Here is a 72,089-nt window from a genome sequence, read left to right as displayed (position 1 = left end):
CAACATGGTGCGTTAGCGGCACCCTGCCGCACACTGCAGAAAGAAACATGCGTCAGCAAACGCAGGCGAACACATGCAAATGCATGAACCTGCGTCCACAATGTAAAAGATATGAAATCAAGAAGCATGCGGATGTATGCGTCAGAAACACTGCGGACACAACCGCAAACGTGAAACCGGCCTAACTGTATAGTTAGCACCATGGCTGTGGAGTCAGTAAGCCAAACCTTTGACTCCTCAACTTCGCTGACTCTAACTTCAACTCCACCGCCGTGGTCACTACTGAGCATGTACATCAAAGCGCAGCAGATTCATCTCAACTAAAAGCCGAGATCCTTGGATCAGAAACAGAACAGATATTTAAAGGACATTTCGTAACTTTCCCAAAATCTTATGAAAAAAGCACATTCTGCACAGAGCTACTGAGCCCAATTTATTATATACACTACCGTTCCAAAGTTTAGGATCACTTAGAAATGTCCTTATTTTTTTCCAATGAAGCTAACATTAAATGATTCGGAAATACACTCTATACATTGTTAATGTGGTAAATGACTATTCTAGCTGCAAATGTCTGGTTTGTAATGCATAATCTTCATAGGTGTATAGAGGCGCATTTCCAACAACCATCACTCCAGTGTTCCTATGGTAATTTGTATTTGCTAAGGCTACTTTCACACTAGCGTCGTACGACGCACGTCGCAATGCGACGTGCCGATGTACCGACGCATACTGTGAAAAAAAAAACACAACGGGGACAGCGGATGCAGTTTTTCAACGCATCCGCTGCCCCATTGTGATGTCCGGGGAGGCGGGGGCGGAGTTCCAGCCACGCATGCGTGGTCAGAAATGGCGGACACGACGCACAAAAAAAGTTACATGTAATGTTTTTTTGTGCCGATGGTCCGCCACAACACAACGCATCCGTCGCACGACGGATGCAACGTGTGGCAATCCATCGCAATGCGTCCCTAATGCAAGTGTATGGAGAAAAAACGCATCCTGCAGGCAATTTTGCAGGATGCGTTTTTTCTCCAAAACGACGCATTGCGACGTGCGTCATACGACGCTAGTGTGAAAGCAGCCTAACTGTGCAATAAGGCTTATGGATGGTTAGAATACCCTTGAAAACCCTTGTGCAAGTATGTTAGCACATCTGAAAACAGTTTGGCTGATTAGAGAACCTATAAACCTGACCTTCCTTTGAGCTACTTGAGAATCTGGAGCATTACATTTGCTGTTTCCATTAAACTCTTAAAATGGCCAGAAAAAAGAACTTTCATGTAAAACTCGACAATCTATTCTTGTTCTTAGAAATGAAGCCTTATTCCATGCGAGAAATTGCCAAGAAACTGAAGATTTCCTACAACGGTGTGTACTACTCCCTTCAGAGGAGAGCACAAACAGGCTCTAACCAGAGTAGAAAGAGTAGTGGGAGGCTCCGCTGCACAACTGAGCAACAAGACAAGTACATTAGAGTCTGTAGTTTGAGAAATCAACGTCTCACAGGTCTTCAACTGGCAGCTTCATTAAATAGTACACGCAAAACGCCAGTGTCAACGTCTACAGTGAAAAGGGATGCAGGCCTTCAGGGCAGAGTGGCAAAGAAAAAGCCATATCTGAGACTGGCTAATAAAAGGAAAATATTAAAATTGAGCAAAAGAACACAGACATTGGACATAGGAAGATTGGAAAAAAGTGTTATGGGCAGGCGAATCCAAGTTTGAGGTGTTGGGATCACACAGAAGGACATTTGTGAGATGCAGGACAACTGAAAAGATGCTGGAAGAGTGCTTGACGCCATCTGTCAAGCATGGTGGAAGTAATGTGATGGTCTGGGGTTGCTTTGGTGCTGGTAAAGTGGAAGATTTGTACAATGTAAAAGGGATTTTGAATAAGGAAGGCTATCACTCCATTTTGCAATGCCATGCCATACCTGTGGACAGCGCTTGATTTGAGCCAATTTCAGCCTACAACAGGTCAAAGACCCAAAGCACACCTCCAAATTATGCAAGAACTATTTAGGGAAGAAGCAGGCAGCTGGTATTCTATCTGTAATGGACAGTCACCCGATCTCAACCCCATTGAGCTATTGTGGGAGCAGCTTGACCATATGGTATGCAAAAAGTGCCCATCAAGCCAAACCAACTTGTGGCTGGGGCTTCTGGAAGCATGGGGTGAACTTTCTCCAGATTACCTCAGCAATTTAACTGTTAGAATGCCAAAGGTCTGCACTGCTGTAATTGCTGCAAAGGAAGCATTCTTTGATGAAAGCAAAGTTTGAAGGAGAAAATTATTATTTCAAATAAATATATTTTTTTCGAACTTTGTCAATGTCTGGACTAGACTTTTCAATTCATTTGGCAACTCATTTGATTAATAAGTATCAGTTTTCATGAAAAACACAAAATTGTCTGGGTGACCCTAAACTTTTGAATGGTAGTGTATATACTGTACATACATACACTGGTATAGAGAGAGAGAAAAATACGCTCAGTCACGATAAATGTCGCAAGTGACAGCACAAACTCCGGTGAACTCTCTCACGACGGCATAGTGATACACTGCGGGAGATATTAGCTCCTGTCTGTGTATGGCCGCAGCCGTGTAGAGCGGTCACATCTGTTCTATACATGAGTTCGCCGTGGGACACTTGATATTAAATGTACTATGGCAGAAAGGTAAGTATAGGTTGGTTTATTATTTTATTTTTATTGCAGGAGACGAAGGCGTGAGGAATCAGGTGTTTGGTGAGTATGAATATTGTATGTGTTTAAGTAAATGTTTTTCTTTGTTTTTTTTTTGCACTTGAACACAGTAACCAGATGATGGAACTACTCTCCCATCATCGGCTCATGCTGTCACTGTTATGTTTGACAGCAGACATAGCCAGATGGGAGCAGTGGTCCCATCAGACGATGCCTGGCTACGCAAACAGACACCCGCAGACAGACACACAGACCTGCACACAGCCACGCACACACCCACAGACACCTGCACACACAGAGACTCACACAGACACCCGCACACACACAGAGACACACACAGACACCCGCACACACACAGACACCCGCACACACACAGAAGCACACACAGACACCCACACACACACACAGATACATACAGACACCCACAGTCAGACCCGCACATATTCTCCACTCACACATAGTTTACGCCCACACACTCTTACTCCTTCCTTTCTGCAGCGTTTTTGGCATGTAAATCCACAGCTAATCTGAAGACCTTTTTACACCTGCGGTTTCGCTGCGGATTTGACTGATTCAATGTAAGTCAATGAGTGCAGGAACACTGCAGATCCGCAAAAAGAATTGACATGCTGCAGAAAATAAAAGGCTGAGAATCAGTGCGGAATTTTCCGCAGCACGTGCACACCAATTCTGGATTCCCATTGATTGACAATGCACTCTGCGAATTTGGTGCAAATCCGCACGGAAAAAACAATGCGGATCTGCAACAAAATCCGTAGCGTGTGCATATAGCCTAATGGTTTCTTTTTATTCCTGGACATTTTATTGCCAGAGGGTATAAGTTTTTTGCAGGATTCTAGTAGTATTTCCTTAAACATGACCCATTTATGTTGAGTATCCCCAGTTACCATGACAGTAATTGACTACTTATATGATTAAGCTCTTCCCTTAATTTGTTGAAATCAGCTTTCTTCATTTCCCTTTTGAATGGTTGATTGAATATTACATCGAAACTTACCTTATTATGATCATTGCTTCCCAAATGCTCCCTGAACTGTAGTTCTGAAATTGTATCTGGTCTGTATGACAGAACCAGATCCAGCAGATTACCAATCCTGGTCAGTTCATCTACCAACTTTGAGAGGTAATTGTCTTGAATTGCAGATAAGAACTTACAGCTTTTAGCACAACCAGAAGATTCTGTCACATTTAATGAATGGATGGTTAACCCCTTCCCGACCTGAGACGCCACATAGGCGTCATGAAAGTCGGTGCCGATCCGACCTGTGACGCCTATGTGGCGTCATGGCGGGATCGCGTTCCTGCAGGTCGGGTGAAAGGGTTAACTGAAATTTTACCCGATCTGCAGGAACAGGGGGACTTGTACTTTAGCCCAGGGGCTACGATCGCCCTGGTGACCACTTTGTCATCACCCCCCAGATCTGATTGGAGCTAGCATACATGTGACGCTAGCTCTCCATTCAGATGTGGAGGGGCGGAGAAAACCATGGCTGCCTCATGGTCCACCTTCATGGTGTCCCTGGAAGCTGAACAGTGAGGTGCCTGCTCGCTGCCCTCACCACGATCACTGCTGCCATCATCACTGCCGCCGCCATCATCACCGCTGCTGCCAGGTACTCACCTCCGCTCCCCCTCTGTCCGAATCCACGCCCACCGACCTCCGCTCCCCTTCCATCCGAATCCATGCCCACCGATCTCCGCTCCCTCCCCCCTGCCCTGTGATCACCCCCCCTGCTGCTGCTGCTGCCGGCTCTATGTCCTCCAGCTGCGGCTCATCTCATCACCCCCATGCCTGACAGCCCCCTCCTGCCCCCAGTGATCACCCCCGCCCTCCTGCCCCCGGTGATCACCCCCCACCCCAGTGATCACCCCCTGCCACCTAATTGCCCCCTGCCCCAGTTTTCCAATTAGGGGTAGGGTTAAGATTAGGGGTAGGGTTAGGGGTAGGCATAGGGGTAGAGTTAGGGGTAGGGATAGGGTTAGGGATAGGGTTATGGATAGGGATAGGGGTAGAGTTAGGAATAGGGGTAGGATTTGGGGTAGGGATAGGGTTAGGATTAGGGATAGGGGTAGAGTTAGGGGTAGGGATAGGGTTAGTATTAGGGGTAGGGACAGGGTTAGGGATAGGATTAGGGGTTGGGTTAGGGATAGGGTTAGGATTAGGGGTAGGGTTAGGATTAGGGATTAGGGGTAGGGTTAGGGTTGAGATTAGGGGTAGTGTTAGGATTAGGGTTGGGATTAGGGGTAGGGTTAGGGTTGGGATTAAGGTTAGGGGTGTGTTGGGGTTAGGGTTGGAGTTAGAATTGGGGGGTTTCTACTGTTTAGGCACATATGGGGCTCTCCAAATGCAACGTGACGCTCGCAGACCATTCCATCAAAGTCTGCATTCCAAAACGTCACTACTTCTCTTCTGAGCTCTGCCATATGCCCAAACAGTGGTTCCCCCAAAACATATGGGGTATCAGCATACTCAAGACAAACTGGGCAACAACTTTAGGGGTCCAATTTCTCCTGTTACCCTTGTGAAAATAAAAAATTGCGGGCTAAAAAATAATTTTTGAGGAAATAAAAATGATTTTTTATTTTCACGGCTCTGCGTTATAAACTACTGTGAAGCACCTGGGGGGTTAAAGTGCTCACCACACATCTAGATAAGTTCCTTGGGAGGTCTAGTTTCCAAAATGGGATCACTTGTGGGGGAGCTCCAATGTTTAGGTACACAGGGGCTCTCCAAACACGACATGGTATCCGCTAACGATTGGAGCTAATTTTCCATTCAAACAGTCAAATGGCACTCCTTCCCTTCCGAGCCCTGCCGTGCGTCCAAACAGTGGTTTACCCCCACATATGAGGTTTCAGCGTACTCAGGACAAATTGGACAACAACTTTTGGGGTCCACTTTCTCCTTTTACCCTTGAGGAAAAAAAAAATTGTTGCCATAAGATCATTTTTGTTTTTCCAACAAATTTTATTGATTTTATAAATTTAATAGAGGTGAAGGGTTAAGGGTAAGGTAAAAAAGGGTGAAAGGAAAAGACAGGCATACATATATATACTGTAGCTTACACAAACAGAAAACGACTGTAGCTTACTCAAACAGATTAAATGTAGCTCAGTATCAAACCTAATATAACTGTCGCTTCTCAATAAAAAAGTAAGTACGTTGCATGATGTATATAAGGGCCTGTCCTGTCTGGAATCACCTAAAGGTGATCCTAGGACTTTGTGGGGGCAAAGTACAGTTCATTTACAAGCCACAATTGAGGAATAAATGGAAAACCACTTTTCTAGGAACTTGAATAATAAAGTTACCGACTTCAATAAATGTTGATTGTAGTACTTTTCACTTGGGACGTAGGTTTGATTTGGACATAGAAAGGAGACCAGGAGAGCCCACGGAGGAAACTATGCTGGCATATTTCAGGAAGTCAACTCCTTCCGTTGGAGAAGAAATAGTAATCAGTTTAGATGCAAATTTAATTTGTAGCGTAGAGATCTGAGTCCAATTGTAGGGTATTCTGGCTTTTAGAAGCTCACGTGTAGTGGATTGAAATAATTTCCGCTTTTGCAGAGTTTCTTTAGATAGGTCTTTAAAAAAGGTTAAATGACTATACGGAGAAGAGAGGAATCTTTGCTCTTTTGATATACCCAGTAGTGTGTTTCTTACCCAGTTGGGGTAAAATGAGACAATAACATCTGTAGCAACATCAGATGAAAGAGCAGATGGCCTGCGTACTCTAAAGGCCTTTTCAATTAAGTTTTCCCCTTTGGCGTTAGGAATTAGATGAGAAATTAGCGAAGAAATGTAATCCCTTAACTGGAAGTTTTGTACCGACTTCGGAATCCCTCTGATCTTCACATTGTTTTTCCTTTTGAAGTTTCCAAATTAGCTAGACTGTTTCTGAAGGAAGTAATATCCTTCTGGATGTTTTCCAATGAATCTGAGATTGTAGGGACATCCTTCATTGTTTCGCTTTCAGAAGATATTTTTGAGTTGTCATCTTTAATAGAATCTTTTCTTAGAATATTTACCGATAACAAAAAGGGCCTTGCACATGTTGATCATGAAATTTTCTGATGGATGATCCTCAGTGGCTCATATATTGTCTATTAATGAATTATGAGAAGCGCACTGCCCTTCTAGTTCTCTTTGTACCAATTTTCCAGAATCATTTTTTTGTGGAAATTCTCCTATGGTTTCGGAATTTTCTCAACTTTTTGAATCTTCTGAGGAAGGAAATAAATATGAATATAAGGATGAGATATCATCGGGATCCATGTCGTCGGATGAATAACCACCTATATAACCAAAAGAATCCATCTCTTCAAAAAATTCCTCAGAGTGAATACTCTCCAAATGTCCCAATAAGGCTGGTTTCACACTTGCGTTTTGATCTGCAGCGTTTTTGGAAAAAAAAAACGCATGCGTTTTTTTTCCCTATATTTAACATTAAAAACGCATGCGTTTTTTTTGGTAAGCGTTTGTCCGCGTTTAACGACGCATGTGTTTTTTGGCTGCATGCGGCATGTTGCAGAAATGCAACATGTAGTAATTTTCAGGGGTGTTTATTTACCGCAAAAAAACGCATGCGTTCATTTGCGTTTGATTTGCGTCAAAAAATACATTGATGTTTATGCAAACACATGCGTTTTTTTGTACATGCGTTTGCATGCGTTTTTGAACGCATGCGTTTCAATTAAGATAACCATGTCTAGACACTGATAAGACACCCCCTAACAACAAGGTGATAAAAGGGAGGTTGGGGGAAGTTTCAAGACACTTCTCATCAGACTCTGAAGAAGACAGGACACTGCCAGGACGCATTTTGGAGGACAAGACCCAGCTCAATGTGAGTATATCCTACCAATGCCTTTATTTTCTAATTTTTGGCTCTACATGTCCTAATTTCTTCCATTTCTTTCTTTCTACATGCCTCAGAATGTCTTCTTCGGAGTCTTCATCTGGTGAGGAGTTTGAGCCACGTCAGTCGGAAGTGGAGCATGTCAGTGAGGTGAGTGTTTGCTTCGTCAGATTGGTAAGTATTCTCTGTACATCGACACATGTGACAATTTGATTTTTCCTTTTTTTTTAGAGCACTTCTACTGAGGCACAGACCGGCCAGGAGCAGCAGAGTCAAGGTCTGGTGGGAAGATGGCAGCGGGTATGTATACAAGGCTGACTGTCCTCATTGTAAAATTCTTGAATCTTCCTTTCTTTACACTCGTATATCTTTAAATTTTTCTTAGGGAATCCTTTTGTATGTTTACTCTCGTATTCATGCCATTTCTCATCATCTGTTCTCTTTCTTTTCCTAATGTGATTGAGCAAACTGTAATGATTGTCTTTAATTTTTAGGTTTCACGACGGGACGATGACCTTATTGACAACGACCTCCTAATAAGCCTGGTCCAGGAGCGAGTTCCGTTGTGGAACAGCCGGGATCCACTGCATTCGATCAACACCACTTTCCGACGTCTGTGGAATGAGGTGGCCCAAGCGTTGTGGGATGGATGGGACAATGCCCCGCCACGGGTCTGTAGTGCATTTGGTAAGTGTTGCACTGCAGTGTGAAGCAGCAGAGACCTTTGCCGTGCTCTCTTGACTGTGTGTGATGAAAGAAACTCTCCGGAGTTTCTCTCATCACACACAGTTTTATTTGAACGGCAAAAATTCAATGTCCTGACCATATTTATTTATTTTTTTAACAGTGGACAAAGTCAGAACACGTTGGCGTTCCATGAAGGACCGCTTCAACAAGGACCTGCGCCAAGAGAGTCGTGCTGCCAGTGGTTCAGGAGCAAGGATCAGACCGTACAAGTATCATCGTGTGCTGTCATTTTTAAGACCGGTCCTTGCCCAGAGAGCGTAAGTTTTTCTCACATGCTTTTGGTTGTATTGTATTGACATAATCTGTATTTTAAAATTCCACAGGATTTAGCGTCTGGTTATTTCTTGTTATTAATTTTATGTTTCCTTTTTTCACAGCACACACAGCACGACTGTCGAGCCAGGTTCTGAAGCGGTCCTTCAGCTGGCAGCCACGGACCCGTCCCAGCCATCCAGCAGCGCAGCAGCAGGTGGGCCTTCCACACTAACTGGAGACCAGGGAGCTGGCCCATCAGGTATTCCCCTTTCCCAGTCCTCTTCCACTGCCCCCTTTTTTTTGGGCTCATCCCGGCAGCGACAGAGGGCTTTGGACAGCTCAATCATGCCCGAGTTTTTGCACTTGAGCTCGGTTTTACACGATGCGATCAAGGCTTTGGGTGACCGAATGGATGCTTCGCATAACCTCTTAAATGCACATATCCAGGAGGTCAGCAAAAGCCTTGATCAAGTTAAAGCCAATCTCCAGAGGCCAGCACATCATTTTTTCAACCAAATTCAGCAGGGCATGTCGGAACACCTTAGCCCTGATCTCCAGCTCAGTGTCATGCAGGCCTGCAATGCTGCTTTTGTGCAGGCTATGCAGCAGAGTCGTTATTCAAAGCAGACAGTGGCAGCATATCCAACTGTGCCGTCACTGTCACGATTAACCTCCTTGCCGACCTCTGCTGCATACCAGTGCACGGCCATCTCAATTCCTTCCACAGGCGGACTCCACTACAGCGCCAACACCATGACGAGTGCAGTTGGACATCCCACCGCCACCACCGTGACCACCGCTGCTCCGGCTTGGACCTCCTCCACTGACACTACGATGCAGCAGGACCCTGGCATGGCTTTCAGGACCAGACCCACTACGATGCAGCAGGACCCTGGCGTGTCTTTCCGGCCCGGACCCACTATGATGCAGCAGGACCCTGGCGTGTCTTTCCGGCCCGGACCCACTATGATGCAGCAGGACCCTGGCGTGTCTTTCTGGCCCGGACCCACCACGATGCAGCAGGACCCTGGCGTGTCTTTCCGGCCCGGACCCACCACGATGCAGCAGGACCCTGGCGTGTCTTTCCGGCCCGTACCCACCACGATGCAGCAGGACCCTGGCGTGTCTTTCCAGCCCGGACCCACCACGATGCAGCAGGACCCTGGCGTGTCTTTCCGGCCCGGACCCACCACGATGCAGCAGGACCCTGGCATGTCTTTCCGGCCCGGACCCACCACGATGCAGCAGGACCCTGGCGTGTCTTTCCGGCCCGGACCCACCACGATGCAGCAGGACCCTGGCGTGGCTTTATGTTTACCCCCCAACACGACGCACCAGGACTCTGGCATGGGTGAGCGCTCGACAAGCGCAATGGACTGTGAAGTGCAGCCGGACCCTGTCGGATCTCCCGCCACCACGCTACAGCATATGAGCCCACCAAGACGTCCCCCTACCAGGCAAAGCCAAAAAAAAAATCAGAAAAAAAAAAAAAACACCTCTTAGTATTCCTCCCCCTTCACCTACCGATGTGTCTGTATTGTCAGTTTTGTCTCGCCCTTCCAGTGTGTCTCAAGCCTCTCATGCTTCAAGCCCCATCCCCGAACTTCCAGACCCTTCTAGTTCTATTGCCCCTTCTCCTGCCTCCTCTGCGTCCAGGGCCGGACTTAGCCCAAAAGGCGCCCTGTGCGAGACTGCAGGACGGCGCCCCCCCCCCCTCCAAACTTTGAAAGAAAACAATAACTCTTTAATATTCACAACAACACGTTTACTTAGAAAACTTGTGTTTCCCTGCAAAACACTTGAAGAAACACTAATATTGCAATAACGGGAATTATAAAGTGCTTTAAAGCGGACCAAAAGGAAAAAATGACGCTTGGTCCAAAGCCATATGGGCTGACAGCCAATCAGAGTGCAGAGCGGCGGCCTGCAAGGCCAAACACCGCCCTGCACTCTGATTGGCTGTCAGCCCAACGCTGACAGCCAATCGGAGTGCAGAGATGATGGCCAGCATGGAGAAGAGTTCCGGACGGGTGGCAGCAGGTCGGGTGCCGTGCGGACCAAGAGTCATTCTATGACTTTTGATCCACCTTAATACTAAATAAAATATCTTAAAATATCAAATATAAATAATATAATAAATATGCAACATACATGAGAAAAACTGTCATTAAATATGTGCACAATTTTCAACCTTCAAGACAAAAAAATAAAAATAAAGTGCACTATACTGTAATCCAGCAACAACAAGAACATAATAACGTGCTACATAAACTGATTTAAAAAGCAACTTTCCGTGCTTTTACTTTGGCAAACTCATCAATAGTTTCATTTAAGTCTAGAGATGCCAACACATCTTTTTCAATTGACAAGACTGCAAGTGAGGATAACCTGCTCTCTGTCATAGTGGACCTTAAATATGTCTTAATGAGCTTAAGTTTTGAAAAACTGCGCTCTCCTGAGGCCACAGAAATTGGGATGGTGCACAGAATCTGAAGTGCAGTCCAGCCTACGTCACACGCAGAGAGCCGAGCGACAGAGCGGGCGCCGGGCGGGCGGCACTGGGCAGAAGCAGGCGAGCAGCAGATACAGATAGCGCAAATGGCGCGGCGGGGGGCGCCACAAGAGGTGCGGGCGCCCTCAGGCCATTAAGCGTCTACATTGTGATCAGGGGTGGGATTCAAATTTTTAACAACAGGTCCTCTAAGTCGCGGCGGCCGGAATTTTGGCCACGCCCATTTTCAATAACCCCGCCCATACTAATAAGCCACGCCCAGTTCAATAGACAGACCAGACACCATATCACCACAGTGACCTATAATACTATCTACAAGGCACAAATACCGCCACACCATGACCAGATGACATATTACCACCACAGTGATCGAATAATATCAAATACAAGGAACGAATACCACAACATCATGACCAGACCACATATTACCACCACATAGTGACTGAATACTACAATACTGATCAATAATAAAAAAAACCACAATACTATCACCATAAGTGCCATTATACACAGGAGATCTGTACTTAGTATGCAGCGTCTGTGTATAGGTAATACAGTGATCACCGGTGACATACACAGGACCTCAGTATATAGTATACAGTGTATAGTGTCAGTGTATAGGTAACACACTGACTCACCAGTGACATCTCTAGGTGAAGTCCTTCATCTTTCATCCCGCACAGACCGCCATCACTTCATCCAGCCAGGACTCATCTCTGCAGGAAATAACACAGTTATCTCGAGTTCCACTTGCAGAACACATTACTTAATTTTCCCAACTTCTACATTACACCACATGAAGAAGGCGACAGAGTGTCACTCTACACAGTAATAGGACCGCCCCTCCATTTAAAACAGTATACTCAAAAAATAAAATAAATACATCACTGCAGTAATAATATCCCTTAATTAGCCCCTATGGTAATAATATTCGCCATCCTGGCCCCCGTGTGTCTCATTCCTGGCGTCAGCCATATATTCTCCCATCCTGCCCTAATGAGTATCTATCCTGCCCCATATGATCTTCCCATCCTGCCCCATCTGTCTCCATCGTATCCATCCTGCCCCATCTGTCTCCAATCCTGCCTCCAGTGTCTCCAGTCATGACGCCATGTCTGTCATCCTGCCCCGTGTCTCCATTCTGCCCCTGTGTCAAGCATTCTGCCCGTGTCCAGCATTCTGCACCAGTGTCCAGCATTCTGCACCAGTGTCCAGCATTCTGCACCAGTGTCCAGCTTTCTGCCCCTGTGTCCAGCTTTCTGCCCCCTGTGTCCAGCTTTCTGCCCCAGTGTCCAGCTTTCTGCCCGTGTCCAGCTTTCTGCCCCAGTGTCCAGCGTTCTGCCCCAGTGTCCAGCTTTCTGCCCCAGTGTCCAGCGTTCTGCATCAGTGTCCAGCGTTCTGCCCCAATGTCCAGCGTTCTGCCCCTGTGTCCAGCTTTCTGCCCCAGTGTCCAGCTTTCTGCCCCAGTGTCCAGCTTTCTGCCCCAGTGTCCAGCTTTCTGCCCCAGTGTCCAGCTTTCTGCCCCCGTGTCCAGCTTTCTGCCCCAGTGTCCAGCTTTCTGCCCCCGTGTCCAGCGTTCTGCCCCCGTGTCCAGCTTTCTGCCCCCGTGTCCAGCTTTCTGCCCCAGTGTCCAGCGTTCTGCATCAGTGTCCAGCGTTCTGCCCCAGTGTCCAGCGTTCTGCCCCCGTGTCCAGCTTTCTGCCCCAGTGTCCAGCTTTCTGCCCCAGTGTCCAGCTTTCTGCCCCAGTGTCCAGCTTTCTGCCCCAGTGTCCAGCGTTCTGCCCCAGTGTCCAGCTTTCTGCCCCAGTGTCCAGCTTTCTGCCCCAGTGTCCAGCGTTCTGCCCCCGTGTCCAGCGTTCTGCCCCCGTGTCCAGCGTTCTGCCCCCGTGTCCAGCGTTCTGCCCCAGTGTCCAGCGTTCTGCCCCAGTGTCCAGCGTTCTGCCCCAGTGTCCAGCGTTCTGCCCCAGTGTCCAGCGTTCTGCCCCAGTGTCCAGCTTTCTGCCCCAGTGTCCAGCTTTCTGCCCCAGTGTCCAGCGTTCTGCCCCAGTGTCCAGCTTTCTGCCCCAGTGTCCAGCTTTCTGCCCCAGTGTCCAGCTTTCTGCCCCAGTGTCCAGCGTTCTGCCCCAGTGTCCAGCGTTCTGCCCCAGTGTCCAGCGTTCTGCCCCCGTGTCCAGCGTTCTGCCCCCGTGTCCAGCGTTCTGCCCCCGTGTCCAGCGTTCTGCCCCAGTGTCCAGCGTTCTGCCCCAGTGTCCAGCGTTCTGCCCCAGAGTCCAGCGTTCTGCCCCAGTGTCCAGCGTTCTGCCCCAGTGTCCAGCGCTCTGCCCCAGTGTCCAGCGTTCTGCCCCAGTGTCCAGCGTTCTGCCCCAGTGTCCAGCGCTCTGCCCCCCCTGTGTCCAGCTTTCTGCCCCGTCTCCAGCTTTCTGCCCCAGTGTCCAGCTTTCTGCCCCAGTGTCCAGCTTTCTGCCCCAGTGTCCAGCTTTCTGCCCCAGTGTCCAGCGTTCTGCCTCCCTGTGTCCAGCTTTCTGCCCTGCCCCCCCCCTCCCGATCGCCGCTCTCAATAATAATTAAAAAAAAAAAACAAGTTCTTCTTACCTGACCGCGATCCTGCTCTATCTGCTTATCGGTGGGGGCGGCCATCTTCCTGAGGCCGCGCGTGCGCAGGTGGAGTGCTCTGCTGCCCGGGGCTTCAGGAAAATGGCCGCGGGATGCCGCGCATGCGCAGATGGAGATCGCGGCGGCCATTTTTCTGAAGCCGAGAAGCGAACAGCCAGGTAAATTCTGCGCCGCCGGCGACCCGCCCCCCCGCATTGTGCCGCCCCCCGCATTGTGCCGCCCGGGGTGGCCCGCCCCCCCCTTCCTACGCCACTGCCAGGGGGGGCCCGATGACCGGGGGCGTGGTAACCGGAACGCTGGCAGATGGAAATTTTAGAAAACGGCTGCCCCGTACCGGGTCGTACCGGCTGAATCCCACCCCTGATTGTGATGTAATGTGACATTAATCTGCTGAGCTCAATAAATGCGCCCCTTGTATGCTAACGAGCCTTGGCGCCCTGTGCGGCCGCACAGGTCGCACAGGGCAAAGGCCGGCCCTGTCTGCGTCGTCCATGGTTAGCCAGGCCTCAGTTCTTTACACCCCCCGTTTACATCACTCAACCCCAAGCCGGCGTGGTTCAAAAAAATGATTTTTTTTTATACATTGTTAACTAAATAAAAAAAGTTTACTTTGCCACAATTTTGTTTGGTTTATTGTGTCTATAGCCGCCGGCAACACACACCGTGTGCCAAGAAACTTCGCCACACACTTATTTTTTGGGCCACAACGTATCTCCAGTAGTTAAACATACAAGACTGCAGCTATATATGTGTCTTTAGTATACAGATATGAGGTGGCCCCAAAAATATAACATGTATATCCATAATCTTTTTGTATATGCCTAGTGTGGCAGTATGAAGAGAAAATGGTGGAAATACAGTGCAGTCCTCTACTGAACAGGTCAGGTGTCCAAAAACTCAAAAGTTATGACACCTGACCTGTTGAGTTGATAACTGCCTTGTATAACCACTAGGGTTGAGCGAAAAAGATCTGCCAATTTCACAAGTCGTCGACTTTTCCCAAAGTCGGGTTTGGTGAAACCCCACCCGATCTCACTGTGGGATCGGGTCGGACGACGGCGATCTTCGCTACAAAGTCTGGTTTCTTCTTTTATTTATATATATATTTATATATATATATATATATATATATATATATATATATATATATATATATACACATTGTGTCATTGAGACACATATACATATATATATATATATATGTACAATACATATATACACATATATATATACAGTGCCTACAAGTAGTATTCAACCCCCTGCAGATTTAGCAGGTTTGCACATTTGGAATTAACTTGGCATTGTGACATTTGGACTGTAGATCAGCCTGGAAGTGTGAAATGCACTGCAGCAAAAAAGAATGTTATTTCTTTGTTTATTTTTTTTTTAAATTGTGAAAAGTTGTTTCAGAGGGTCATTTATTATTCAACCCCTCAACCCACCAGAATTCTGTTTGGTTCCCCTAAAGTATTAAGAAGTAGTTCAGGCACAAAGAACAATGAGCTTCACATGTTTGGATTAATTATCTCTTTTTCCAGCCTTTTCTGACTATTTAAGACCCTCCCCAAACTTGTGAACAGCACTCATACATGGTCAACATGGGAAAGACAAAGGAGCATTCCAAGGCCATCAGAGACAAGATCGTGGAGGGTCACAAGGCTGGCAAGGGGTACAAAACCCTTTCCAAGGAGTTGGGCCTACCTGTCTCCACTGTTGGGAGCATCATCCGGACGTGGAAGGCTTATGGAACTACTGTTAGCCTTCCACGGCCTGGACAGCCTTTGAAAGTTTCCTCCCGTGCCGAGGCCAGGCTTGTCCGAAGAGTCAAGGCTAACCCAAGGACAACAAGGAAGGAGCTCCGGGAAGATCTCATGGCAGTGGGGACATTGGTTTCAGTCAATACCATAAGTAAAGTACTCCACCCCAATGGTCTCCGTTCCAGACGAGCCCGTAAGGTACCTATACTTTCAAAGCGTCATGTCAAGGCTCGTCTACAGTTTGCTCATGATCACTTGGAGGACTCTGAGACTGACTGGTTCAAGGTTCTCTGGTCTGATGAGACCAAGATCGAGATCTTTGGTGCCAACCACACACGTGACGTTTGGAGACTGGATGGCACTGCATACGACCCCAAGAATACCATCCCTACAGTCAAGCATGGTGGTGGCAGCATCATGCTGTGGGGCTGTTTCTCAGCCAAGGGGCCTGGCCATCTGGTCCGCATCCATGGGAAGATGGATAGCACGGGCTACCTGGAGATTTTGGCCAAGAACCTCCGCTCCTCCATCAAGGATCTTAAGATGGGTCATCATTTCATCTTCCAACAAGACAACGACCCAAAGCACACAGCCAAGAAAGCCAAGGCCTGGTTCAAAAGGCAAAAAAATCAAGGTGTTGCAGTGGCCTAGTCAGTCTCCTGACCTTAACCCAATTGAAAACTTGTGGAAGGAGCTCAAGATTAAAGTCCACATGAGACACCCAAAGAACCTAGATAACTTGGAGAAGATCTGCATGGAGGAGTGGGCCAAGATAACTCCAGAGACCTGTGCCGGCCTGATCAGGTCTTAGAAAAGACGATTATTAGCTGTAATTGCAAACAAAGGTTATTCCACAAAATATTAAACCTAGGGGTTGAATAATAATTGACCCACACTTTTATGTTTAAAATTTATAAAAATTTAACTGAGCAACAAAACTTTTTGGTTTGTAAGATTTATGCATCTGTTAATAAATCCTGCTCTTGTTTGAAGCTTGAAGGCTCTAGCTTATTTGCATCTTATTAAACCTGCTAAATCTGCAGGGGGTTGAATACTACTTTTAGGCACTGTATATACATACACATATACAGAATATATACATATATATATATATATATATATATATATATATACACACACACATATATATATATATATATATATATATACATATATATATACATATACATATATATACTAGATTGTGGCCCGATTCTAACGCATCGGGTATTCTAGAATATGCATGTCCCCGTAGTATATGGACAATGATGATTCCAGAATTCGCAGCAGACTGTGCCCGTCGCTGATTGGTCGAGGCAACCTTTATGACATCATCGTCGCCATGGCAACCATTATGACATCTACGTCGATACTGTGCCCGTCGCTGATTGGTCGAGGTCTGGCGGCCTCGACCAATCAGAGACGCGGGATTTCCAGGACAGACAGACAGACAGACAGAAAAACCCTTAGACAATTATATATATAGATATATATATACTAGACTGTGGCCCGATTCTAATGCATCGGGTATTCTAGAATAAGCATGTCCCCGTAGTATATGGACAATGATGATTCCAGAATTCGCGGCAGACTGTGCCCGTCGCTGATTGGTCAAGGCAACCTTTATGACATCATCGTCGCCATGGCAACCATTATGACATCTATGTCGATACTGTGCCCGTCGCTGATTGGTCGAGGTCTGGCGGCCTCGACCAATCAGAGACGCGGGATTTTCATTATGACATCTACGTCGATACTGTGCCCGTCGCTGATTGGTCAAGGCCTGGCGGCCTCGACCAATCAGAGACGCGGGATTTCTATGTCGATACTGTGCCCGTCGCTGATTGGTCAAGGCCCAGGCGGCCTCGACCAATCAGAGACGCGGGATTTCCAGGACAGACAGACAGACAGACAGAAAAACCCTTAGACAATTATATATATACTAGACTGTGGCCCGATTCTAACGCATCGGGTATTCTAGAATATGCATGTCCCCGTAGTATGTGATTCGCGGCAGACTGTGCCCGTCGCTGATTGGTCGAGGCAACGTTTATGACATCATCGTCGCCATGGCAACCATTATGACATCTACGTCGATACTGTGCCCGTCGCTGATTGGTCGAGGCCTGGTGGCCTCGACCAATCAGAGACGCGGGATTTCCATTATGACATCATCGTCGCCATGCTGTGCCCGTCGCTGATTGGTCGAGGCCTGGCGGCCTCGACCAATCAGAGACGCGGGATTTCCAGGACAGACAGACAGACAGACAGACAGACAGACAGAAAGACAGAAAGACAGACAGACAGACAGACAGACAGACAGACAGACAGACGGAAAAACCCTTAGACAATTATATATATAGATAGATACACACATATATATATATACATATATACACACATATATATATATATATATATATACTAGACTGTGGCCCGATTCTAATGCATCGGGTATTCTAGAATATGCATGTCCCCGTAGTATATGGACAATGATGATTCCAGAATTCGCGGCAGACTGTGCCCGTCGCTGATTGGTCAAGGCAACCTTTATGACATCATCGTCGCCATGGCAACCATTATGACATCTATGTCGATACTGTGCCCGTCGCTGATTGGTCGAGGTCTGGCGGCCTCGACCAATCAGAGACGCGGGATTTTCATTATGACATCTACGTCGATACTGTGCCCGTCGCTGATTGGTCAAGGCCTGGCGGCCTCGACCAATCAGAGACGCGGGATTTCTATGTCGATACTGTGCCCGTCGCTGATTGGTCAAGGCCCAGGCGGCCTCGACCATATATATGTCATATATATATATATATATTGTAGCATGGCTAAAGGGTGTGTAGTCGATGGGAGGTATGTGCCACATAAGTGCCTTGTTGCTGTAATGTAGCCCGGAGTATTTCTTGATTGTATATTACCATGTATATATGTGTGTTCAGGACCTGTGGTGATGTCAGACCACATGGCTAATCATGTGATGGGTTACTGGGTGTGGTTAGCTTTATATAAGACAGGCTAAACCTTAACACAGGGGGATATGTGTGGAGCTGCTAGCCTCCAGTGTGTTAGGCTCCAGCACTGAGCCTGAAGGAATGGACAGTTGTTTTTCCCTTTTTGCCTGAGTTAAAGGCTATTTGTTTTCCTGTTTATGCTAAACTGGTTTATGAAGCAATAAACCCTTGAACTTTTGTTGGAACCTGCCTCCTAAGTGTCAGCCGTCGCACCTGAGTGAGTGAAATCCCTACAATATATATATATATTGAATTCCCAGATTTACAAAACGGACAGGATATGAGACATGGTTTACATACAGTAAACCATGTCATATCCCCCTTATTTTTGCATATTCCACACTACAAATGTTAGTAGTGTGTATGTGCAAAATTTTGGCGCTGTAGCTTTTAAAATAAAGGGTTAAATCGCGGAAAAAATTGGCGTGGGCTCCCGCGCAATTTTCTCCGCCAGAGTGGATCAGCCAGTGACAGAGGGCAGATATTAATAGCCTAGAGAGGGTCCATGGTTATTGGCCCCCCTGGCTACAAACATCTGCCCCCAGCCACCCCAGAAAAGGCACATCTGGAAGATGCGCCAATTCTGGCACTTGGCCTCTCTCTTCCCACTCCCGTGTAGCGGTGGGATATGGGGTAATGAAGGGTTAATGTCACCTTGCTATTGTAAGGTGACATTAAGCCAGATTAATAATGTAGAGGCGTCAATTATGACACCTATCCATTATTAATCCAATTGTATGAAAGGGTTAAAAAAACACACACACATGATTACAAAGTATTTTAATGAAATAAACACACAGGTTGTTTTAATATTGTAATGCTCTCTCAATCCACCTGAAGACCCTCGCTTGGAAAAAAAATAAACCAACAATATAAATACCATCTGATGATCTGTCATGTCCCACGAGGTAAATCCATCTGAAGGGGTTAAAATATTTTACAGGCAGGAGCCCTGCTAATGCAGCTGTGCTCGTGCCTGTAAACCCCGGGGACTGAAGGAAATGTAGGTCAATGACCTATAGTTACCTTCAGTCGCGGTGATGCGCCCCCTGCTGGTTGTCCTCATATGACCTCGAGCGTGGGAAAAAGTTCCCAGGCTGCAGTTCATGAGGACAGCCAGCAGGGGCGCATCACCGCGACTGAAGGAAATGTAGGTCAATGACCTATAGTTACCTTCAGTCGTGGTGATACGCCCCCTACTGGTTGTCCTCATATGACCTCGAGCGTGGGAAAAAGTTCCCAGGCTGCAGTTCATGAGGACAGCCAGCAGGGGCGCATCACCGCGACTGAAGGTAACTATAGGTCATTGACCTACATTTCCTTCAGTCCCCGGGGTTTACAGGCACGAGCACAGCTGCATTAGCAGGGCTCCTGCCTGTAAAATATTTTAACCCCTTCAGATGGATTTACCTCGTGGGACGTGACAGATCATCAGATGGTATGTATATTGTTTGTTTATTTTTTTGCCAAGCGAGGGTCTTCAGGTGGATTGAGAGAGCAATAAAATATTTAAACCACTGGTATGTTTATTTCATTAAAATATTTTTTAATAATGTGTGTGTGTTTTTTTAACCCTTTCATACAATTGGATTAATAATGGATAGGTGTCATAATTGACGCCTCTCTAGTATTAATCTGGCTTAATGTCACCTTACAATAGCAAGGTGACATTAACCCTTCATTACCCCATATCCCACCGCTACACGGGAGTGGGAAGAGAGAGGCCAAGTGCCAGAATTGGCGCATCTTCCAGATGGGGTGGCTGGGGGCAGATGTTTGTAGCCAGGGGGGGCCAATAACCATGGACCCTCTCTAGGCTATTAATATCTGCCCTCTGTCACTGGCTTTACCACTCTGGCGGAGAAAATTGCGCGGGAGCCCATGCCAATTTTTTCCGTGATTTAACCCTTTATTTTAAAAGCTACAGCGCCAAAATTTTGCACATACACACTACTAACATTTGTAGTGTGGAATATGCAAAAATAAGGGGGATATGACATGGTTTACTGCACGTTTTTGGGTAACCTTGGTTTGGAGAGGAAAATGATAGGAGACACTGTCAACACAACCAACAATTTTATTAATGTGAAACATTATTTTCATTGTAGAAAATTACTAGTACAGATAAAGATCCAACAGGACATTTACACAACATTGTCCTGCCATGACACCCGTCCAATATCTGAATCAAAGTAAGCAGCAAATTGGTCCCGCATGAGACCAACGGCTGCAGTTGGCCGCAGCGGGTGATGCTGGAAATCAGGCAGAGGGTGTGCAACTGGTTCATCCAGTTCAATGTGGGGTCGTTCCTTAGTAATTATGTAATTGTGGAGAACCACACAGGCTTTGACCACCTCGTCAACGGTTTCCACTTTTAAATTTATGGCTGATGCAAGAATGCGTGTTGTGAATTTGGTTTCTGGGCTCCCCCGGTGGTTTCTGGTGGTACTGCACTTGTGTGCTTCATCTCCTCTGTTCACCTGTTTCCATCAGGATGTGGGAGTCTTCTATTTAGCCTTGCTCCTCAGTCATTTCTATGCCGGCCAACAATGTTACCAGAAGCCTTTCTGTTGCATGTTCCTGCTCCTAGACTACTACCAGCTAAGTTGGACTTGTAGTCCTAAGTTTGTTTTGCATTTTTGTTCCAGTTCTCTGTGATAGTATATTTCTGAGACTGGAAGCTCTTGTGAGCTGAAATTGCCACTCTGGTGTCATGAGTTGATATTAGAGTCTTAAAGTAATTTCAGGATGGTATTTTGAAAGGGTTTTCAGCTGACCGTGAAGTTCCCTTTTCTGTCTTCCTACTATCTAGTAAGCGGACCTCAATTTGCTAAACCTATCTTCATACTTCGTATGTCAATTTCCTCTGAAATCACCGACAATATATGTGGGGGGCTACTGTCTGCCTTTTGGGGAAAATTTCTCTAGAGGTAAGCCAGGTCTGTATTTTCCTCTGCTAGGGTCAGTCAGTTCTCCGGCTGGCGCTGGGCGTCTAGGGATAAAACGTAGGCACGCTACCCGGCCACTGTTAGTTGTTGCGGTAGGTTTAGCTCACGGTCAGCTCGAGTTCCCATCTTCCAAGAGCTAGTCCATTTGTATGCTTTACTATGTTCTCTTGCCATTTGAGAACCATGACAGTTTGGCCGGCCAAGGGTTAAAATAATTGGCAGAAGAAAGGAGAGAAAAGAAGTCTGCAGAGAATTTTTTTTTTTTTTTCCTGAGTTTGTTCATTAGTTGATTCACTAGCATCTCTGCTTACTGCAGCCTTCATCTCTCTCTCCTTCTAATCCTTGAATGGTTCTGATTTCACCTGATTAATATGGATCCTCAGAGTTTAGCTACAGGTTTGGATAATCTCGCTGTGAAGGTTCAAAGTTTACAGGATTTTGTTATTCATGCACCTATATCTGAACCTAGAATTCCTTTACCTGAATTTTTCTCCGGGGATAGATCTCGCTTCCAGAATTTCAAACATAATTGTAAATTATTTTTGTCTTTGAGATCTCGCTCCGCTGGAGATCCTGCACAGCAGGTCAGGATTGTAATTTCCTTGCTCCGGGGCGACCCTCAGGATTGGGCATTTGCTTTGGCACCAGGGGATCCTGCGTTGCTCAATGTGGATGCGTTTTTCCTGGCTTTGGGGTTGCTTTATGAGGAACCTCATTTAGAGATTCAGGCTGAAAAAGCCTTAATGGCCCTGTCTCTAGGGCAAGATGAGGCTGAAATATACTGCCAAAAATTTCGTAAGTGGTCTGTGCTTACTCAGTGGAATGAGTGCGCCCTGGCGGCGAATTTCAGAGAGGGTCTCTCTGATGCCATTAAGGATGTTATGGTGGGGTTCCCTGTGCCTACAGGTCTGAATGAGTCCATGACAATGGCTATTCAGATTGATCGGCGTTTGCGGGAGCGCAAACCTGTGCACCATTTGGCGGTGTCTACTGAGAAGGCGCCAGAGATTATGCAATGTGATAGAATTCTGTCCAGAAGCGAACGACAGAATTTTAGGCGAAAAAATGGGTTATGCTTCTATTGTGGTGATTCAACTCATGTTATATCAGCATGCTCTAAACGTACTAAGAAGGTTGATAAGTCTGTTTCAATTGGCACTTTACAGTCTAAGTTTATTCTATCTGTGACCCTGATTTGCTCTTTATCGTCTATTACCGCGGACGCCTATGTCAACTCTGGCGCCGCTTTGAGTCTTATGGATTGGTCCTTTGCCAAACGCTGTGGGTTTGATTTAGAGCCTCTGGAAGTTCCTATACCTCTGAAGGGTATTGACTCCACGCCATTGGCTAGTAATAAACCACAATACTGGACACAAGTAACTATGCGTATTAATCCGGATCACCAGGAGATTATTCGCTTCCTTGTGTTGTATAATCTACATGATGTGTTGGTGCTTGGATTGCCATGGCTGCAATCTCATAACCCAGTCCTCGACTGGAAAGCAATGTCTGTGTTAAGCTGGGGATGTCAGGGGACTCATGGGGACGTACCTTTGGTTTCCATTTCGTCATCTATTCCCTCTGAGATTCCGGAATTTTTATCTGATTATCGTGACGTTTTTGAGGAGCCTAAAATTGGTTCACTACCTCCGCACAGAGAGTGCGATTGTACTATAGATCTGATTCCGGGCAGTAAGTTTCCAAAGGGACGTTTATTTAATCTATCTGTGCCTGAACATGCTGCTATGCGGGAATATATTAAGGAGTCCTTGGAAAAGGGACATATTCGTCCTTCGTCATCTCCCTTAGGAGCCGGTTTTTTCTTTGTATCTAAAAAAGATGGCTCTTTGAGGCCGTGTATTGATTATCGGCTTTTGAATAAAATCACGGTTAAATATCAGTATCCTTTGCCACTGCTTACTGATTTGTTTGCTCGAATAAAGGGGGCCAAGTGGTTCTCTAAGATTGATCTTCGTGGGGCGTATAATTTAGTGCGAATTAAGCAGGGGGATGAGTGGAAAACCGCATTTAATACGCCTGAGGGCCATTTTGAGTATTTAGTAATGCCTTTTGGTCTTTCAAATGCCCCTTCAGTTTTTCAGTCCTTTATGCATGACATTTTCCGTGAATATTTGGATAAATTTTTGATTGTGTATCTGGATGATATTTTGATTTTTTCGGATGACTGGGACTCTCATGTCCAACAGGTCAGGAGGGTTTTTCAGGTTTTGCGCTCTAATTCCTTGTGTGTAAAGGGTTCTAAGTGCGTTTTTGGGGTTCAAAAGATTTCGTTTTTGGGGTACATTTTTTCCCCCTCTTCCATTGAGATGGACCCTGTCAAGGTTCAGGCTATTTGTGATTGGACGCAACCCTCTTCTCTTAAGAGCCTTCAGAAGTTTTTGGGCTTTGCTAATTTTTATCGTCGATTTATAACTGGTTTTTCTGATGTCGCTAAACCGTTGACTGATTTGACTAAGAAGGGTGCTGATGTTGCTGAGTGGTCCCCTGCTGCTGTGGAGGCCTTTCGGGAGCTTAAGCGCCGCTTTTCTTCCGCCCCTGTATTGCATCAGCCTGATGTTACTCTTCCTTTTCAGGTTGAGGTCGACGCTTCAGAAATCGGAGCTGGGGCGGTTTTGTCGCAGAAAAGTTCCGACTGCTCCGTGATGAGACCTTGTGCGTTCTTTTCTCGTAAGTTTTCGCCCGCTGAGCGAAATTATGATATTGGTAATCGGGAGCTCTTGGCTATGAAGTGGGCTTTTGAGGAGTGGCGTCATTGGCTTGAGGGGGCTAGACATCAGGTGGTGGTATTGACCGACCACAAGAATTTGATTTATCTTGAGTCCGCCAGGCGCCTGAATCCTAGACAGGCGCGCTGGTCGTTATTTTTCTCTCGGTTTAATCTTGTGGTTTCTTACCTACCGGGTTCTAAAAATGTGAAGGCGGATGCCCTTTCTAGGAGTTTTGAGCCTGATTCCCCTGGTAATTCTGAACCTACAGGTATCCTTAAGGATGGAGTGATATTATCTGCTGTTTCCCCAGACTTGCAACGGGTCTTGCAGGAGTTTCAGGCGGATAGACCTGATCGTTGCCCGCCTGGTAGATTGTTTGTTCCTGATGATTGGACCAGTAGAGTCATCTCGGAGGTCCATTCTTCTGCGTTAGCAGGTCATCCTGGAATCTTTGGTACCAGGGATTTGGTGGCTAGGTCCTTCTGGTGGCCTTCCCTGTCGCGAGATGTGCGAGGTTTTGTGCAGTCTTGTGATGTTTGTGCTCGGGCCAAGCCTTGTTGTTCTCGGGCTAGTGGATTGTTGTTATCCTTGCCTATTCCGAAGAGGCCTTGGACTCACATCTCCATGGATTTTATTTCTGATCTCCCTGTTTCTCAGAAGATGTCTGTCATCTGGGTGGTGTGTGACCGTTTCTCTAAGATGGTCCATTTGGTTCCCTTGCCTAAATTGCCTTCCTCATCCGAGCTGGTTCCTCTGTTTTTTCAAAATGTGGTGCGCTTGCATGGTATTCCGGAGAATATCGTTTCTGACAGGGGAACCCAATTCGTGTCTAGATTTTGGCGAGCGTTCTGTGCTAGGATGGGCATTGATTTGTCTTTTTCGTCTGCTTTCCACCCTCAGACTAATGGCCAGACCGAGCGAACTAATCAGACCTTGGAGACTTATTTGAGGTGTTTTGTGTCTGCGGATCAGGATGATTGGGTTGCCTTTTTGCCCTTGGCGGAGTTTGCCCTCAATAATCGGGCTAGTTCTGCCACCTTGGTTTCTCCTTTTTTCTGTAATTCGGGGTTTCATCCTCGTTTCTCTTCCGGTCAGGTGGAGTCTTCGGATTGTCCTGGAGTGGATGCTGTGGTGGAGAGGTTGCATCAGATTTGGGGGCATGTGGTGGACAATTTGAAGTTGTCCCAGGAGAAGACTCAGCATTTTGCCAACCGCCGTCGTCGTGTTGGTCCTCGTCTTTGTGTTGGGGACTTGGTGTGGTTATCTTCTCGTTTTGTCCCTATGAAGGTTTCTTCTCCTAAGTTTAAGCCTTGGTTCATCGGCCCGTACAAGATATTGGAGATTCTTAACCCTGTGTCCTTTCGTTTGGACCTCCCTGCATCTTTTTCTATTCATAATGTCTTCCATCGGTCATTGTTGCGCAGGTATGAGGTACCGGTTGTGCCTTCCGTTGAGCCTCCTGCTCCGGTGTTGGTTGAGGGTGAGTTGGAGTACGTTGTCGAGAAGATCTTGGACTCCCGTGTTTCCAGACGGAGACTTCAGTATCTGGTCAAGTGGAAGGGCTACGGTCAGGAGAACTCTTGGGTGACAGCCTCTGATGTTCATGCCTCCGATTTGGTCCGTGCCTTTCATAGGGCTCATCCTGATCGCCCTGGTGGTTCTGGTGAGGGTTCGGTGCCCCCTCCTTGAGGGGGGGGTACTGTTGTGAATTTGGTTTCTGGGCTCCCCCGGTGGTTTCTGGTGGTACTGCACTTGTGTGCTTCATCTCCTCTGTTCACCTGTTTCCATCAGGATGTGGGAGTCTTCTATTTAGCCTTGCTCCTCAGTCATTTCTATGCCGGCCAACAATGTTACCAGAAGCCTTTCTGTTGCATGTTCCTGCTCCTAGACTACTACCAGCTAAGTTGGACTTGTAGTCCTAAGTTTGTTTTGCATTTTTGTTCCAGTTCTCTGTGATAGTATATTTCTGAGACTGGAAGCTCTTGTGAGCTGAAATTGCCACTCTGGTGTCATGAGTTGATATTAGAGTCTTAAAGTAATTTCAGGATGGTATTTTGAAAGGGTTTTCAGCTGACCGTGAAGTTCCCTTTTCTGTCTTCCTACTATCTAGTAAGCGGACCTCAATTTGCTAAACCTATCTTCATACTTCGTATGTCAATTTCCTCTGAAATCACCTACAATATATGTGGGGGGCTACTGTCTGCCTTTTGGGGAAAATTTCTCTAGAGGTAAGCCCAGGTCTGTATTTTCCTCTGCTAGGGTCAGTCAGTTCTCCGGCTGGCGCTGGGCGTCTAGGGATAAAACGTAGGCACGCTACCCGGCCACTGTTAGTTGTTGCGGTAGGTTTAGCTCACGGTCAGCTCGAGTTCCCATCTTCCAAGAGCTAGTCCATTTGTATGCTTTACTATGTTCTCTTGCCATTTGAGAACCATGACAAATGCGCCATTTAGCGACCAGAAAGCCAAAGGAACACTCTACTGTTCTTCAGGCCCTGGTCAGTCTGTAGTTGAAGATCCTTCTAGTGTGGTCCAAGTCACGACTGGAATAGGGCTTCAGGAGATTTTCACACATCTGGAAGGCCTCATCCCCAACCATAACAAATGGCAGCGGTGGGCCTTGAGTGTTGGGGAGAGGCTGTGGAGGGGGAAAATTAAAATTTTTACCATACACACGCCGGCCCATATCCGAGCTTTTGAAAGTCTGGGAATCATTGCCACGGCCAAAAGCTCCAATGTCCACGGCGATGAAGCGACAGTCCGCATCAGCTATTGCCATGAGCACTACAGAAAAATATTTTTTGTAGTTGAAAAACTCCGATCCGGTTCTGGCAGGTTTGATAATGCGGATGTGCTTTCCATCCACCGCTCCTAAACAGTTAGGGAAATCACACATATTCAAGAATTTGTCAGTAATTTCACGCCACATGTCCATGGTGGGTAGTGGTATAAACTCCTCATGGAGTGCATTCCATAATGCCCGACAGGTGTCCACAACTATTCCGGACAGGGTGGATATTCCAATCCGGTATTGGAAGTGGAGGGAAGATAAACTCTCCCCTGTGGCAAGAAATCTAGAAGAAAAACACAAACAAAAAACAACATTACAATCTACTCTTTTTATGGTGTGGTTAAAAATTGAAAATTCAAAAAAAAAAAAAAAAAGGAAAATACCCCCCAAAAAAGGAAGAATAAAAAATTTAGACTGTCATTGGTTTAGATTTTGAACGTACCTTAATGTCACCAGCAGACGTTTCTCGGGTGGAATCGCTCTACGGAGCTGGGTGTCCTGTCGCCGTATGGCTCCTTGGACACGAGACAGCAAATCCCGGAACGATTCTTGCGACATTCTCGTGTAATCCTGGAATTTCTTTGGGTTGGAATTCAGATCGGCTTAGAGCGTGTGATAGGCTCCACGGCTCTCACGCAATTCAATAATGGGGTGCCTCCAAAAACGCCTACGTTGTCTCCTTCTCCATCTTTCGCGGTTTCGGTCTTGCTCCCAAGCAAAAGCACAGGCCAGGAACATCTTGAAGCTGAAATCCAGGTTGAAATAAAAGCTCTCCATGCGAAGATCCATCGTGACACAGGATACAGTAGCAAGCTGTTAAAATTTAAGTAGCCGTAGGGTCTAAATATAGAGTTCCCATCATATACGCCCACTGTAGTCCCATTGGTGGTGTCTGGTTATCTTGTTTTTGTGTTGTGAAATTTCTCTTCTTGCGCAAAAAAACGCAAACGCATGCAAAAACGCATGTAAACGCGGTAAAACGCTGCGTTTTTTAAAACGCATGCAGAAACGCATGCGTCTAAAAAACGCAGTGTTTGCATGCGTTTACATGCGTTTTTTCACCTCATGCGTTTTTTTAAAAAACGCTGCAGATCAAAACGCAAGTGTGAAACCAGCCTAAGTTGAGGGATCCATTTGATTGATCCAAATTATTTTCTAAATCTTTATGAGATAAAATATATTCGTCTTTGGAGAAGGTATTTATTGTTTCTTAAGCATATATAGGAGAGCAGGAAGTTACATTGGGAAACATCTCTTTAATTTTCTCCAAATTGTAGTCTCTGGTAATATGTATGGAATTAGAAAGGGTATCTTCTCTTGGTAAATAACCAAGTTGCAAACTTACATCATTCCCATTAGGTAGACGTTTGGCCCCGTTTAACTGTAGTTTAGTCATGTGTCCTTAGTAGTGTTATAGCTCAATATATTAGGTGGTTGATGAGGAACTTTGGATTTAAGTATTGATATTCTGCTTATCTTATCAGATGGAGAGAAGTGTCATTCCTGAGAACCTTTCTCTGTTTTCCTTCATTTTGTGTAAACACGATAACCGTCCCCTCTGGGACCTGCTGTACATGATGAGCCTCTGAGGATTCCCTCATTATCCTGTCAGAATGGAATTCCTTTGACAGGCTTTGCTGCTTTGCAGCACTTCCTTCCCCCTTTATAGCAGGAGTCTTTATTACAGATGTCCGACAGGTCTTCTTAGATCTATAAGGCTTTGATACCTTTGAGTTTTGGCAGTGATCCAATTTATGAGGTAAATGTCCAGTCACTTTTACCTCAGGGGAACACAGGCCTCCATTAGGCTTCCCTCCGGTACTTCCCCGTCTCGGCAAAGGAAATTTTTTTTGATATGTCATCTTTTATCTTATTATTACTCAGTCCAGGCATATTCTTACAGGTTTTAGGACCAAATATACCCCAAATAAGTAAGCTGAAGTAGCTGAAAATAGGGGATTATCAGGAGCTATGCAGAAGCACGTCCGCTCCTGTCCCTTGCAAACCACGCCCCCCCCAAAAAAAAAAAAAAAGAGATCATTTTTGTGACTAAAAAGTTAAATGTTCATTTTTTCCTTCCATCTTGCTTCTGCTGCTGTGAAACACTTAAAGGGTTAATAAACTTCTTGAATGTGGTTTTGAGCACCTTAAGTGGTGCAGTTTTTAGAATGGTGTCACTTTTGGGTATTTTCAGCCTTATAGACCCCTCAAATTGACTTCAAATGTGAGATGGTCCCTAAAAAAAATGGTTTTGTAAATGTTGTAAAAATGAGAAATCGCTGGTCAACTTTTAACCCTTATAAGTTCGTAAAAAAATGTGTTTCCAAAATTGTGCTGATGTAAAGTAGACATGTGAGAAATGTTATTTGTTAACCATTTTGTGTCACATAACTCTCAACAAAATTGTGAAATTTTCAAAATTTTCGCCAAATTTCCAATTTATCGATCATCCATGACAGCACTACGGAGAGAGGGGATCCGCCCTTCAGGAACAGGAAACCTACAGATACATAAGGGCGGCACCTCTCCCACGCATCAGTTTGTTTCCTGTTCCTGGAGGACAGGATTCCGTGCAGATACGACTTCGTTTCTCCTATCAATACCCAGGCCGGCTGTCCGACCCAGGTAGCGAGGGGGTCTCCTACCTCGGGCAGTGCGGGTCCCTGGAAGCGCCACGGTGGGTCCGGGTAGGGCTCCACGACAGTGAGCGGTGCATTGTGGGGCGACGTCTGGAGGAGGTCCATCCCCAGTGGTCAGCGAGGTAAGTATGTCCCCCCCCCCGGGGTTTTTTCTATTTTTTCATTGCATATCATTGTCTCCTTTCTGGATGCGAGCACCTCCTGGATATATTGGGCTCTTCATGTGAATTCTGAATTCCACGATTTATCTCGCATATGAGGCAGTGCTGCTATACTTTTTTCTTCCAAGATTGTGCATTGTTTTACTATTTCCTGAGCACGCACGCCACAGCTGGAGAAAGTGGTTTTTTTCAGAGACAGTCAGAGTGGTGCGTAGTTACGCACTAAATCATGGAACCTGAGCCCTTACCTGTGCGGTCAAGCTTGCAAGCCGGCCGGGAGGATGCTAGTAATTATTTTAATGAGTGTGAGCGGGTAGATGAGGTGCAAATGCTGAGTTTGAAATCCCTGGAATTCAAGTTAACTAATCTCTCCGAAAGGGAGATTAGATTGTTCTGGACCAATAATTCCCTTCAATCTTATGTCGACAATGGACGTGTCCCGAGGGGACTACGCGTCTGGAAAGAAATGTCGCATTTCAATAATGACGCGGATTTAAAGCTGGAATGGGAGAACATCATGATCAGGTGCTCCCAAGATTTATTGAAATTGGTCCTAAAATCTAATATGCAAAATTACGAGAATGTGAATGCTGAGAAACTAAAAACACAATCCGAATTAAAGAGTAGAATGACGGAGAACCAATGGGTGACATTCAATAAAAAGTTGGACTCTAAACTCACGTTGATGCAGATTGATATTAAATCAAAGAAACGAGACAAATTCTTACGAGACAAAAACGATTATGACTCCGGGAAAGTATTTACATGGAATAAAATGTCGAATAAAAACAGAGAAAGTAAAGAGACACGAACCTATGAAGGGGGCTTTAAACAATCTAAACGTAAATTCCGAAAACAGAATCATGGTGCTAAGAGAGACTATTTAACCACTGAGTCGGACTCTAGTCTCAGTGAAAGTGGCACTAATAACATCAATTCCTCTGAAGAGGTGAATTCAGAATTTCCTTCCTCCTCTTCGCTCCCTTTAGGAGGAAAACCCGGAGAAGTCAACGTAAACACCGCCCCAAGAGGACGGAACAAGAGGAAATTTGTCTCCTGGAGATAGACGCAGTGCACAACGCAGATTGCGTTGTAAATTTGACTCAACGTGAATTGGATCCTGTCCATCTATCATTATTATCAAAAGGCTTGAATTTTTGCATACCCGTTACTTTTGATTTTCCTACTTTCCAGACTGACTTATTCAAAGCCACCAGAAAAATTAATCTACATAAATCCTTTTCTACAAATACTGCTAATCCTGTAGTTCGAGAAGGTGAACAACCTTGTCACGTGGGAGCTCTCGGTTTCATGGCCGGAGATAAAGAGGGAGTCTTGGCTGATATGCGAGAGGATGCTATGCTCCTCCTAAGTATTACCGACAAAACAAATGAAATTGGGGATTCCACACCTGTCACCACTGGCCCTTTCCTTGGTGGAATCCCCTCAACATACATGCCCCCTACTTCTCCCGGAAATATGGTGGACCTATTCGAAACATTGGTATTAAAAGACATGGAAGCTCTCATGTATAAGAAATCACCCCCTAACTTGACTGTGGCTGAAAGAAAAGCTTTAAAGGACATGGCAGAGTGGACAGATGTGATAATACGTCCAGCCGATAAAGGGGGTAAAGTGGTATTGATACCCAGGGAGGTTTATATAGCAGAAGCCCATAGACAGTTATCGGACACAAATGTTTATGTCAAATTAAAGGGAGATTGCACACAAAAATATAAAGGGGAACTCTGCTCGTTTCTGAGAAAAGCGGTTGAGAATAAAATAATTACACAAAATAAAGCTGAAAAATTACTTCCTCAATTCCCCAAAAAACCTCATTGGTACTATCTCCCGAAAATTCATAAATCTGTTACATCCCCCCCTGGGAGACCTATCGTGTCAGGGATCGGGTCACTAACTGAGCCGCTTCCCAATATATTGACTGGCTTTTACGTCCCCTTCTAAAAGATATCCCCTCATATATTAAAGACTCAGATTCTTTTTTGAGACATATACAGGACATCAATTGGCAGCCGGGGTTCTCCTTGGCATCCATAGATGTGGTCAGTCTGTACACTAACATTCCACAAGATTTAGGCATCCGTTCCATCAAACGCATTCTAGATACCACTAACAACAGTCCAGGATATGTGGACTTTGTGTGTGAGGGTCTTCAATTTGTCCTCACCCATAATATTTTCAGTTTCCTTGACACCTGGTACAGACAGACCACTGGGACTGCCATGGGGACCCCGGCTGCATGTACTTTTGCCAATCTATTTATGGCGGTTTTTGAGGAGGACTATGTATATTCCAGTCTAAACATCTATCTTGAACACATCAGAGCATATCTAAGATATGTCGACGATGTGTTCTTGATATGGGATTGAACTGAGACTGAATTTGTTCAATTTGTTGATTTTCTGAATACAAAAAACACTATGGGTATGTCCTTTACTTCGAATTTTGGCGGTGAGAAATTAGAATTTTTGGATGTGGCAATTAATATTCAGAACAATAAGCTATGTACGTCCATTTTTCGGAAACCGACGGCTATTAATTCACTTTTACATTTTGACAGTTTCCATCCCCCCCATGTGAAAAAGTCATTGCCCTATAGCCAGTTATTGAGAACCAAGAGAATAAATAACACCTCTAGTGGTTTTTATGAACAATCACAAGAATTGTGTCAACGATTTCATGACAGAGGATACCCAGAGCACATCCTAATAAACGCTGTTGAACAGGTTAATATCCATTCCAATACTACACATGCCAGACATAGTCCATCTAAACGTTTTAATTTTTGTTTCCAATATAGTTCTATGGACAGAGAAATCAGATCCGTAATAAGGAAACACTGGCACATCTTGGAGAGAGACAGGGATCTAGCCGGTATAGCTGCCGGCGGACCCCTTATTTCCAATAGACGAAGTAAAAGAGTAAGGGATGTACTAGTCAGAAATCGTATAGTTGACAACAAAACCACTTGGTTAGAACGGATGACCCCGAAAGGGAACCATCGATGTGGACAATGTCGTTTTTGTGACTTCCACATCCAGGATGCTATTTTGAATATTGGCCCATGCAGACATAGTGTCAAACAATTGATCACATGTAAAACAGATTATGTAGTGTACGTGGTTTTCTGTCCCTGCAAAAGGTTTTACATTGGGAAAACGATAAGAAAACTTTACGTCCGTTTTAGGGAACACTATAAATCAATAGATTCTGGAAAAGGCGTTCCCAGGTTAATCCAACATATCCAGGAATGTCATGGAGGTAATCCCAATGTATTAACTTTCGCAGGCATTGAGAAGGTCTTTTTGCCTAAACAAGGAGGAGACTTACAAAAATTATTACTACAGCAGGAAGCTAAATGGATTATGAAGACTAAAGCTACAGGTCCAGCTGGTTTAAATGAGAAAATAGACATGTCAGTGTTTTTGTGAAACATACGGGTATAATAATTACAACATTTTGATCTTTGATTAATGGATAACAAGCCTAAATGCAATATAACAGTTCGGCCCTGTTACTATATATTTATATATGCATTTCTTGTTATCAGGCCGTAGATATAGACAAACTGATAGGTGTACGGTGTTCAATTATAGTTACTTGGTATTCTCGTATCGAAATTTGCCCAAATATTGGTAAAAATCGTTAGAAATAATATTTCTCTGTCATAAATATGTATACCGAATAATCTCAGCGTGAATAGAAATGATTATATGCTTGCGAGATTTATATTCCGGTGGACTCAGCTACCTTCAGGGTGAAGACATATTGTGTTTTATGTATTTATCCCTGTTTTATATTTATATGTATGTTTTTAATTAGTATTTTAATTTGCACCTGATGTCGCTCACGCTGATTGGGGTAAGTTACGATGGGAGGGCGGTGTATCACAATTACCTCCCTGGGCGTCACTTCCCCTCAGTGTGGACCCGTGGAAGCGCCGGTGTTGGCGTGAAACGGCCGTCGTCCTCTCCCCGCTCACCTCACTTGCCGTTGTCTCCCCCATGCCGTGAAGATATGTTCACATTGTTTCAATAAAAAGGACAAGTCTGTATCACAGGTCCGGTGAGTGTTGCCGCATTCTTTTCTATTTTTTCATTGCATATCATTGTCTCCTTTCTGGATGCGAGCACCTCCTGGATATATTGGGCTCTTCATGTGAATTCTGAATTCCACGATTTATCTCGCATATGAGGCAGTGCTGCTATACTTTTTTCTTCCAAGAATGTCCCCCCCCGGGGTCCGCTCACCCCCCTGGGCCTCGGTCTTCCCCACTCTGATCCCCGTTGGTGCGGTGCGGCGTCCTGTGTGCTCCTTTCGATTCGGGACTGGAGCTGGGGGTCGGACGCCTGCCTCTGCCGCGGTCACCGCTGGGCTGCGGCCGCGGGGCGGTGGTAGCGTAGCGGGGGGGCGGCTGGGTGGTCCGGCGGCACCGTTCCCCGGCTTCTGGGCACGTTCCTGAGCGCTCTGCCCGAAACCGGAAGTGACGCGCAGGGGGTGGGGCCAGGACCGGAAGTCAAACGCCGGCCGTTTTTTTTCTAAAAACGCCGCTGTCCTGCATGAGGCGGGGGCGGGGGGGGAGCGTTTGGGTGCAGGGGGGGGGTGGAGCAGTGACCTGCAAGTCGGGGGGGGTGGATTTGGCCACACACCTGCACTGATTCCGGATCCGGGGGAAGGGCTATTTATAGCTAAACAGAATGCTGCAGCGCCGCTTGTGAGCCCATCTGCAGCTATGGATGAGCCGGAAGCTGCCGTCGGTCTGCTGGAGCAGGAGCAGGACGGATCCTCGGAGAAGTCCCATGCGAACCCCCAGCTGAAGACCCGCAGACGCAGTAACCAGACCAGTCGCAGATCTAAACAGAAGGATCTGGACCGACCCCCCAGTAATCCGGTACCTACCGCTACTGCCTGGGTAAAAGATCTTCGTGAATGTACCCTGATGCAGTCTTTTCCTATGTTTATTTCCATAGGGGAGAAAATGCGCTGGTAAGGCAAAAAACAAGGAGTGCGCGCTATGCGCTTGCCCTTTGCCAGACGCCTACCCTAAGAGGCTTTGTCAGTCGTGTGTACGGCAGACGGTAGGAAATAAATTGAGGGGAACTCTGATAGCGGTAGCGCCAGATAAATTACATAGCCTTTTTCTCCGCTCCCATAGGTGGCGGAAGAGTCTCCTGATTTCACATCAAACCTTAGGGAGATTATCAGGAAGGAGGTGAAAGATTCCCTGAAATCCCTGTCCCGGGGAGAGTCTTCCAAAAGAAGAAGGGAGCCTAGCGCCTCAGATTCGGATTCGTCCGCTGGCCCTAGTAGGGAGAATGAGTCAGACGCCTCTGTCTCCTCAGCGTCCTCTTCGGAAGAGGAGTCTAACTGGTTCTGTTTCCCATTGGACCAAATGGACAAACTAATTAAATCAGTCAGATCCACCATGGGGGTGGCTGACGAAAGGCCAGAACTCTCAGCACAGGACCTAATGTTTGGCGGTCTAGACCCTAAAAAACGTAGGTCTTTTCCGCTCAATGACAAGGTCCAGAACCTCATCAAAAGGGAATGGAAGAAACCAGAGAAAAAAGGCTCTTTTCCACCTGCCTTTAAACGCAGATATCCCTTTGAGGACCCCATGGTGAACACATGGGATAAGGCGCCGAAATTGGACGCAGCGGTGTCTAAGGCGTCTAAAAAATCATCTATCCCCTTCGATGACATGGCTTCCCTAAGGGACCCTCTCGATAAGAAGGCTGACTCATTCCTTAATTCCTTAAAGGGACATGGGAGATGTCGGCGGGTGCCCTGAGACCTGCTGTAGCTGCGACTTGTGCAGCCAGATCGATGATGGTCTGGCTGGATCAGCTAGGATCTAAGTTGGAAGGGGGTGTTTCCAGAGATTCTATGTTGAAATTCCTGCCAACGATTCAGAATGCCGCTGCCTTTCTCGCGGACGCATCTGCGGATTCGGCAAGAATGGTGGCTAGGGCGGCCGGACTATCAAACGCAGCACGCAGGGCCCTATGGCTGAAATGTTGGCCGGGTGACCTTCAATCCAGATCCCGTCTGTGCTCTATCCCATGCGAAGGGGAATACCTGTTTGGTCCAGTCCTAGACGAACTGCTGGAGAAAGCTGGAGACGAGAAGAAAAAGTTTCCCAATCTACCAACTACCTCTTACAGGCGTCCCTTCACAGGGAAGAGATTCTTTCGGAGGAGACCAGCCAGAGACCAGAGCAGATGGGATGAGAAAAAGAAGAAAGGTACTGGATTTATGTTTGGAGGTGGAGGACGTCAGGAGCCATCCCGTGAGGTCAAAAAACCACCCCAATGACTAGTCGCCCCGGTGGGAGGTAGACTATCTGCCTTCTACCCGGCCTGGTCCAAAATCTCCAGTAGTGATTGGATTTTGGGTTTAATAGCTACGGGTCTGCGGCTAGAGTTCTCTTCCATCCCTCAGAACTTCTTCAGAATTACCCCACTCAGGTCCTCTCCAGCAGAACAGGCGGCCCTGGAAGCAGAAGTTCACGACCTGCTCAATAAGAATGTCCTGTCAGAGGTTCCGGAAGGAGAACAGGGTAGAGGATTCTACTCTCCTCTATTCCTAATAAGTAAACCTGACGGCTCCTTCAGAACAATTATTAACCTTAGGGCTCTTAATAATTTCCTGACCGTTCAATCATTTAAGATGGAAACTATTAACACCGCAATAAAGCTGCTGTTTAAAAACTGCTTTATGGTAGTATTGGATTTGAAGGACGCCTATTACCATATCCCTATTTATGCAGGTCACCAACGATACCTGAGGGTGGCGGTAAGGTTGGATGGGGTTATCAGACACTTCCAGTATAGGGCCCTCCCCTTTGGTATATCGGTCGCCCCTCGAGTGTTTACTAAAGTTATGGCGGAAGTTATGGCACACCTGCATGAGTCCAACATTCTAATAATCCCCTACCTGGACGATCTCCTTATCGTAGGTAAAACGGCGGATCACTGTCTGGAACAGTTACATAAAGTGATGTCTGCTCTGGAGCGTCTGAGGTGGATGCTAAATGTAAAAAAATCACGCTTACAGCCCATGACGGTGCAGCGATTTTTAGGCCTGACCCTGGATTCCCAGGTTCAGGAATGCCGTTTGCCTCAAGAGAAAATTGATCGCTTGCACCTTCAGGTGCTGAGTGCCTCTAAAAACCCCACCATGTCCCTTAGAAGAGCCATGTCTCTGTTGGGCTCTCTCTCGTCCTGTATTCCAGCGGTCCGATGGGCCCAGTATCATACGAGGATACTTCAGGGCGAGGAGCTGTTATAACAAAAAAGGTTGGGGGGATGTCTGGAGAGCCTGATGACCCTATCCCAAGACGCTATTATGTCCCTCGGATGGTGGCTAGACCAAGAGAACCTGTCCACAGGGGTCCTCTGGAAATATAATGTAACTCGTATAGTCACCTCGGACGCTAGCCCTTCTGGGTGGGGGGCTCACATGGGGGATACGTTGGTCCAGGGGCTTTGGGATCGGGATCAGATAGAAATGTCTTCCAACCTAAAGGAGTTAACGGCTGTGGAACAGGCAGTTAAATCACTCCTTGTCTATCTACAGGGCCACCACGTGCGGGTATTCTCGGACAATCGGGTCGCCGTGGCATACATAAATAACCAAGGCGGGACTCGTTCCAAATCCCTAATGTGCATAGCAGATCATCTATTCCATCTAGCAGAGCAACATCTTCTCTCATTGACGGCTCTTCACATAAGAGGGGCAGAAAACACTACGGCGGATTTCTTAAGCCGCAACACATTGAGGCAGGGAGAGTGGTCCCTGAACGACTCCATCTTCAACCTCATCGTGGAAAGATGGGGTCAACCAGAGGTAGACCTGTTTGCCACAAAAGAAAACAGGAAAGTGGCACAATTCTGCTCTCTCAACCCCAGAGAAAATCCTCTGTCAGTAGACGCCCTCCTCATAGACTGGAACTTCAGGCTAGCCTACGCCTTTCCTCCCCTGTCTCTACTTCCTCTGGTGGTGAGGAAAATCAGGAAGGACAAAGCCACAGTGATAATAATTGCCCCCTTCTGGCCCAGAAGGACGTGGTTTCCATGCCTGAGGGCTATGTCGATATACGACCCATGGGTCTTGCCAGACATCCTGGATCTCCTATCCCAGGGCCCAGTCTACCATCCTCGGGCGGTTGGCCTTCATCTGACGGCGTGGATTTTGAGCGGGCGCTGTTAAAGGATAGGGGGTTCTCTCCGGGCCTCATTAACACTCTGCTGAAGAGCAGAAAAATAATCACCACAAAGATTTATGTTAGGATCTGGAAGAAGTTCCTTCAAAACTCGGGGGTAATAGCTGGTCAGTCAATACCAATAGACCAGATTTTAGAATTCTTACAGAAGGGGTTGGATACACTTTTTGGAAGTGCATCTGAACAGCAAGGTGGATTGCTGTTGAGGGGAGATAGAGAGAAAAAAAAAATCTATAAATCTTCAGCACAGCAAGTGTGAGCGAGCTGAGTGTGACCTGAGCGTAAGTGTGAACGGCGGTAAGTGTGTGACTTGTGATTCAGTGACTTTGGAATCAGGGAGTTTCCAAGGGAGGAATTGCTTCTGTTTTTTTTTTTTTTTTTTAATTAATACTTTGTATTTATTTTTAATTAACGTTTCTGTGTGGTGCATTCCCCATTAAGAAATGTGCTCCACAATTGTTAATGCCATCCAGTGCACATCTTGCCACATGTATGCAGTCCTTGACCAGCCGGTCGAGGGTGCATACTGCTGTGCGAGATGTGAGCACATTGTGCATTTGGAAACCCAGATACTGGATCTAAATGTGCAGCTGGCAACACTGAGATCCATAGACAATATGGAGAGGAGTCTTCTGCTCACAGAGCAGACGCTCAATGGGATAGATGAGGAGGGGGATGGTAGGATGGAGCTGCAGGACAGTGTGGCAGTTAGCTGGGTGACAGATAGAAGGCGGGGTAGAGGGAAGAGTGCCAGGGAGGCTAGTCCTGATCTGGCACACCCCAATAAGTTTTCTAAGTTGGCAGATGAGGGGGGTGCCAGTACAGGGGTAGCACTGCTGCAGCCAGGCATGTCCTCTGAAAGCCGGAGGAGTGACTGCTCCAGTAAGGAGGGAAATAGGAGAGCAGGGCAGGCCAGACAGGTGCTGGTAGTGGGGGACTCAATTATTAGGGGAACAGATAGAGCAATCTGTCACAAAGACAGGGATCGTCGGACGGTGTGCTGCCTACCTGGCGCTCGAGTCCGACACATCGCTGATCGGGTGGACAGATTACTGGGAGGGGCTGGTGAGGACCCAGCGGTCATGGTGCACATTGGCACAAATGACAAAGTTAGAGGTAGGTGGAAGGTCCTTAAAGATGATTTCAGGGAATTAGGCTGCAAGCTGAAAACAAGGACCTCCAACGTGGTATTTTCCGAAATACTGCCTGTACCACGTGCCACGCCAGAGAGGCAACGGGAGATTAGGGAGGTTAATAAGTGGCTCAAGAATTGGTGTAGGAAGGAGGGGTTTGGGTTCCTGCAGAACTGGGCTGACTTCTCAGTTGGCTACAGGCTCTATGCTAGGGACGGGCTGCACCTCAATGGGGAAGGGGCAGCTGTGCTGGGGGAGAAAATGGTTAGAAGGTTGGAGGAGTGTTTAAACTAGGGATTGGGGGGGAGGGTATTCATTTTATAGGAGGGGAAGATAGTGCAGATAGAGACCTGGGCACAAATAAGGAAGTTGGGGGTGGCGGTGGCATGGGGGGTGGGGTTAGAACAGTTAGTAATTTAAGAAAGAATAGAGGTACAGAGAGTAACATCAAGTGCATGTATACTAATGCCAGAAGCCTCGCCAACAAAATGGATGAATTAGAACTAATGTTGTTGGAGCATAATTATGACATGGTGGGGATATCTGAGACGTGGCTGGATGAGAGCCATGACTGGGCTGTTAACTTGCAGGGCTATAGCCTGTTCAGAAATGACCGTACAGATAAGCGAGGGGGAGGGGTGTGTCTATATGTAAAATCTTCCTTAAAACCCATCCTGCGTGATAATATAGGTGAATTTAATGAAAATGTAGAGTCCCTGTGGGTGGAGATAAGGGGAGGGGGAAAAAATAATAAATTACTGATAGGGATTTGTTATAAATCTCCAAAAATAATGGAAGCAATGGAGAATATCCTCGTAAATCAAATAGATGAAGCTGCGACTCAAGGAGAAGTCATTATTATGGGGGACTTCAACTACCCTGAAATAGATTGGGGAACAGAAACCTGCAGTTCCAGCAAAGGTAATCGGTTTTTGACAACTATGAGAGACAATTACCTTTCACAACTGGTTCAGGACCCAACAAGGAGGGGGGCACTGCTAGACCTAATATTAACCAACAGGCCAGACCGCATATCAAATATAAGGGTTGGGGGTCACTTGGGGAATAGTGATCACAAAATAATAAGTTTTCATGTAACCTTTAATAAGATGGGTAGTAGGGGGGTGACAAGGACACTAAACTTCAGGAGGGCAAATTTCCAACGGATGAGAGAGGATCTTGGTGCAATTAACTGGGACGATATCCTGAGACACAAAAATACACAAAGAAAATGGGAGACGTTTATTAGCATCCTGGATAGGACCTGTGCACAGTATATACCGTATGGGAATAAACATACTAGAAATAGGAGGAAACCAATATGGCTAAATAGAGCTCTTAGGGGCGCAATAAGGGACAAAAAGAAAGCATTTAGAGAATTAAAGGAAGTAGGTAGTGAGGAGGCATTAAATAAATACAGAAAATTAAATAAATTCTGTAAAAAGCAAATCAAGGCAGCAAAGATTGAGACAGAGAGACTCATTGCCAGAGAGAGTAAAAATAATCCCAAAATATTCTTTAACTATATAAATAGTAAGAAACTAAAAAATGACAGTGTTGGCCCCCTTAAAAATAATCTGGGGGAAATGGTGGATGAGGATGAGGAAAAAGCCAATATGCTAAATTACTTTTTTTCATCAGTATTTACAAAAGAAAATCCCATGGCAGCCAACATGACTAGTGATAATAATTCCCAATTTAATGTTACCTGCTTAACCCAGCAGGAAGTACGGCGGCGTCTAAAAATCACAAAAATTGACAAATCTCCGGGCCCGGATGGGATACACCCCCGAGTACTGCAGGAACTAAGTACAGTCATTGATAGACCATTATTTTTAATCTTTAAAGACTCCATAATAACAGGGTCTGTACCACAGGACTGGCGTATAGCAAATGTGGTGCCAATATTCAAAAAAGGGGCAAAAACTGAACTCGGTAATTATAGGCCAGTAAGCTTAACCTCTACTGTGGGTAAAATCCTGGAGGGCATTCTAAGGGATACTATACTGGAGTATCTGAAGAGGAATAACCTTATGACCCAGTATCAGCACGGGTTTACTAGGGACCGTTCATGTCAGACTAATTTGATCAGCTTCTATGAAGAGGTAAGTTCCGGACTGGACCAAGGGAACCCAGTGGACGTAGTGTATATGGACTTTTCCAAAGCTTTTGATACGGTGCCACACAAAAGGTTGTTACATAAAATGAGAGTAAAGGGGATAGGGGAAAATATGTGTAAGTGGGTTGAGAGCTGGCTCAGGGATAGGAAACAAAGGGTGGTTATTAATGGAGCACACTCGGACTGGGTTGCGGTTAGGAGTGGGGTACCACAGGGGTCAGTATTGGGCCCTCTTCTTTTTAACATATTTATTAATGACCTTGTAGGGGGCATTCAGAGTAGAATTTCAATATTTGCAGATGACACTAAACTCTGCAGGGTAATCAATACAGGGGAGGACAATTTTATATTACAGGATGATTTATGTAAACTAGAAGCTTGGGCTGATAAATGGCAAATGAGCTTTAATGGGGATAAATGTAAGGTCATGCACTTGGGTAGAAGTAATAAGATGTATAACTATGTGCTTAATTCTAAAACTCTGGGCAAAACCGTCAATGAAAAAGACCTGGGTATATGGGTGGATGACAAACTCATATTCAGTGGCCAGTGTCAGGCAGCTGCTACAAAGGCAAATAAAATAATGGGATGTATTAAAAGAGGCATAGATGCTCATGAGGAGAACATAATTTTACCTCTATACAAGTCACTAGTTCGACCACACTTAGAATACTGTGCACAGTTCTGGTCTCCGGTGTATAAGAAAGACATAGCTGAACTGGAGCGGGTGCAGAGAAGAGCGACCAAGGTTATTAGAGGACTGGGGGGTCTGCAATACCAAGATAGGTTATTACACTTGGGGCTATTTAGTTTGGAAAAACGAAGACTAAGGGGTGATCTTATTTTAATGTATAAATATATGAGGGGACAGTACAAAGACCTTTCTGATGATCTTTTTAATCATAGACCTGAGACAGGGACAAGGGGGCATCCTCTACGTCTGGAGGAAAGAAGGTTTAAGCATAATAACAGACGCGGATTCTTTACTGTAAGAGCAGTGAGACTATGGAACTCTCTGCCGTATGATGTTGTAATGAGTGATTCATTAATTAAATTTAAGAGGGGACTGGATACCTTTCTGGAAAAGTATAATGTTACAGGGTATATACACTAGATTCCTTGATAAGGCGTTGATCCAGGGAACTAGTCTGATTGCCGTATGTGGAGTCGGGAAGGAATTTTTTTCCCCATGGTGGAGTTACTCTTTGCCACATGGGTTTTTTTTGCCTTCCTCTGGATCAACATGTTAGGGCATGTTAGGTTAGGCTATGGGTTGAACTAGATGGACTTACAGTCTTCCTTCAACCTTAATAATAACTATGGGGTTATCCCCAAATACACTTAAAGTGCAGGTATCAGCCTTAGGGGCTCTCTTTGGCTGCAACATTGCTGAGAATCACTGGGTCAGCAGATTCATCAGAGCGACAAAACGGTCTAGGCCAATGGTGAAGAATAGGGTCATGCCATGGGACCTGAACCTAGTCCTCTCAGCCATGACAGAGGCTCCATTTGAGCCAATTGCATCAGCCTCTATTAAAAATGTATCCCTTAAAGTAGCCTTCCTGGTGGCCCTAACATCGGCGCGTAGGATAGGCGATATCCAAGCATTATCCAGGGTTCCCCCTTACATGCAGCTTAGGGATGATAGAGTGATACTATCCCCTGATCCAGCATATCTTCCTAAAGTAGTGTCCAGGTTCCACAGAACACAGGAAATAGTTCTTCCATCTTTCCTCCCCAATCCTACTAACGATAAGGAAAGGAAGCTACACACTTTAGATGTAAAAAGATGTATCCTGGAATATCTGGCAGTAACCGATCCCTGGAAGATAGATAACGCCCTATTCGTGTCCTATCAGGGTAGTAGGAAGGGTCACAGGGCATCAAAATCTACTTTAGCTAGATGGATCAGGGAGGCTATCTCGCTGGCATACATCTCAAAGGGCAAGCCGGCGCCTGAAGGTCTGAAAGCGCATTCCACTAGAGCTATGGCGGCTTCGTGGGCGGAAAGATTGGAGGTGTCGATCGACCAAATTTGTAAGGCTGCTACTTGGTCTTCCCCAAACACATTCTATAACCACTATAGATTGAACTTGGGTGCCTCTTCTGACCTCTCTTTTGGTGTAAGGGTGCTGCAAGCTGTAGTCCCTCCCTAGTTAGTTACTCTCTGTAATTCTCTCCGTAGTGCTGTCATGGACGACCGATAAAGTCTTAGTTACTCACCGGTTAACGGTGTTTTTCGGAGTCCATGACAGCACCTGTACATACCCTCCCGTCTTCTTACGTTCTGGGTGTACACCTCTTCCTTTATTTATATAATTCACGGGTAGTGAATAGTTAGTTATTGTATCATTGTTTATTATGTATGCTATTAACCTTGGTGGTCCTCTTGTGCTCTGTAAACCAACTGATGCGTGGGAGAGGTGCCGCCCTTATGTATCTGTAGGTTTCCTGTTCCTGAAGGGCGGATCCCCTCTCTCCGTAGTGCTGTCATGGACTCCGAAAAACACCGTTAACCGGTGAGTAACTAAGACTTTTTTCACAAATAAACGCAAAAATTATCAACCTAAATTTACCACTAACATGAAGCCCAATATGTCACGAAAAAACAATCTCAGAATCGCTAGGATCCGTTGAAGCGTTCCTGAGTTATTACCTCATAAAGGAACACTGGTCAGAATTGCAAAAAATGGCCAGGTCATTAAGGTCAAAATAGGCTGGGTCATGAAGGGGTTAAAATACCCCAAAATAAGGACCCTATTATTATTTGCTGCCTTTTTGAATTTGTTGCAGAATTTCATCCTCTACCTGCTCAGATATATTAAGAGGCTGTTGTAAACTCCAGTTAGCAGCTTTCCATTTTCACTATCCCCATGTACATTTACCCCCACTGACTCTAAATTGTCACAGCTCCCCCTAATGTCATCATTGAGCACAAGTTTTAAATTGGATTTAATAAGAATACACACCCCTCCACCTTTTCTGTCATTCCTGTCCTTTCTTTTGTTTCAATGAATTTTGTTCAATTTTTAAAACATTTAACAGATCAAGAGAAACCGTCCCGCGTAAGGGAGGTCAGCATACTTTATACAATCAAAAAAAGAAATTTAAAGAAGATCTAAACTGTACATACGAAGACAGGACAATAACAAGTGGGAAAGAACACTAGGTGGGGGGGGTACTGCCTATCCACAGCATGATAGTATTATGAAATAGAAATAAATTATCAATTATGATTCCTATATTGTTCGTCTAATCCAGTACTTATAACATTTATAATTTTATGATTCTTGTCCTTTCTAAATGTAGCGTAACCACATTTATTGCACCCAAATTCACATTTTCCAGGTGGGTCAAAGGATTGTTGACTGTCCGCACGTGAATTTCTGACCCCGACAAATACTCTGCAAATTTTTCTGTCATGGCTCATACCAGCACCAACTCCAGGTTAAATGAATTATAAGTGTCTGGATTCTTTTCCATCTCTCTCAGCGACCTACAGGCATATGCGATCGCACTCTTACTTCCTTCTTGCACATGGGCCAGTACTGCCCCAAGTACTGCCCCAAGTACATGTAGGCTTCCACAGGTGTAAGGCACGAAGGGCTGAGAGAAGTCAATTGGAACGTCTGTCAGTGCCATCTTTAATGCCTGAAACGATTGTCGTGGGCCCCATTGGATTGACTGACGCTTGGCACCCCCAGTCGTTGAGCAGTGCCACAATATTGGCACAGTCTTTTATAAACCTGCGGTAGTATCTGACTAGCCCCAGGAATTCTCTCAGTTCTCTCAGGTTGGTAGGAGTGGGGCACTTCTGTACTGCAACTACCTTCTCTGCGGTGGGGTATACTCCCGCACTAGAAACAGTGTTTCCCAGGATTTCAATTTCCCGCTTAAACAAGTGATACTTCGGGGGTTTGACTTTTAACTCGTGTCTTTGAAGCCTCTCCAGTACTTGTGCTAGCCAGTTAAGGTGATCTTCAAGCATGGCAGAATAAATGATTATGTCATCTCGATATGTCATAGTGGCTTTGAATCTCATATCTTCCTCTTCATCTCTGTATCAAAAACATTGAAAGATCCCCTGTGCGTTTGTCAGTCTGAAAGGCATTTGGTTAAACAGGCCCATATGGAGGACAAAGGCCATTTTCAGGCAATCTACCACAGCCACTGGGACTTGCCAATAGCCGCTGTCTAGATCAAGGGAGAAGAAAAATTTGGCTTTTCCAAAAGCAGACAGAGATTCCTCGATTCTGGGCAAAGGATAAGATTTCTGTACAGTACGCATATTCAGCCTCTGTTAGTCCACGCAGAACCACAGTGTACCATCTTTTTTCTGAAATAACACAATGGGGGCCACCAATGGACTCCGGGTTTGCCCGAATCATGCTATTGTGCAGCATGTGCGCTGGCACTTCTTTCACCTCCTGGTACATCTGAGGTTGGATCTGCCAATACCTCTCTCAAATGGGAGCATTGGTTCCCGTAGGGGTCTTGTGCTGAATACCTTGGGTGCGCCCAAAGTCATCTTCATGTCATGCAGACACTCCCCGATACCACTGTTCAACCTGTCTATCTTGCCTCAAGGAGAATTCTGTGAGATTGACCTCCATCTGTTCCAAGAGGTGATGTCCAGCTAGTGGTTTGCTTCTATCCTTTTGACTATTTAGTAACATTGCCAAGGTCCACGGGTCTCCTCCTACAGGTGTCAAATCCTTAGCATCAGCTGTGATAAGATCTTCTGGCGTTATGCAAACTCGAACCACTTCTTCTCGAGGTATCAACTGCAAACTTGTTTCACTCAAGTTTATACAGCACACAGATATTCGTCCCTGTCATACGTTGGCCAAGGTACGGGCAACCAATAATCCGGAAATCACTTCTTTGCCTTTTTTTGGGTTCAGTTTGTATACTTACACATTGTAAGGATATACAGTATAGACCAGTACCAGCAAAGCGAGTACATTCTGTCCCATTGGCAGTGTCATTGTGGCTTCTGGAGGTATCAAGAGATGCTGGGAAGTAACTGGTAACTTCTTAATTAGGCTGAATAGTTTTGAAACATCATCTTATTGGCTGGATCGGGGGACACAGGTCCAGTTGTTTTTAGCATGGCCATCGCTAAGAATTCTGCCACTTATTTTAACACTTTCATGCCCAGGGTTACCATGGGTCCTCCTCTAGACCCCTTAACTAACACTATTCCTTTTTGGCCCAGATCTTTTGCACACTCCCGTACAAACATCCACTTTACTCCTGCCACTGGAATAGGCAGTTGGCTGACCGCCACCAGTCAGATAGTGTGTTCTTTTCTGGAGCAGGCAACTTCAGGAAAGTAACTCTGGAAATACTCTTCAGACATAGTGGTCCCTTTGGACCCCATGTCCATTAAGCAACAAATGCACTGACCATTGAATTCAGCCCTGGCAATGGGTCTTTTGGAGACAATATCCTCGGAGACTTCTGTACCCTCCGAGGCTCAACACCCCACGGTAGACTCCTGTTGTGAATTCCGCTCTTGGGCTCCCTCCGGTGGCTGTAAGTGGCACTTTTGTGAGTTCTGCTCTTGGGCTCCCTCCGGTGGTTTTGAGTGGTATGGCTGCTTCTTGGATTTAGCATCAGCAGCTGCTTCCACTGATCGTCTTTCTGGCTCAGCTATTTTAGTCTGGCCTTATCCCTCAATCAATGCCAGTTGTCAATTGTTCCTGCTTGGAGTCACAGCTCTTTTGGATTTCCCTGACACTCTGACTTGTTCAGCAAAGATAAGTCCTTGCTTGTCCTTTTGCAGTCCACTTGTTGTGGACTTTATTGTTCAGCACATTCTATGTTTTTCTCATTTGTCCAGCTTATCAGTATGGATCTATTCAGCTAAGCTGGAAGCTCTGGGAAGCAGATTTTGCCCTCCACACCTTTAGTCAGGTGTGGAGATTTTTGCATTCTCTGCGGTGGACTTTTTCTAGTTTTTATTACTGACCGCACAGTGTCTGTCCTGTACTATCTATCTAGCTAGAAGTGGCCTCCTTTGCTACATCTTGTTTCATTCTACGTATGTCATTTCCCTCTCCACTCACAGTCATTATTTGTGGGGGGCTGTCCTATCTGTTATGGACCTGGTGGTTAGGAGCACCCGGAACGACCTGATGGTTAAACTGTAGAACAGGACAAGCTCTGGGAAGTGGGAGCTCTGCTGACCGCAAACCCTAATCCTATCACACAACCACTAGAAATAGCCGTGGAGCGTACCTAACTCTGCCTAGACGCCTCTTCACAGCCTAAGAGCTAACTACCCCTAAAGATAGGAAATAAAGCCTTACCTTGCCTCAGAGAAATTCCTCAAAGGAAAAGGCAGCCCCCCACAAATATTAACTGTGAGTTAAGATGGAAGTCACAAACACAGGAATGAAACAGGTTTTAGCAAAAGAGGCCAGACTTCACTAAACAGTTAGAGGATAGAACAGGTATCTTTGTGGTCAGCACAAAAAACTACAAAAAACCACGCAGAGTGTGCAAAAAGACCCCCGCACCAACTCACGGTGCGGAGGTGCCACTCTGCATCCCAGAGCTTCCAGCTAGCAAGGCAATATCATGATAGCAAGCTGGACAAGAAAACAATGAACAGCAAAATAACTAGCAGGGACTTAGCTTCTGCTGGAGTAGACAGGTCATCAGAAGAATCCAGGAGAGATCTGAACCAGTACTAAGACATTGACAGCTGGCATGAAGTAACGATCTAAGTGGAGTTAAATAGGGAAGCCAGCCTAGCCATAAACGAGGCCAGGTGAGGAAGGAATCTCAGAACCAGCAGCTCCACGCACAGCCACCAGAGGGAGTCCATGGACAGAACTCGCCGAAGTACCATTCATGACCACAGGAGGGAGTTCAAGAACGGAATTCACAACAGTACCCCCCCTTGAGGAGGGGTCACCGAACCCTCACCAGAGCCCCCAGGCCGATCAGGATGAACCAAATGAAAGGCACGAACTAAATCGGCAGCATGGACATCAGAGGCAACAACCCAGGAATTATCTTCCTGACCATAGCCCTTCCATTTGACCAGGTACTGAAGTTTCCGTCTCGAAATACGAGAATCTAAAATCTTCTCCACCACATACTCCAACTCCCCCTCGACCAACACCGGAGCAGGAGGGTCAACGGAGGGAACCATAGGCGCCACATACCTCCGCAACAACGACCTATGGAAAAATTATGGATGGAAAAAGAAACTGGAAGGGCCAAACGAAATGACACAGGATTGAGAATTTCAGAAATCTTATAGGGACCAATGAAACGAGGCTTAAACTTAGGAGAAGAAACCTTCATAGAAACATAACGAGACGACAACCAAACCAAATCCCCAACACGAAGTCGGGGACCAACACAGCGACGGCGGTTAGCGAAATGTTGAGCCTTCTCCTTGGACAATGTCAAATTGTCCACTACGTGATTCCAAATTTGCTGCAACCTGTCCACCACAGAATCCACACCAGGACAGTCCGAAGGCTCAACCTGCCCCGAAGAAAAACGAGGATGGAAACCAGAATTACAGAAAAAAGGCGAAACCAAAGTAGCCAAACTGGCCCGATTATTAAGGGCGAACTCAGCCAAAGGCAAGAAGGTCACCCAATCATCCTGATCAGCAGAAATAAAGCATCTCAGATATGTCTCCAAGGTCTGATTGGTTCGTTCAGTTTGGCCATTTGTCTGAGGATGGAAAGCCGAAGAAAATGACAAATCAATGCCCATCTTAGCACAAAAGGACCGCCAAAACCTCGAAACAAACTGGGAACCTCTGTCCGACACGATGTTCTCCGGAATGCCGTGCAAACGAACCACATGCTGGGAAAACAATGGAACCAAATCAGAGGAGGAAGGCAGTTTAGGCAAGGGTACCAAATGGACCATCTTAGAGAAGCGATCGCAAACCACCCAGATGACCGACATCCTTTGAGAGGCAGGGAGATCTGAAATAAAATCCATGGAAACATGCGTCCAGGGCATTTTCGGGACTGGCAAGGGCAAAAGCAACCCACTGGCATGAGAACAGCAGGGCTTAGCCCGAGCACAAGTCCCACAGGACTGCACAAAGGAACGCACATCCCGTGACAAGGACGGCCACCAAAAGGACCTAGCCACCAAATCCCTGGTACCAAAGATTCCAGGATGACCAGCCAACACCGAACAATGAACCTCAGAGATAACTCTATTAGTCCATCTATCAGGGACAAACAGTTTCTCCGCAGGACAACGGTCAGGTCTATCAGCCTGAAACTCCTGTAGCACCCGCCGTAAATCAGGGGAGATGGCAGACAAAATTACCCCCTCTTTGAGAATACCAGCCGGCTCAGGAACTCCCGGAGAATCAGGCACAAAACTCCTTGAAAGGGCATCAGCCTTCACATTCTTAGAACCTGGAAGGTATGAAACTACAAAATCGAAACGAGAGAAAAACAGCGACCATCGAGCCTGTCTAGGATTCAGCCGCTTGGCAGACTCGAGATAAGTCAGATTCTTGTGATCCGTCAAGACCACCACGCGATGCTTGGCTCCTTCAAGCCAATGTCGCCACTCCTCAAATGCCCACTTCATAGCCAACAATTCCCGAATGCCGACATCATAATTACGCTCAGCAGGCGAAAATTTCCTAGAAAAGAAAGCACATGGCTTCATCACAGAGCCATCAGAACTTCTTTGAGATAGAACAGCCCCTGCTCCAATCTCAGAAGCATCCACCTCGACCTGAAAAGGGAGCGAAACATCTGGCTGACACAACACAGGGGCTGAAGAGAAATGATGTTTTAACTCCTGAAAAGCCTCAACGGCCGCAGAGGACCAATTCACCACATCAGCACCTTTCTTGGCCAAATCAGTCAACGGTTTAACCACACTAGAGAAATTAGCGATGAAGCGACGGTAAAAATTAGCAAAGCCCAGGAATTTCTGAAGGCTCTTCACAGATGTAGGCCGAGTCCAATCATAAATGGCCTGAACTTTAACAGGATCCATCTCGATAGTAGAAGGGGAAAAAATGAAGCCCAAAAATGAAACCTTCTGAACTCCGAAGAGACATTTAGACCCCTTCACAAACAAGGAATTAGCACGAAGGACCTGGAACACCATTCTGACCTGCTTCACATGAGACTCCCAGTCATCAGAGAAGACCAAAATATCATCCAAATATTCACTCACCGGCCACTTTATTAGGTACACCATGCTAGTAACGGGTTGGACCCCCTTTTGCCTTCAGAACTGCCTCAATTCTTCGTGGCATAGATTCAACAAGATGCTGGAAGCATTCCTCAGAGATTTTGGTCCATATTGACATGATGGCATCACACAGTTGCCGCAGATTTGTCGGCTGCACATCCCAAAGATGCTCCATACAAGGCAGGATGGATCCATGCTTTCATGTTGTTTACGCCAAATTCTGACCCTACCATCCGAATGTCGCAGCAGAAATCGAGACTCATCAGACCAAGCAACGTTTTTCCAATCTTCTACTGTCCAATTTCGATGAGCTTGTACAAATTGTAGCCTCAGTTTCCTGTTCTTAGCTGAAAGGAGTGGTACCCGGTGTGGTCTTCTGCTGCTGTAGCCCATCTGCCTCAAAGTTCGACGCACTGTGCGTTCAGAGATGCTCTTAGGCCTACCTTGGTTGTAACGGGTGGCGATTTGAGTCACTGTTGCCTTTCTATCAGCTCGAACCAGTCTGCCCATTCTCCTCTGACCTCTGGCATCAACAAGGCATTTCCGCCCACAGAACTGCCGCTCACTGGATTTTTTTTCTTTTTCGGACCATTCTCTGTAAACCCTAGAGATGGTTGTGCGTGAAAATCCCAGTAGATCAGCAGTTTCTGAAATACTCAGACCAGCCCTTCTGGCACCAACAACCATGCCACATTCAAAGGCACTCAAATCACCTTTCTTCCCCATACTGATGCTCGGTTTGAACTGCAGGAGATTGTCTTGACCATGTCTACATGCCTAAATGCACTGAGTTGCCGCCATGTGATTGGCTGATTAGAAATTAAGTGTTAACAAGAAGTTGGACAGGTGTACCTAATAAAGTGGCCGGTGAGTGTACAATCATGAATCTATCCAGGTACCTTCGTAAGATGTCATGCATAAAGGACTGAAACACAGATGGGGCATTAGAGAGCCCGAAAGGCATCACAAGGTACTCAAAATGGCCCTCGGGCGTATTAAATGCTGTTTTCCATTCATCGCCTTGTTTAATACGCACAAGATTATACGCCCCTCGAAGATCTATCTTGGTGAACCAACTAGCCCCCTTAATCCGAGCAAACAAATCAGACAGTAGAGGCAAAGGGTACTGAAATTTGACCGTGATTTTATTAAGAAGGCGGTAATCTATACAAGGTCTCAGAGAACCATCCTTCTTGGCCACAAAAAAGAACCCTGCTCCCAACGGTGACGACGACGGGCGAATATGCCCTTTCTCCAAGGACTCCTTTATATAACTCCTCATAGCGGCATGTTCTGGCACAGATAAATTGAACAGTCGGCCCTTAGGTAACTTACTACCAGGAATCAAATTAATAGCACAATCGCAATCCCTATGAGGAGGTAGGGCACAGGATTTGGGCTCATCAAATACATCCCGGTAATCCGACAAAAACTCAGGGACTTCCGAAGGAGTGGAAGAAGAAATTGATAATAATGGAACATCACCATGTACCCCTTGACAACCCCAACTGGACACAGACATTGATTTCCAATCCAATACTGGATTATGGACCTGTAGCCATGGCAAACCCAATACGACCACATCATGCAGATTATGCAACACCAAAAAGCGAATATCCTCCTGATGTGCAGGAGCCATGCACATGGTCAACTGAGTCCAGTATTGAGGCTTATTCTTGGCCAAAGGCGTAGCATCAATTCCCCTCAATGGAATAGGATGCTGCAAGGGCTCCAAGAAAAAACCACAACGCCTGGCAAACTCCAAGTCCATCAAATTCAGGGCAGCGCCTGAATCCATAAATGCCATAACAGAATAGGACGACAAAGAGCAAATCAGAGTAACGGACAAAAGAAATTTAGGCTGCACAGTACCAATGGTGACAGACCTAGCGAACCGCTTAGTGCGCTTAGGACAATCAGAAATAGCATGAGTGGAGTCACCACAGTAAAAACACAGCCCATTCTGACGTCTATGTTCTTGCCGTTCAGCTCTGGTCAAAGTCCTATCGCATTGCATAGGCTCAGGACTCTGCTCAAAAGATACCGCCAAATGGTGCACAGCTTTGCGCTCACGCAAGCGCCGATCGATCTGAATGGCCAAGGACATAGACTCACTCAGACCAGCAGGTGTGGGGAACCCCACCATAACATCCTTAAGGGCTTCAGAAAGACCCTTTCTGAAAATTGCAGCCAGGGCACACTCATTCCACTGAGTAAGCACAGACCACTTTCTGAACTTCTGACAATATACCTCCGCTTCATCCTGACCCTGACACAAAGCCAGCAAGTTTTTCTCTGCCTGATCCACTGAATTCGGTTCATCATAAAGCAATCCAAGCGCCAGAAAAAACGCATCCACATTACGCAATGCAGGGTCTCCTGGCGCCAGGGAAAATGCCCAGTCTTGAGGGTCGCCACGCAACAAAGAAATAACGATTTTTACTTGCTGAATGGTGTCACCAGAGGAGCGGGGTTTCAAAGCAAGAAACAGTCTACAATTATTTTTGAAATTAAGGAACTTAGATCTATCCCCAGAAAACAAATCAGGAATTGGAATTCTAGGCTCTAACATCGGATTCTGAACCACATAATCCTGAATGCTTTGTACCCTTGCAGTGAGTTGATCCATACAAGAGGACAGACCCTGAATGTCCATATCTGCACCTGAGTCCTGAACCACCCAGAGATTAAGGGGAAAAGAAAGACAAAACACACTGCAGAGAAAAAAAATGGTCTCAGAAGTTCTCTTATCCCTCTATTGAGATGCATTAACACTTTTGGCCAGCTGTACTGTTATCGACCTGGTGGTTAGGAGCACCCGGAACGACCTGATGGTTAAACTGTAGAACAGGACAAGCTCTGCGAAGTGGGAGCTCTGCTGACCGCAAACCCTAATCCTATCACACAAACACTAGAAATAGCCGTGGAGCGTACCTAACTCTGCCTAGATGCCTCTTCACAGCCTAAGAGCTAACTACCCCTAAAGATAGGAAATAAAACCTTACCTTGCCTCAGAGAAATTCCCCAAAGGAAAAGGCAGCCCCCCACAAATATTAACTGTGAGTTAAGATGGAAGTCACAAACACAGGAATGAAACAGGTTTTAGCAAAAGAGGCCAGACTTCACTAAACAGATAGAGGATAGAACAGGTATCTTTGCGGTCAGCACAAAAAACTACAAAAAAACACGCAGAGTGTGCAAAAAGACCCCCGCACCGACTCACGGTGCGGAGGTGCCACTCTGCATCCCAGAGCTTCCAGCTAGCAAGGCAATATCATGATAGCAAGCTGGACAAGAAAACAATGAACAGCAAAATAACTAGCAGGGACTTAGCTTCTGCTGGAGTAGACAGGTCATCAGAAGAATCCAGGAGAGATCTGAACCAGTACTAAGACATTGACAGCTGGCATGAAGTAACGATCTAAGTGGAGTTAAATAGGGAAGCCAGCCTAGCCATAAACGAGGCCAGGTGAGGAAGGAATCTCAGAACCAGCAGCTCCACTCACAGCCACCAGAGGGAGTCCATGGACAGAACTCGCCGAAGTACCATTCATGACCACAGGAGGGAGTTCAAGAACGGAATTCACAACACCTATCCTTTGGGGATTTTCTCTGAGGCAAGATAGCTTTCCTGTTTCTACCTTTAGGGGTAGTTAGCTCTTAGGCTGTGACGAGGTGTCTAGGGAGAGACAGGAACATCCCACGGCTACTTCTAGTGTTGTGTTAAGATCAGGAACTGCGGTCAGTATAGTTACCACCTGCTCAGAGCTAGTCGCATTTCGCTCCTAAATCACCAGTCCATAACAGGCTCCATGACTGTGGGGCATGTCAGCTTAACGGCTCCCCCTTCTTCTCCTTTCTAGACTTGGACAGTCTCTTAAGATATGTCCTCTTCAACCACAAGTCCAACACTCTGGCACGTGTTCCACTGATGGGCTACGTACACGCTGTGGCAGGGCTCGGAGAAACGGTTTTCCCACTCTGGCCTCCTTTCATGTTGGGCCATGAGAACAGGTGGTGGAGTGACAGTGGTTGTCCCCTTGATACTACAAATCTCACCTCGGATATAACTGTATTTCTTGACATACCTTCCAGACCCAGTCGGGCTCAGTGTGGGTTGTCTCAGGAGTGGCCACCTCATGGCTCCAGACCACACCTGTCAGGACAGGGGCCTCTCCTTCCAGGACTCTAGCTTCAGCCCTGATCTAAAGAAATCCCAAATCTGGAATCATGCACAGACCCTCCTTTAAGGCCTGTCTCAGTTAGGGATCCTTCAGTCCAGCAACTTGTTGGTCCTGCAACACTTCATTCAATGAATCCAGTCATCTGTGGCCATCTCAGGTCTTTTTGGTGATATGGGCTGACACTTCCTGCAATGCATTAACATACTGAGCTACTGTGTCACCTTTCCCTTTGACCTGCTTAAAGAACTGCATGCGGATGTGCCATAAGTCCATAGTGTCACCGTGCATGTCCTTTAAAATTTTTATCATTTTATCCACGGTGTCACAGTCCCTAGGTGGGTTGGTGCTAGGCCTCCCCGTCAAGGGACAGGAGGGCTAACTCAGCCTGAATGGAGGGTGTCAGGGGGTACATACTCAGCATGCTCTTCAGTCTCTCTACCCAATCCAACAATGAAAAGCTGCCACCCATGAACTTGGGAAGATTGCTGATGATAGCCCCTAAAATAATATCTCCCCTGACAGGCTCGGCCATGGACTGGTCTGCCATCTCTGTGTTTGAATGTTGCATCCTGCCGACTACGCCAAATGTAATGCAGGTGACTGGATGCAACTCACAGATAACGTAAGGCAGGAGTGGTCAACGAAAGATATAATTCTGTTTAAATACAATAGTAATTTACATTATTCTAAACAGTTGGTGATAATAAATCGAAAAAACAATAAACCAAATAATGATATGAGTGAAATTGCAACAAAAGTTTTTCACTATATAATACTAATCTCCTTTTTACGAAGGTGGTACGCCCATTTATGGGAGTTACCATGTACAGTATATTCTCTCTTTAACTCTGGCCCTAGAGGGGGTCACCGAGTTTTCCCACTAGACCGCAAGTCTTTCTGATGTAGTCTATTAAAGCGTGCTTAGCCTCCAACACCAACCGACCCCCTCCCAACCTGGTGTCCTGACCTCGGCCAACCTGCTCACTCTCGCTGTTCCTCTAATCACAGTCGTGTCTCTCTAGTCGTTGTCTCCTTGCAGATCTTTTCTGCTTGATCGTCGGCAAATGTCTTCTGGGCCTGGAGCGGAAAGGACTAGGGCTCGGCTCTTGACAGGCTGCATCTGGTCTCTCAGTTTTGACCAGCGTAGGGCACAGGTCCTGATCTTGACTGGCACATTCTGAACTTTGGATCTTCCGAGACGTAGTCTGAACCTTGTCAGGTGGTGACCGGCACCATGGTGTTGCAGACTTCCCTCTGAGGCCTGTCACGATGGCCTCAGCACAATCCTTGATCCGTGTCTGCTCCTATCTCGGCACAAAATCTGCCTGCAGTTTGGTGCGCAGGGCTTTTACAGTATAACCCAGAACTCAGTCCTGCAAGTCACACAATGCTGCTTCCCCTGCAACTTCTTTACTCACTATGGTTACATCCTGCAAGGGCTCTTCAGGGGTATCACTGCTTTCTATTACACACCTACAGCTTTTTTTGAGAAAAGCGCCATACTAATGTTTGTTTGTCCAGGATCTTACCCAGTCCCTTGTGGATCATGCTTTCAAATCCCATACTCTAAACAATGGAAATAGTTGGAGATGCCTGCTTAGTCAGCTACTTGACAGAAGCAGTGACCCTCCTCAGTAAATGACTGGCTGAGTGGGCATTTCCATACATTCCCTCTGCTTTGAAAATGGGACCAAGAATCAGAGCAGGTGAGCAATGGAATATGTGAAGGACCAATAAGGGTGAGTATTTATTTATTATTTCTAACTCATCTGAATTGTTTACAGCTAATTACCCAGGAGATAGGCCAGCACAGCATTCTAGCAGTGGTTGGTGGACATGCGCAATGCTTACAAGCTCTTTTCTTTTGAGTTTGTAATAACTGCTTTGAAGCTGACCTTGAGCATTGTTGGCTCCACATCTCAGCCAGCATCAGAACAGTGCTTACAAGATAGTCAGCAGTAGTCGCTGATCTCGTTTGCAACAAGCTGTAATCAAAAGAAAGAACACGTGGCAATATTTCAAAATGGCTGTAAATTTTACTGAACAGTAAATTACAAAAGTGATTGTTTTTCCAGGCAATATCCAACAATTCTCATCTATGAGTGTGGGAAGAATCCATTAAACTTTGCCTATATGTCTAAAGTCCCCCATAAACAATAGATAGCCATTAATCGTTTGGCTGATCTTTCAGCAAACAACTATCTCTCCCAACTCCTCCATACACAGGATGTATTCTCTATGAGAGAGCTGCTACCAGACTCTTCTGGTTGTGGCCCATCTCACTTAGAACAAAAGGAAACTGCATCCTTCTCTCTTTTGACAACATTTGTCAGTAGAGTCTGGAGGCCCTAATATACCCCATAAACATTAGACCGTCGACCAAGCCCATCGATATGGGCCAATATTTGTTTAATGTGCAATCTGCACCTTAATAGTTGTAACACTTTCATACTTGGTCATGCAGATCATTTATTTTCATCATGACAATTTTTTATTCAAAGATAAGACAAGACGCGTGGTCTAAACTTCCTTTATCAGTTGTGGGGAGAGCCAATTTAATTAAAATGATATGGATGCCCAGCTGCTGTATCTTCTTCACAATTCTTTCGGGCTATTGAAAGGGTGTTTAGATCTTTGCTTTGGAACGGTGGAACAGCTCGTATTAAATTGGAAACTCTGGAGATGGACAAATCAGATGGGTGGTTAGCGGTTCCTAACCCGTGGGACTATTTCATGGCAGCCCAGGTTCAATATTTTAGAGGATGGCAGGATGTAGGATGCAAGCAGGTGCGTAGGAGGCAGCGATGCACAGGAGGCAGAACAAGGGTTAACAGGTTCTTTATGTATAAGAACAGAAATGGTACAAGCAGGGGGGTAAGGAATATGATTAGAGGATAGGGGGAAAGTCAAATGCAATAGAATGTAACAGGTTAACTTATCAGTCTCTGTGTGCTGGAGGAAGGTGGCTGGAAGATCCCACGGTGGAGCCTCAGGCGGGGCGAGATGTATCCGATCCGATCCTATGGATGAGCGATTCACTTTCTCCTTGCGATGACAAATCCTCCAGGATCTTCGGCACGCGGTCTCCTGATCCGTGCACACAGTGAGGCAGGGAAGATGGTAGGCAGCACAGAAGAAGAAACAGAGTTCAGTGAGCAAGGCCGCAGTGGGAGCACACAGTCCAGCGGACACAGCCACAGGCACGGGCCGGTCCTCAGCAGGCACCGCAAGGATGGGACTAAGCGGTGCCTCCACGATGGTGAGCGGAGTGAAGATCTGTACTTTATCCTGGTCACTACCCGGTGAGGAAGTCTCTCTGTACTGAGGGTAGGGTGCATCGGCAGTCTGGCTAGCTGGGGGTATAGGCACAGCTAGGGGGCATGGGTCCGTGAAGAGAGAGTTAACTGTCTTACTACTCACAAGCTCGGTCCCCACCAAGTGAACTGTCTTCCCGCTCAAACTGCTATTTATGTCCGACCAGTCCCCATCAGTCAGGAGCCCTGTACTGCTCCGGTCAGTAATCTCTTCCCCCTGCAACTCTGGTGACAGCCCCGACGGTTCCGGCCCAGATACGCAGGAGAGACCATCAACTTGGTTCTCCTCCCTACAAGGATTCACGTAAAAATTTGTTAAAGGATCTCTTGCAGTAGAGGGTAAATAGCCGATCTTTATATGAAGCACTAGATGGTAACAAAATCAAATCTTCTCCAAAAAAAGCTTCCCACATTATCGTTAATGCATAAAATATGGTGGAAAATAAGAGATCTGCAACAAAAAGAGAGTTGCTCACAATTTACATCAATATGGGACACCCCATGGTTAGTTAATCTGAGAAGTTTGGTGGGTTTTGGGAAATGGAGGAAGAGGGGGTGAGTAGGGTATCACAGCTGCTTTTAGATAATGTACTAAAATCTTATAAAAAGGGGGAGAAGCCAGCGCTGCTTGTGGTCAGAACGCAAAACATAAAGTGCACATGCACATATTGATTTCTAACTGAGTTTCAAAAATGAGACATTTAGCAAACAATTGATCAATTCTTTGAGCCACCCCGTCACTTCATGACATTCTCATAATGGGGCAGTCCTACTCTACATTTTTTATATTTGCTGCGCCATTGCGGCCTCTAAAAAGCAAGACCACATTAAATGCAAGCTGTACCTGAAGCATTTCTGAATCACTCCCATGGCACCAGAGAGGACAGCACAGATAAAGGTTGACCAGGTCTGGACATAGACATTTCAGGTTCAACCTCCACACTGCCTAACCAGCACCACAGATGAAGGATGCGACAGGCTTGGACACAGGTGCACAATCAAACAAAGCCTAGGGCAGGGCAGGGCTGCTGTGTGTGTGTACAGCAGCCTATGTCAATCACGAAAAAACCCCAGAAAGAATGGCGTACATAACCCAGCGCGCATGGCAACAGTGGTGGTCAACCACAAACCAATATCAAAATAAAAAAGGGGGAGAAGCCAGCGCTGCTTGTGGTCAGAACGCAAAACATAAAATGCACATATTGATTTCTAACTGAGTTTCAAAAATGAGACATTTAGCAAACAATTGATCAATTCTTTGAGCCACCCCGCCACTTCACGGCATTCTCATAAAGGGGCAGTCCTACTCTACGTTTTTTATATTCGCTGTGCCATTACGGCCTCTAAAAAGCAAGACCACATTAAATGCAAGCTGTACCTGAAGCATTTCTGAATCACTCCCATGGCACCAGAGAGGACAGCACAGATAAAGGTTGACCAGGTCTGGACATAGACATTTCAGGTCCAACCTCCACACTGCCTAACCAGCACCACAGATGAAGGGTGAGACAGGCTTGGACACAGGTGCACAATCAAACAAAGCCTAGGGCAGGGAAGGGCTGCTGTGTGTGTGTACAGCAGCCTAGGTCAATCACGAAAAATCCCCAGAAAGAATGGCGTACATAACCCAGCACGCACGGCAACAGTGATGGTCAACCACAAACCAATATCAAAATAAAAAAGGGGGAGAAGCCAGCGCTGCTTGTGGTCAGAACGCATAACATAAAGTGCACTAAAATCTTATGCACAATTACAGGAGGAGTTTGATCTCAATCCATCCAAAAGAATTTTATAAATACCTCCAGCTACGCAATGCGTTCAATGCGGACTTTAGGGAGAGTGGTTTGAAAGTCTATGTACCAAATACTTTTATACAGTGTTAGGAGTCGAGTTCCCGCCGCTGCACAGGGGGAATCTCGAACCTTGTCTGCTGTGGTCTCTCATTCTGCATCAGCCGAAGTGGAGCCTGCTCAGGGAGACGTCGGTCCCAGCGTCTCGCTCAGTCTGGTTCTGTGCAAAGGGTTTCTGCTGCCTTTCCAGGCTCTGCCATTGTAGCCTGTACTGATCAGCGGCGAGCAGACGTCTCTGGGACTAAGTCCTGCTTTTCCCCTTCTGAGCATGCCCAAAGGAAGACCTCTCAGTGGAGGTCTGGGGTCACATGCTCAGGTACTGCAGTAGCTCCTATTGGTCCTCCAGGAAGGTCCTGAAGTTGCTCAGTTACTGTAGCAGTTCTCATTGGTCCTCTAGGAAGGTCCTGAACTTGCTGCAGCTATAAAAGGTTTGCATGGCCGCACGGCCATGAGCTAGTATACACTTGTTTATGTGTGTGTGTTGTGAGTGAAAGTCGCTCTTTAATCATCCCCTCCCTTGTGTTTGAATGCCCACGTAAGGAGGATGATTGTAATCTAGCGCCTGACTTTACCAACATAAAACACAAACAGCGTCTATTGCTGTGACTGCCAGTGCGGCGCCGTGCGCTATCACCGCGCTTTCCAAACCCAAGTCTGGGTGGTTAGTGGCGTCCATCAGTGCGGCACCGCATGCACTCTCGTGCTACTTTATTATTATTTCCGTAACGTACGGTACTGCGGCCCTGTGACGCAACAGGGTTCGCTTCTTTCACACAGGGTGAAGCTAACCCGTGTGTGTATTCTCATTGTACCACCATATAGTCCGTCATTGCTTAGCAGCAGGTTCCATCTCTGCACGGTGGACCCCGGGCTGCGAACGCACCTTAGTCCTTTTCCCTAATTATTTGGTGCAATCCGCTAGCCCTAACATTATACTAGCACCAGGGTCTGGCTAAGTAATGACGGACGAACAGCGATTGCATGGTGGACCGCGGGCTGCTAATGCACCTTATTCCTTTTCCCTAATTATTTGGTGCGATCCGCTAGCCCTAACATTATATTAGCGCCAGGGTCTGGCTAAGTAATGACGGACGAACAGCGATTGCAGGGGTACATCCACCTGCTGGAGGGCAGGTTGGCAGCTCTCAAACGTGCAACCTCAGCGGTGGATGTTACCACAATAGCTGTTCAGGCTGCTAGCGTGGCTGCGGCAGTTTTACCCACTGCCATCTCTGTTCTAACCTTATCTCACCTCCCGCTGCCAGAGAAATACTCTGGTGACAGTAAATCCTGTAGGGTTTCGTGAGCCAGTGCGGTATACACCTCGAGCTCCTGGCTTCACGTTTTCCCACAGAGCGAGCAAAGTTGGGATTTATAATTTCTCTGCTGTCGGACAGGGCGTTGAAGTGGGCTACGCCGCTGTGGGAGCGCGACGATCATGTGGTGCAGAGTGCTCCTCGGTTTTTTGAGCGTGCGCGTACACAGCAAGTGGGCGGGCCGGTAACCTGTGCACCCACGATTGCGCAGTATAGCGCATCAGGTCCCGGTCCTCCGTCCCAAGGCGTCTGCCCCGGGCCCCAGGCGCGTGCGCAAGGGGGCAAGGACAGGCACCGCGGAGACAGAGGAACCGAGAACGATGTCAAGATCTGAGCAGAAGCAAAAAGAGGGAAAGGGATACTTAGAAGATGTGGCAGGGAGAAAGGGAAGGGAAACACCTAACCCTGCAAAAAATAGCAGTTATATACATATATATTTCGCGAAGCAAGCACAAATCAAACCCCACATAAACAATCAGGACCTCACATATTATATCGTTTGGACTCAAAAGGGTCCTAATAGAGCAGTACATACAAAGGTATAGAACCACAACAAAGTCCCCAAATATGCAATTCAAATGAAAATCCACAAAAAAAAAATATTATAGGTAATAATGCATGCATGGGCACATTGTAAAAGAAAACCATGGTTTTCAACGGATAGAAACTAGTTCATCCGTATGAGGTAGCAGGGGATGTGGAAGGATGGAGAACCAAGAGAAAGTCAGAGAAGCTGCAGGAAGGAAAGAAGTTAGTATGAATCAAGTAAAAGTCCATACCAAATCCCTGTTCCCCCAATAATAATACAAGTTACATTTTATATCTGTTTGTAATAACCCGTAAAAAGCAGCTCCTCATTTAGTCCATGTGGGGCAAGGGTGTTCAGATTGTGGATCCATTTTGATTCACATCTTAGCAGTTTCCGAACCACATCACCACCTCGAATATTCTGTGGGATGCCCTCAAGTCCCATAACCTTCAATCCCCTGGTCCGTCCTTCATGAAAGTCCAAAAAATGTGCGGCAACGGATGAAAGGCTCCTGCCCTTTTCACGGTCCCTGCATGCCGTAGCGATATTGGACAGGTGTTGCTGTGATCTTCTTCGCAGCTCCTGCGTAGTCTGACCTACGTAGACTTTCGGACACTCACAGATCAGGGATAAACCAGCGAACGTGTCTTGCAATTAAAGAAGGTCTTTTTTGGTGTAATCTGAAATGGAAAGGTCGTGAGTGTAAGGCCATCTTGCGCCACCATGTACTGGCAAACACTACAGCCCCCACATGGAAAGGTTCCAAAAGTCCTGAACCCCCTGTTTAATCTCGAGAGTGGTCGTATAAAATGACTGTGGCACAGCATATCCTTTAAATTCTTTGCCCTACGGGCTATCAACTTGGGGGTAGACGAAATATGCTGAAGAAGCCTAGGTTCACTCAATAGAGTGCCCCAACTGCGGTCAAGAATTTTATAAATATCCCGCCACTGATTATTAAAGGTGGTCACAATTCCCAGTGGGGCATCCAACTCACGTGTTTGCCTCTGTAGTAGATCTGAGCGTGTGCTAGTCCGGGCCCTCTGATATGCCGTGGAGATGATCTTCTTAGGATATCCACGATGTCGAAAACGATCTGTGAGTGCCCTTGCTTCATGCTGGAAATCCGGGGCCATGCTACAATTCCTCTTCAGGCGCAGGAATTGTCCAGTAGGGATGCCTAGGATCTTAAGGTGCCTAGGATGGAAACTTGAATAGTGTAACAAACTATTCGTCGCCGTCGGCTTACGATATGTTAGTGACAATGTTTGAATCCACTATGCTTACTTGCAAATCTAAAAACTCCACCGAAGTATGCGATATATGTGATGTAAGCCTGATGTTAAAGGAGTTCTCGTTTAGATCGGCAATTAACCAATTGCAATCCTCCTCGGTGCCTGTCCAAAACATCAAGATATCGTCAATAAAACGAAACCATTTAAGGCACCTCTCCTGAAATGCCTTATGTTTGTACACTACTAGCTCCTCCCACCATCCTAAAAGTAAATTTGCATAAGAAGGTGCACATCTGGCCCCCATGGCGGTCCCTTTTACTTGTCTATAAAAACTCCTATCAAAAACAAAATAATTTTTATCAAGGACAAAAAACAGGAGATCAAGGAGAAATTGATCATGTTCCCTGTCCCCTGTAGTGTTAAGGTCTAGAAAGAAACCGACCGTTCTCAAACCAACATCATGATTGATGTTGGTGTAGAGGGACTCCACATCCAAGGTAATCAAAATCGTACCAGATGGTATGTGGAGATTCTGAGTTAGCTGGATGAGATGTGAAGAGTCCCTGAGAAAAGATGTCAGCTTCATGGCCAATGGTTGTAGAAAAAAATCAAGGTATATACAAGGTTTTTCAAATAGGCCATTAATGCCAGACACAATTGGCCTACCTGGGGGCTTTACCAGTGATTTGTGCACCTTCGGAAGAAGGTTGAGAAGTGTGGAAAGAACTGGCGATAGTAATTAATGAACCCCATAAAGCGTTGCACCGCTTTAAGAGAATGGGGTTCTTGCCAGTCCATCACAGCCTGCTCCCGGTATTTTGGAGTGGGCTGGCTGACCATGTGAAGGACACTTTGGCCACTAGGGAGATTCACGCCACACTGGAGGAGCTCATAGCTATGTGAACCCGGATCGTCCTTCATTTTTACGAGCGAAGGTTGGAGCAAGCCCAGTGTAGGCAAAGGTTTCGGCTTGCTCCCACCTTCACCAAACCTCAGGAATCTCCGGTCCAGGCATCCGAGTCACATGAGGCCGTAGAGGCTTTGCGTGCGGGATCTAAGTCCCGGTCCGCTTGTGCACTTATGGTCTGTGATGTTTGCCGGCAGACAGGATATCTTGCCTTCAAGTGTTCTCAGCGGTCGGGGGAACGTCGGCGTCTAGTGGTAGTTGGAGGAGGTACACTAGACATGGAGACATTTTCCTCTAAATTGTCCTTCAAGGAGACAATTACCATAGGCCCATGCACTCTTATGGTAGAGCTCTGCCTGGACTCCGGGGCGGAAGGCAATTTCATGTCATCTGCTTTTACCCAGCGTCACGCAATACCCCTGGTGATGCTCGCCAAACCTGTGACCGTTTGAGTGGTAAATGGGTCAACACTACCCTCACAGATTACACATCAGACCATTCCATTCACTCTATCAATGTCTCCATCACATCAGGAGATTATCTCCCTATTAGTCATTCCTGAGGGGATTGATGAGGTCCTGTTGGGGATATCATGGCTTCGCTATCATTGTCCTCATATACTGTGGTCCACAGGGAAAATTTTGGGATGGAGTAAATCCTGTGAGGGTAGGTGTCAGAGGGAGTGCATTTATGTTGCTTCTACAGAGATACCCGCAGATCTTTCCTCTCTCCCCAAGCACTATTGGTCCTATGCGGACGTGTTCTCCAAAAGGGCTGCGGAGACCCTTCCGCCTCACCGCCCCTATGGCTGTCCTATTGACCTCTTGCCTGGTGCTGAGCCTCCCCGGGGTCGAGTCTATCCGTTATCTCTACCGGAGACAGAGGCAATGTCCCAGTACATTCAAGAGAATCTGGCAAGAGGATTCATTAGGAAGTCAGTGTCACCTGCAGGGGCTTGGTTCTTTGTGCAGAAGAAGAATGGAGAACTACGTCCATGCATAGACTACAGGGGTCTTAACGCCATCACCGTTAAGAATAAATACCCACTACTCCTGATATCTGAGCTTTTTGATAGGCTACGGGGAGCAAGGGTATTTACTAAGTTAGATCTGCGGTGTGCTTACAACCTGATTCGCATCCGTGAGGGGGACGAATGGAAGACGGCTTTTAACACCAGGGATGTGCACTATGAATATCTGGTGATGCCCTTTGGGCTCTGTAATGCCCCAGCCATTTTCCAAGACTTTGTGAACGGCATCTTCCGGGAGATTCTCACCACCTCGGTCGTAGTCTATCTGGATGATGTCCTCATCTACTCTCCAGATATTGACTCCCATAGGGGAGATGTTCGCAAAGTCTTCGACCTCTTACGGGCAAACTCCCTCTACACCAAGTTGGAGAAGTGTGTGTTTGAGCAGGAGTCCTTGCCTTTCCTTTTTCTATATCATCTCTGCCCAGGGATTGGCTATGGATCCTGCCAAGCTACAGGCTGTGATGGACTGGCAAGAACCCCATTCTCTTAAAGCGGTGCAGCGCTTTATGGGGTTCATTAATTACTATCGCCAGTTCATTCCACACTTCTCAACTTTGGTAGCTCCCTTGGTTGCCCTCACCAAGAAGGGAGCAAATCCCAAGTTGTGGTCGGAGGAGGTCTCCAAGGCCTTTCTCTCGATTAAGTCACACTTCGCTAGCGCTCCCATCCTGCTTAGCCCCGATGCAGATAAGCCATTTATTATGGAGGTGGATGCATCATCCGTTGGTGCTGGAGCAGTCCTCTTCCAAAAGGATGCTCAAGGTCAGAAGTATCCTTGCTTCTTCTTCTCCAAGACCTTTTCACCAGCGGAGAGGAATTATTCCATCGGGGACAGGGAGTTGCTTGCCATGAAGTTGGCTTTCTCAGAGTGGAGACACCTATTGGAGGGAGCTTGCTTTCCCTTCCAAGTGTTTACAGACCACAAGAACTTGGTGTACTTACAGATGGCCAAGCGGCTGAATTCTCGCCAGGCTATATGGTCCCTGTTATTCTCCCGGTTCCATTTTTACTCTCCATTTTCTCTCCTGGGAGAAGAACATTCGTGCCGACGCTCTCTCTCGCTCCGTAGTGTCATCTGAGGAGGAGGCTCGGCTTATTGTCCCTTCTGAGAGCCTGAGAACTGTGTCTCCGGTTTCGCTAGAGTCTGTGCACCAGGCAAGACTTTCGTTCCATCTAATTTGCGACCGGAGGTTCTCTCTTGGGCTCACTCGTCCAGGGTGGGTGGACATTTTGGGACCAAGAGGTCATCTGAGCTGCTGGCGAGGACGTACTGGTGGCCGCATATGGCCCGTGACGTCGGAGACTATATTCAGGCGTGTGTCTCCTGCACCAAGAATCGGTCTCCTCGGCAACGGCCTGCTGGGCAACTTTACCCCCTGCCGGTGGCAGACAGGCCATGGGAGATGGTCGGAATGGACTTCGTGGTGGGCTTACTCAAGTCTCGTAACTGCACCGTTATCTGTGTTGTCACCGATCATTTCTCTAAGATGGTGCACTTGGTGCCGCTTCCACGGTTACCTTCTGCACGGGCCTTGGCAGCGTTGTTCATTAAACATATTTTCCGTTTACATGGCATGCCTGATAAAATTGTCAGTGACCGGGGTCCCCAGTTCGCATCTCGGTTTTGGAGAAAGGTCTGTCGTTTACTCAGCGTAGAACTAAATCTCTCCTCTGCATATCATCCCGAGATGAATGGGTTGGTAGAGAGGGCCAACCAGACTCTGGTGACATATTTGCGACATTTTGTCTCTGCTAGGCAGGATGACTGGGCATCTTTGCTACCTTCGGCAGAATTTGCTCTGAACAACGCCGTAGTCGATTCCTCTGGGCAGACTCCTTTTCTCCTTAATTACAGCCAGCATCCGCGTGTCCCTGTGCCCATGCCCGTGTCATCCACTGATTCCAGGGTGGCAGACTGGGCAGGGGAGGCACGTGACATTTGGGACCGCACACAGGATGCCATTCAGGCTTCCAAGGAGAGAATGAGGGCTTCTGCCGATGCTCACCGGCGCCCCGCTCCAACCTTCGCTCCAGGCGACTTAGTGTGGCTCTCCGCCCGTAACATCAGGCTGCGAGTTGAGTCCACTAAGTTTGCGCCTCGCTACATTGGTCCTTTCAAGGTTCTGGAACAGGTTAACCCTGTGGTCTACCGTTTGGCTATTCCTCCACGCCTTGGTATCACCGACACCTTCCACGTCTCCATCTTAAAGCCCGTTCATATGTCCCAGTTTTCTGAGTCATCTGTCGGGACATCGGGTTCGTCCATGGATGAGTACGAGGTGAATGCTATCATGGGGTGCAAGGTAGTACGTGGCAAAAAATACTATCTGGTGGACTGGAAGGGCCACGGTCCTGAGGACAGAACCTGGGAACCTTTAGAGCACATTCGGGCTCCGCTGCTCATTGCAGCCTTTGAGTGTAGCGAGGCCCAAGGAGGGGGGGCCCTAGGAGGGGGGGTAATGTTAGGAGTCGAGTTCCTGCCGCTGCACAGGGGGAATCTCGAACCTTGTCTGCTGCGGTCTCTCATTCTGCATCAGCCGCATTGGAGCCTGCTCAGCGGAGACGTCGGTCCCAGCGTCTCGCTCAGTCTGGTTCTGTGCAAAGGGTTACTGCTGCCTTTCCAGACTCTGCCATTGTAGCCTGTACTGATCAGCGGCGAGCAGATGTCTCTGGGACTAAGTCCTGCTATTCCCCTTCTGAGCTTGCCCAAAGGAAGACCTCTCAGTGGAGGTCTGGGGTCACATGCTCAGGTACTGCAGTAGCTCCTATTGGTCCTCCAGGAAGGTCCTTAAGTTGCTCAGTTACTGTAGCAGTTCTCATTGGTCCTCTAGAAAGGTCCTGAACTTGCTGCAGCTATAAAAGGTTTGCATGGCCGCACGGCCATGTGCTAGTATACACTTGTTTATGTGTGTGTGTTGTGAGTGAAAGTCGCTCTTTAATCATAATCCCTTGTGTTTGAATGCTCACATAAGGAGGATGATTGTAATCTAGCGCCTGACTTTACCAACATAAAACACAAACAGCGTCTATTGCTGTGACCGCCAGTGCGGCGCCTTGCGCTATCACCGCGCTTTCCAAACCCAAGTATGGGTGGTTAGTGGCATGCATCAGTGCGGCACCGCATGCACTCTCGTGCTACTTTATTATTATTTCCGTAACGTGCTCTTTAACCCCTTAATGACCGCCGATACGCCTTTTAACGGCGGCAGTTAAGGGTACTTAAACCACAGCGCCGTTAATTAACGGCGCTGTGGAAAAAGTGAATAGCGCCCCCCAGAGTCGGATTTTCTCTGGGGTCTCAGTTGCCGGGGGTAGCCAAGACCCCAGAGAACATGATTCGGGGGGGGGGGGTTTACTGGCCCCCGAGTTGCGATCGCCGGTAATTAACCATTTACCGGCGGTCGCAACAAAAAACAAACAAACGCGATTTGCCATTTAATTTCTCTGTCCTCCAATGTGATCGCACATCGGAGGACAGAGAAATGGGGTCCCAGATTGCCCCCCGATACTTACCTATCTCCCCTGGTGCTCCTCGTGGCTCCCGATGGGCGCCGCCATCTTTTTCCGGGAAAAAAATGGCGGGCGCATGCGTAGTGCTCCCGCTGCCCGGCACCCGGAAGATCTTTGGGGTCTCGGCTGCCGGGGGTAGCCGAGACCCCAAAGAACATGATCAGAGCCGGTTTTTACCGACCCCCTGTTTTGCGATCGCTGGTAATTAACTGTTTACCGGCGACCGCAAAAGAAAAAAAAAAGCGATGTCATTCTCTGTCCTCTGATGTGATCGCACATCAGAGGACAGAGAAATAGGGGGATCGGGGACCCTGTTTATAATTACCGGTGTCCCTCGGTCCTCCTGCTTCTTCTGCTGGCCGCCGGCTTCTTGCTCCGGTAAGAAAATGGCGGGCGCATGCTCAGTGCGCCCGCCATGATCTGCCGTCCGGCAGAGGAAAATTCTTCCTCTTGTTTTATTTTGGTCACTGTGAGATCCTATCACAGTGATCAAAATAAAAAAAATATTAAATAACCCCCCCCCCTTTATCACCCCCTTAGTAAGGAAAAATTAATAAAATAAAAAAAATGTATTTATTTCTATTTTCCAATTAGGGTTAGGGTTAAGGGTAGGGTTAGGGGTAGGGTTAGGAGTAGGGTTAGGGGTAGGGTTAGGGGTAGGGTTAGGGGAAGGGTTAGGATATGTGCACACATAGAATGGTTCTCTGCGGATTTTTCTGCAGCGGAATTGATAAATCCGCAGGGCCAAAACGCTGCGTTTTTCCTGCGGATTTATCGCGGATGTACCGTGGTTTTTGTGCGGATTCTCCTGCGGTTTTACACCTGCAGTTTTCTATTATGGAGCAGGTGTAAAACCGCTGCGGAATCCGCAGAAAGAAGTGACATGCTCATAAAGTGACAGTGGTCAGAATTGTAAAAATTGTCTCGGTCATTAAGTACCAAATTGGCTCTGTCACTAAGGGGTTAATCATCCCTTCCCTTGTGTTTGAATGCTCGCGTAAGGAGGATGATTGTAATCTAGCGCCTGACTTTACCAACATAAAACACAAACCGCGTCTATTGCTGTGACCGCCAGTGTGGCGTCGTGCGCTATCACCTCGCTTTCCAAACCCAAGTCTGGGTGGTTAGTGGCGTCCGTCAGTGCGGCACCGCATGCACTCTCGTGCTACTTTATTATTATTTCCGTAACGTGCGGTACTGCGTCCCTGTGACGCAACAGGGTTCGCTTCTTTCATACAGGGTGAAGCTAACCCGTGTGTGTATTCTCATTGTACCACCATATAGTCTGTCATTGCTTAGCAGCAGGTTCCATCTCTGCACCGTGGACCCCGGGCTGCGAACGCACCTTATTCCTTTTCCCTAATTATTTGGTGCGATCCGCTAGCCCTAACATACAGTTAATTAGTAGATCAAATACTGTAGTTCATCTGGGATAATATCGCGGCTATACAGATCTTTATTAACATTAGTGCTAAGCAAACACCCAAATTCATAGTAAAGAGAGATGGGAGGCAGAGATCGGCCAAATAGAAGAAGGTCAATGGATAGAGATATTGGAAAGGGTACCTCAACTCTCTCTTAGTGAAGGGCATAGACTTTCTCAACTTTATCTAATACATAAGGTGTATAGGACACCGGAGTTTATGCGTAAGATTGGGGCCAGAGCAGATGCATGCTGTCCTAGGTGTGAGGTGGAGCCGGCTACTCTACTTCATATGATGTGGTAATGTCCTAAACTGGAGAGATACTGGAGGAAAGTACTAGCATTAATTAGGCGAGTGTTTAAGGTGGTGTTGGAAACTATGCCCTTAGTTTGTGTGCTGGGGTATGTGGAAGATCTACAGACAACTGAGCCAGGTAAAATAACTATAGCACGAATGCTGTATTTAGCAAGGAAACTAAGAGCGCAACACTGGTTGGATACTGAGAGTCGAACAAAAAAGGAATATATCAACAAAATAAACTGGTTTATAAGTTTAGAAAAAGGTGTGTACAAAAAAAGAGGCAATATTAATAAATTTGAACAGCTTTGGGCTGCCTGGATGGATGAACCAGGGCTCCCGTCGAGGGAATTAGTGAGATATAGATTGGGCTTGATTTATTAAAGAGGATTATGAGAGATATGATCCATGTTTATCCCATGAGCAATAATAATGATTTCACAGCTAGAGGCTCCAAAAGGAGATGTTTCCTTTCCAGGCATTACAGTGGTGATGACTATATGTTTTGTCCTTTTTTTTCTGTGGAATGGGAATTTTTGTTTTTAATTTAATTTGGTCTTTCCCTTCCCATGTCCCATTTCCCCCTTCCCAGTTGTTCTTAATTTTCTGTGTTTACCCGAAGCGGGTAGTATGTTAGTGTAAAAATTGTTGGAAAACTTTAATAAAGATACTTTATTTAAAAAAAGATAAGACAAGACCATTCCAACAGGTAATCCATTATCAAAACTATTTAAATCTCTAATTCGGCTAACATTGTTCCGTAATTTGTTTTTTATCATATGATAATCGATGGAATGATAAATCACATGACACATTGTGCATATCTGTGTAGGGTGTAAAGAGGTCAATTATGAAATACCTCACTAGACTCTTCAATGAGCTGGATGGGAATGCAGTTGTTCTTTTCCTCCACACCTCAGCAAGGATGTGTACATAAGTGAGAGATCCTTCAGGAATCCAGCCACACTGGTACAGCAGAGAGTGAGGAGTTTCATATTACCTGAATGAATAACAGCATAGAAATTTGAGCGCAATGGTATGATAAGTTGATAAAGTAAAAAATTTGGGATGAGAAAAAAGTACACTACAGGTTAAAAAGTATAGGTAGCAGACACTAACTAAGCAAGGGACTGAATCAATAGCTTGCATCCAGAATGTAGTAGTACATTTTCAGAATTGGCACAGCTTGTCAGCATGTGGGTCTGCTCGTGCACCATGTGTACAGTAAATAGCAATATATTCATTAGGAACATGTTAAATAGTATCAACCCAACGTGGATAATTAATGTATCAGTGTGGACAGAGATTATTATTATTTATTTATATAGCACCATTGATTCCATGGTTCTGTACATGAGAAGGGGTTACATACAAATTACAGATATCACTTACAGTAAGCAAACTAACAATTACAGACTGATACAGAGGGGTGACGACCCTGCCCTTGCGGGCTTACATTCTACAGGATGGTGGGCATGGAGACAATAGGTTGAGGGTTGTAGGAGCTCCGGTGTTGGTGAGGCGGTAGCTTCGGTAGTAGTGAGGAGGCAGCAGGGTCAGTGCAGGCTGTAGGCTTTCCTGAAGAGGTGGGTTTTCAGGTTCTGTCTGAAGGATCCGAATGTGGTTGATAGTCGGATGTGTTGGGGCAAAGAATTCCAGAGGATGGGTTATATTCTGGAGAAGTCTTGGAGGTGGTTGGGAGAGGAGCGGATAAGTGTGAAGGAGAGAAGGAGGTCTTGGGAGGACCAGAGATTATGTGAGGGAAGATATCGGGAGATTAGTTCAGAGATATATGGAGGAGACAGGTTATGGATGGCTTTGTAGGTCACTATTAGTAATTTGAACTGGATACGCTGAGGGAATGGGAGCCAGTGAAGAGATTTGCAGAGGGGGGAAGCGGAGGAGTAGCGAGGAGAGAGATTAATTAGTCAGGCAGCAGAGTTAAGGATGGACTGGAGAGGTGCAAGGGTGTTAGCAGGGAGGCCACAGAAAAGTATGTTGCAGTAGCCAAGGCGGGAGATGATGAGGGC

Source organism: Ranitomeya variabilis, chromosome 8 (genome assembly GCF_051348905.1).
Source record: "Ranitomeya variabilis isolate aRanVar5 chromosome 8, aRanVar5.hap1, whole genome shotgun sequence".
In the NCBI taxonomy this organism is placed as follows: Eukaryota; Metazoa; Chordata; class Amphibia; order Anura; family Dendrobatidae; genus Ranitomeya; species Ranitomeya variabilis.
This window is presented reverse-complemented; position numbering follows the sequence as displayed.